This window comes from Cajanus cajan, chromosome 10, assembly GCF_000230855.2.
Source record: "Cajanus cajan strain Asha chromosome 10, NIPB_CcT2T_4, whole genome shotgun sequence".
Lineage (NCBI taxonomy): Eukaryota > Viridiplantae > Streptophyta > Magnoliopsida > Fabales > Fabaceae > Cajanus > Cajanus cajan.
The window spans coordinates 3,312,785-3,384,873 of record NC_138526.1 but is presented as its reverse complement, the minus strand read 5'-3'; the positions used below and the strand labels follow the sequence as shown (position 1 = coordinate 3,384,873).

Genomic DNA, 72,089 nt, shown 5'->3' with positions numbered 1-72,089 from the left:
TGGCATCATACATTTATAAATAAAAACACATATATATGTATAAGTTCGTTCGATTTTAATTGGATTGATTTTTAAAATCAAACTCAAAATCCAATTCAATCTTTTTTCTTTTCTTTTCTTTTTTTTTTTTTGAATTTTTTGGATCACTTTTTAAAATTTAAAATCATGCTGAAAAAGAACGAGAGACTCATAAGCCTTCAAAAGAAAAATACGTTCAAAAAGTCTGTCCAGGAGGATAATAATGAGATCATTTGGCCTAGACATATGTAGGGTGAGTCTCTAAAACTAAGAAAAAGGCGGTAAAACAAAAAAAGAAAATAAAGAAAACTTTGATGGCCACTTGGAAAGATTTGGATAGTAGTAATAGTAGTTCAAATGATGAGAAAGTCAATATCTACTTGATGATAGATACAAACAAAACCAATCGTTAGGTAAACATTTTACTTAAAACCTTAAGTGATTTGTCTTATTATTTACTCTATAGTAATGACAAGAAAAAAAGTGTCTTATGAAACTCTTTTGAAAAATTATTATATGAATACTCTTGAGTACAAGTAGTTAAAAGAAAAATATAAAAACCTTGTTTTAGAAAATGAAAAACACAAGTAGGATTAGAATCTACAAAAGAGAATCAAGTGTTCAAAAGTAGAACCAATGATACAAAATAGCTTGAAGTTGCAACATTATGATAACTTTCCAAGAAAGTCTCATTATACATTTTATGATTTTTGAAACAGAATATTACCAACTGAAAAACATGGTCTTGGTTTTGAAGTTACACCTTTTTTCTTTATGATGTTCAAATCACACAAATCTTTTGTAGGGCCACAGTTAATATGCACACCATCTTGCTTTTATAACTTATTAGTGAACTTCAAAATTTCATTTCTAATAAAATTAAAAGTACCATGCTTTTTTACAACGATGAGACAAAGTTTATTATAGTTGGCAGCTAACACCCCAAAACGAGCCATAATTGTCGTGTCCTTATCCACGTTCTCTGACTAATAGCATGAAATAAATGTGCTTTTAGCATCCTTCAACTAGTGCTTGCAAATCAAACTTATAAGAAATGAACCCACATGCTTATGTCTCATGTCACGCATGATATGATAACATGGAATTCCACTAGATTTATATTTCATGCAATCACAATCAAATTTAGATTCATGTTTATCATAAACAACTTCATGTTTCCTGCGACGCTGACAAAATTTATCCACCTTCAATACCACTTTGTATAAAATTTCAAATCTTTCAGTCACATTCATTGCTCAAATAATTACAATTTCTTATCTCACCACATTAAAAATGTCCTTGATAAAAATCTCTAAGGTATGTCGCTCAATTTTCAAAAGAGATGTAGTTAACTTAGGTTTTGCATAAAAAAGACTTAAAATCTAAAATAAATTCCTTGTGCTTGTCATCTCTTAAGAAGTGCTCAAAATTATACAACAACTTAATAATTGTATTTTTCCTTTTAATATATAACTTTATAACATAATCGACACTTTCACACAAAGAAGCAACAAAGAATTTATCATGAAGATAAGTCGTGCACCACATAAACCTTTTATCATGGATTTGGAACACCCAATTGTTTCCTTCAAGTTGGTGTTTAACAACCATATCTTTCCTAAAAAGTTTAAAAGTTTAGTGTAAAATTACCACACATTACACTTTTAAAATTCACTAAAAATTCTAAAACCTTCATATTATCACATGCATTCTTCTACAAGTGCCACACACAAAGTATGTGGGATGTATTTGGAAAAACTTGCTTGATTGCCTCCCTTAATGCACCATCACCATTTGTCACCACCGCAGTTGGATGCTTATTGCACATTGCATCCAAAAAAGCTTTTAATACCTACTTAATTATATGTATCGATGCATTCATTTGAAACAAATGCACAACCAAATATTATAATATATGAATGATGATTTTTTACTTGAAAATATTACTAGCGGCTCGTTGTATTTGTTTTTCTTATATGTGCTATCAAAGGCAATCACATCTCGAAAACATTGGAAATTATACATACTTGTACCATTAGCTTACTTAATTTACCATCATTTGTAACCATGTATCTTTTAAAAAAAACATAAGAACTTTTTTTGCCTTTCATTGAAGATAATTTAATGTAGATAATACATCCTCATCTTTGATTTGAGAATGCTTAAGCCGCTCAATATAATTAAATAGATATTTCTTGTTGAAGTCAATACTCACCTGTCCACCTTCTTGATCCATCAAGTAACCTATTATCGAACAAGTTCTCATACCTTGTGCATGAAAACAACCTTCATGAGCCTTGTTTGCATCTGTTAAGCCACAAAATGTACGAATTAAGGATACACGATTAGAGAGACACAATTCATAGTTATGAGTCTCATAAAACGACATAACTTTTCACTTGGATGTCATATGATCCAGTCATACATGAAATTTTGTTTTGCAATAAGTATGAGTCAAAGGTCTATGATCATTTTTCATGTCATCTTGCATGTAGTGTTTTTGTCCCTTAATCATGTTTTATTGCACAAATATTAATGCACTATAATATTATGGCTTTGATCATGACGTGCCTCATCTTTTCTAATCCCAGAACTGATGACATTTTGTATATGCAATAAAAAATTTATAAGCATCTTGTTCACTTCAAAACTCCATGTGTTGTATCTCTTCAATTGTCAAATCCATTAAACTTTTATACTGATCACTTATTAAATTTATAACTTTTTTAGCATCAACATCTACATTCTTTCACTTTCACTTCTATCATAAATGCCTATGTCACTAAAACTTAGATCATTGTCCTCGTATAATATAACAACTAAATCATCATCAAACTTATTCATTTGAATTTCAGAAAAATAAACATAAATACATTCCATTTATAAAATTGAAATACACACTACAAAAGATTAGGTAACTATTAACATTTTCTAGCAGTCTCAATAAACATAAAAAAAATGATGTAATATTAGGGGTTATTTTAATCATCATAAATAATTAACTTTTTTGTGGTTTAAAACCACCACAATGTTTAAGTACCAAGTTGTGCTTTTCTTTATTAACATGATCAATTTTTCATATCATGTGGCTAACTTAATTAAAACATTTTCTTTATTTTTATTAAAAGAATAAAAAAAATAGTAGAAAACTTTAATTCAAAATAATCAAAACCTAAGGCAGGCTCAAACTTCTTTGAATGCTCTTTCGTGATGACAAAATTCTTCATTGTTACCATATGTGTGCATGAGCGTCCAATTTATAGTTAGTGATTTCATAATAGTTTCTTTAAGCTTATATTCTCTGCGCTTTTTTTCAATCAATTTGCAACCATTTAGGGTCACAAAATCGACACCCAAGAACCTATTTGAGCATGGCTTCAACTCATTGTGTTCTTAATATTCACTCAACATTCATTCATAAATCCATTCAAGATAAGTTTTCAATCATTTAATCGCATTAAGTTTGTTCTATTTTCATTGATTTCATACTAATGATAAGTCATTCTCTTATTAAAATCAAAACCTAGGTCATAAGATCATTAACTTTGATAATTGGCTAAAAGTTCCAAAACCATATAAGGATGATTGCTTTAACACTTTAAAGTTACACGCATAAGCCAAATTTTGTTGTCGTGTTCTCTTTAATTATGATATACTAGCATTTTTTTGTTTAAAAAATCTATATTATTTTCAGACTTCAGAATTAATTGCTAAGTGTTGTTCACTTACCATGGCAAGAAATCATAGGAATGGAAAGATGAATATATGAAACCGTGTTTATGATCCTTCATTGTCAAGAGAACAATTGATTACTAAAGTCTATGATAGTAATCAAAAAGATTAATGGTCATCATTTGTTGACTATCATTTAAGGCCAAATTGTTAGGTAGTTTTATAACAAATATTTGCGACTATTAACTATTTTATAAGCATGATATTTTAATAAACAAATGTTAACTCCAAATTTTATCTTCTTGTATAAATCAAAATCATATGATAATGTCCAGTTCATACATATTACAAAAGATAATACATATTAAACAAAAAAAAAAGTAAGAAAAAACACGTTGATCAAATCTTCTTTGGCCTACCTTAGATTCCAACGATTGCTCCCTCAACTGCTCTGCAGAACCTTGCCCTGCAACCATGCCCTATTGGAGTCACCAAACCTTTCACTTAACCAGATCCACAAGTCATATCCCTGAATTTAAGGATTTTGACAGATAAATATATTAGATTAATCAAATGCAAAGAATCATACGTCTATAAATAACACAACACAAAAGGAAGAGGCACTACAAGAAAAATGTAAATTTCCGACGGAAAATTTCTGACGGATATGGATCCGTCAGAAATTTTCGACGGATTTATATATCCGTCAGAAATTTCCGACAGAATTTTCTGGCAAAAATTTTCCGTCAGAAATTTCTGACAGAAATATAAATCCGTCGGAAATTTCTGACAGAAACTTTCCAACAGAAAATTCCATCGGAAATTTCTGACGGAAAAATAAATCGGTCGGAAAATTTCTGCCAGAAAATTTCTGACGGAATATTTCGTCAGAAATTTCTGACGGAATTATTCCGTCAGAAGTTTCCGACAGAATTTTCCATCGGAAATCTTATTTTTAATTTATATTTTTAATTTCTTTTTTTAATTTCTTATTTTTAATTTCTTATTTTTAATTTCTTATTTTTAATTTCTTATTTTTAATTTCTTATATATATTTGTAGTATTAAAAATTTTATATATCTTTTAAAGGTATAAATATATATTATAATTATTTATTACAAGTTTTTTATATCTACGATTAGTATTAAAGATGAAAATAAATTAGGTTATACTATATTTTATTATAATTTACTTGGTTTGAACCTAACTTTCTTTAAAAATATATATTTTAAGTGTGACTTATTTATCTATCATAGATAATTTTTAAATATTTGGGTAGAACTACAATCATATAGACTTATTTTATAATAATTTAACACTATTAAAAATATAAAAATCTATATGTTCAATTTATAAAAATAAAGTTTAATTTATTTATGATATAAATATGTTTTTAATATCTAATATATATTTTTAGATGATAATTTATTTTAAAATATATCTTATAATAACAATTCTAAATGGAATATAAATCTTATGATTTTTCTTATTTTGATTTTTTTAATCAATGTATACAATTTTACTATTTTGATTTTTTCAATCAACGTATACAATAAATAAAAAACACAAAAGAAAAACATACATGCTACAAATTTTATTTTATCAAAAAATTATTTGTTTTAATATATTACATTATATATGTGAATATTAAGACATATATATATATATATATATATATATTATAATTAAACTTTTTTTAAAAATTAATTCATTATTAAGAAATTTTTTTTATCACATGAGAATTAATTTTCTTCAAAAATTTGACAGATATCAAATAAATAAACATTTTTTCTGAATCTATATATTTATTTTATTAGAATATAATTTTTATTTTTTAAAATATATTATTTTTTTAGATAAAAAATTATGTATATGTCAAATAGTAGTGAGGGCAAGTGCCTCACTATTCCAAACGTGCAGCTGTCGCTGTATATATATGTATGTGTGTGTGTATATATATATATATATATATATATATATATATATATATATAATATAAGGGGTTATAATTATACCGGTGTAACTTTTACTAAGTATTATGCCGCTCTATAACTTTATATTAAATGTGAATTTTGTAAATCCAACCGTTAAATTGAAAGTTCATATCACTTTATACGTGTATATCAAATTTTGTTAAAATTGAACAACAACTGGAAGATAATCCAAGTGTTCATATTTTAGTGTATTTTGAAATGAATATATTACATCAATTTTGTTTTATAAAAATGAAGTATCAAATCATCTTGGATTAATATAAAGTTTTGTATATATAATCTATAAGAGATATGAACTTTCAATCTAACAGTTGGATTTACCAAATTCACATTTAATATAAAGTTATTGAGCGGTGTAATACATTGTAAAAGTCGCATTTAATATATATATATATATATATATGAGGGGGGTTATAATTACAATGGTATAAATTTTACTAAGTGTTACACCACTCAATAACTTTATATTAAATGTGAATTTTGTAAATTTAACCTTTAAATTGAAATTTTTTTACTCTTAAATCATATATATATATATATATATATATATATATATATATATATATAGACACACACACACACACACATATATATATATATATACATGAGGGGAGCTATAATTACAATGGTATAAATTGAAAATCTTTTACTCTTAAATCATATATACAAAATGTTATATTAATCGAAGATGATTTTTTATAAAACAAAATTAAATCTGTCGAAAAATTTATATTTTTGATGAGAAAATTTTTGTAAGAAAAGTTATATTATTGATAGAATATTTCAGACAAATTTATATTTGTCGAAAATGTAAGAACTGGTTTTAAATTTGATATGAAAATATTATGATATAATTAGATAAGATTTTAAGTTAGTATTTTATTAATGGTTGATAATTAAAAAATAAAACATGGATAAATACATTATTTGAATTTTATATGTTTGATTTAAGATAACTTACAAAATAACTCTTGGTAAAGTTATTCCGCTCAATAACTCATGGTGTGTTGAATTTCATCGATCCAATTAATTGTTAAATTAAAAGTTATTAAATTTTACTAATAATTAATATAAAAAATTAATTAGTTTTGGAATAAATTATTTGCTAATTAACAATATAATTGAAATATTAATTATTTTAAATTATTTAACTAAAATCTTATTGACAATTTACTATATGATCTTAATATTTTTGTATAACTAATATCTGGTTTTAAATTTGATATGAAAATATTATATATAATTAGATAAGATTTTAAGTTAGTATTTTATTAATAGTTGATAATTAGAAAAAAAAATAAGGATAAATACATTTTTTAAATTTTATATGTTTGATTTAAGGTAAATAAATATATTAAATTAATTAATAATTTATTTAAAATATTAAAATTTAATTTATAAGTATGTAATAAATAAATATTTATAATTTTATAAATTATATTATCATTATAAATTATAAAATTAAATAATTTAAATTATAATTTTAAATAAAAATAAGTAGATGTTAATTATAAAAGTAAGTACATATAAATAAAGAATAATTAAATATATTATTATTATTATTATTATTATTATTATTATTATTATTATTATTCGTAATATAAAATTATTATATATTATTATTATAGTACAAATATGAGATTGTATATTTGAGGATGACTTAAATGAATTAATTTGTACAAGTTATACTGACAACATACATAGACATTTCGGTAGCTTACTCATCAGAACTTCACAGTTAAACGTGCTTGACCTGGAGTAGTACTGGGATGGGTGACCTTCTAGGAAGTCTCCTAGAAATTGCACAAGTAAGAATAAAACACGCTAAACAGTGAAATATTGTGAAATAGAACTCTTGAGAGGCCAAATATGAGAGTTGTTACATTAATAAATTTATTAAAATTAAAAAAATATTATAATTTTTGACAGATTTTTCCGTCAGAAAATTTGACAGCAATTTCCGACGGATTTTTCTGTCGGAAATTTTGACAGCAATTTTCGACGGATTTTTCTGTCAGAAATTTCTGACGAAATTTTCCGACAGAATTTTCTGTCGAAAAATTTCGTCAGAAAAATTATTTCTGACGGATTTTTTTTTCTGACGCCACTTTTTCCGACGGATTGAAATCCGTCGAAAATCTGTCGAAAAAAGCAAAATCCGTCGGAAATTTACCTATTTCCGTCAGAAATTTCCGTCAAAAATCAGCATTTTTCTTGTAGTGAGGGGGCTAGAAATTTTTTTCCGTAAAGAGAAATAGAAAATCACAAAGAGAGTCATAGTGAATATGAGTGTTCAACATTGAAGAAATGCAAAGAGCATCCAAGTAGTGACAAAAGTACCAAAATGTGCCAACTAGGTATAATTTCTTACCCTACCTCATTTGAATGATAATTTTCTCTTATATTCATGAATAAATGCATGAGAGAACAACCATAAAAATGTGAATCATTAAAAATGTAAGAAGATCTAGAATAATGAAGAAAAAACGTACTTGCAGCCTTGGTATATCCATAGTTATTTTTCATTTTTTCTCTGAAACTACTAATGAACTACCTAGAAATTTAAAAATAAAACATGAGAAGAAAAGCTGGATAAACGTAGAACCAAAATAAACGTATATCACCACGAGTGTCGCTATACACCGTTGTCGGAAACGATTTCCAATGGTGTTGATGCCTCGCTTCTCTCATTCTACCTTGATCAATCAATTATCATTACAAATGTCTTTGTATCCTACTAGCAGAGACGATTTTCATTTCTCTTCTTCTCCTTGAACCCATAAAATTGAATCCCACCATACCTCGTCGGCCCTAAGATAATGAATCCTTTTTTCTTGCCTTTACCTTTTATGCTTCCTATTGTAATTTCATTTTTTTCCTTTATTTTTGAATAACCACGTAATCCTCGAGTAGTGATTTTATAATTTTAAATCAATAATTAAGTGAAACTTGTCACATAAAAATATTAATTAATTAAATTCAAAAATAACTTTTAATTATTTAAGAAATAATCATGGAGACAGATAATAATGCCATTCCTTTTAATATTATGCATTCATAATAAGGATAATAACTTTTAATTAATTATTTAGAACTTAATTAATATTAATAGAATATAAAATATTTTAAAATAAGGATTATTTGAATGTGACATGTTCCTTTAATCCTAGGATTTTAAGATGCAAGTTGCGACAATTTGTCATCTTAAAATTCTTCTTTAAATTCCAAATATAATTAAATATCAAACTTATTATCATAATTTTATAACAAAAATATTTGAAGTCATTATTTAAAGATTTTATTGGAGAAATGGTTAATGAGATGTGACATCTTTTTAATCTATGAGATTAAGATATAAGTTGAGACAATTTGATATCTTTAAACTTTACCCCAATAGCAAATCAAATCTTTTTAAAATATATACTATAATAATAATAATAATAATAATAATAATAATAATAATAATAATAATAATAATAATAATAATAAGAATAAGAACAACAACAACAACAACAACAACAACAAGATTATGAGGCATTTCCTTAAACTTAGATGATAACATTTATTTATTGTTTTAACAAAATTAGTTTAATAATTGATTTATTTGATTAAGTTGTTTCTTAATACAAATGTGTTAGACATTTATGTAATTTTAATTCATTTAGACAACAATAACGATAATAATTATTGTGATATTCTCCTATCAATATTGACATTAATAATATCTACCATTTAAAAAGGATTATTAGAATGTGACATTCTCTTAATTCTAGAGCTTAAAGGTGCAAGTTGTGACAATTTGTTATCTTAAAGTTCTTCTTATTTAAATTCAAAATATAATTAAATATCAAAATATTATCATAATTTTTAATATAAATATTTGAAGTCATTATATCAAAGATTTTATTTTTAAAATAGTTGATTAGGTGTGATATCTTTTTAACCTTTAAATTTAAGATACAAGTTGTGACAACTTGATATCTTTAATTTTTTTCTCTAAAATAAAAAATATCTAACTAAAAATATGTATCACAATAATAATATTATTGATAACAATAATGATATTTTAAAAATAATTAAATGGCTTTGGTGTACACCTTTGTCATATATGAGCTGTGACAGTTCAAAAATCTTAACTTTTTAGAAGAAAAACAATAAACAAATTAATAAAAATTTTCCAACACACAAATATTTTCTACCAAAGAACTACGTGACTCTCATTCTTCATTACACATGGAGATATGTAGGAGCAGGAAATCACTCCTGTCGAGCCAAAAAATAAAAATAACAATATTATCTCATTTTTTACATAATAATAAATAATTTTAGTATTCATTAAATTAAAGTAAATACATTTATTAAACAATATATTTGATTATTATTAATTTGTATTAATGTGGGGTGAGATAAATATTTTAAAAGTTATAATAAATTTTGTTTAATTAATTAAAGGTAATCATCTTAGGACGAACATTGTAAGTTGTTAATACCTTCCTTACACGTAATCGACTTCTGAACTCAAAAATCAGATTTTCGTAGACCATTTTCTATTTCATGGTTTTTTTCAATGTTTTTTTTTCTCGTAAAAATAAACATTGGTGGCGGCTCCCTATTTTTCAATCTATTTTTGTCATCTCGTGGTAACATAGGTTGCTACAATAAATATTTTATTTCTTAGGAATTATGCTAAAAAAATATTAAACTCAGAAAGAAATAAACGATTCCACATATTGGTGATGTAAAATTGTTATCTACGAAACATGAGATGGTAAATATTTTTTTTCTATTGTTAAGCCTTAATAAAAAAATTATTTATATTGTTCCTTTGGACTTCATGTGCCATTTTTATTAGGAAGTAGAGCTTGGCCGTGTTGTGCGTCGAGGTGAACTATATAATGCAACTCACAAGAAAAAATATGGATCTTATAAAGAGGCAATGTCTATCAGAGTAAGTTATAAGTAAAGTTGAATTGAACATATTATTGTAGGTATAGAAATATTAATGAATTAATTGATTAAGCTCATAAAACCAATATTCTCGCTACCTTACTTGTGCTACATTTTGTCTTTGGTAATTTTCTGAGAGCCTCTTGATGAGAGAAAGTAGATGCTACATTTCTTGATAATTAAAACTAAATGGACTAATACCTTGTGTGACTTTGTTCATTTTTAGTCCACAGTAAAAGGTTTGACATTGAAGTTTCGACATTAAAAAGTTGCCTTTAGTTTAGATGTTACTGCTTTCTTGATAGACTATGGCCAAGGCCAAGGAATCCAAGAGGTGATACATTGAAGGAACCAAGAGGAATGGGATGATGGACCATGGGCCAAGGGCCCAATCTCTAGAGCTATGGCCACCTTGAAGACCAGTGGACACCTTGAAGACCAGTGGGCTTTCCAAGCCCATGGTACTCTTCAATTTGGACCACTCTATCATGAAGAGAAGGCATAGTTCTAGTTGTAAATATCTTGTACATAGTTCTCTTGTATAGGCTTATTTTTGCCTTTGTATTTGTGAGGCACTTTAGTTTCTTCTATTAGTCATTGTATATTGATTCTAGGGTGGGTTACTTAGAGAGTTTGACTCCATTTAACCTCCTTTGTTGATACACTTATTTTCTATTTTTTCAGTAGGAAAAAAGGGGTGGCATTTAGCAATGCTTGAGGGTGTGACTAGTAATTGGGCCAAAATTGGGCCTAGGAAAATTTTTTACATATTAGACTCATTTTGCTCCTAATTTTTCATAGATTTGATTTAGCTAGGTCTCATCATCATTGGATGAACCTAACTAAATCAAATCAAACGTTTTTTTAAATTAATTCAAGGAGCCAAAAGAGACCAAATCCGCCCACCTAGCCTAGTCTCCTTTCTTTGACCGAATTGCTTCTCTAACCTTCAAGGAGATGAAAAGCTTATGCTACAAGCTTCTCCTTAGCTTGCTTCCCAACCAAGCTAAGTTAGAAGCTTGCTCCATAAGTTTCTAAACTCACCTAGAAGGTCAACTAACCTTACCATGGTTCCTAGTGAACCATGGTTAAGGTTAGCTTGCTCCTTAAGCTACCTACCTCTATATATTTGTAATTTCTACTCTTGTAATCACTTTTGACATTTATGAGACTTAAAATTCAGAAATTATCTCTCATTTCAAGAGTCCAATTTCGTGGAGAATCTCTTTCTCCCAGAAGCTTCACAAAGGAACTTTTCCTTTGTACTTGGTTCCTCAAGTTTCTCTCCTTCTAAAGAAATTGAACCACCATTGTTGCTTCTTCAAGCTTTATGAAGCTTGAAACCCTTCATTCTTACCTTGCCATGAAAAACCTCAAGAGAAGAAGGGATTTATTTGGTTCAACTTGAAGAAACATCAACCATCTCTAAGTAGTTCCATCATTTCTGGTTGTTGTGTCTTCAACTTCAGGTTTGTATTGGTCAAAAATGTATTGAAAATCTTCTTTGTGGAAATTGTAAAAGTTATGAAGGCTATGATTGTTTGATGGCTTTTTTGCCATTATAAATTTTAAAAAAATTAAAATTACTAAAATAAATTAATAAAAAAACAATTTACCAAAATAAATACTTTTGGCCACGTCAGATAGGAGAGAGAAACACACTCATGCAAGAGACAAACGTGGGAACACAAAACGTCATCTTTAGTGAAGTTTTCTGCAAATGGAGGAATCAATGGAAAACATCACTAACATTTTATGAAGAAACATAATGAATGGAAAACGTCAAGGGCATTGATGTTTTGTGGAGAAGCCATATTGAATGGAAAACGTCAAGGGCATTGACATTTTGTGTAGCTAACATTTTGTGAACCTGACCTTGTTTCCCTACCTGACGTTTTGTTATGTGTCCCATCCAAACCTCAATGCCCAGTGTAGTAAAAAACAACATGTCCCTGAATGTGATGTCCCGTCCGCGTGAATGTAATGTCTCATTATTTCTCTAGTTACACGTGAAGGTAAAGTAATTATGCTTGACTATCTGTGAACCTTCTCAGTAGAAGTTTTAATATATATAGATGAAAGAGTTGTTCTCTTTATTCTATATTCCTCAAGTCTTCGTCTGATATTTTCATTCAGCAACTCTTCTATGCGTTCTCATATCTCTATCTCTTGATTCTACATATTTCTACTTTCATTTACAAAATGTCTTTCATTTGCTTACTATATTATAATGGTAGTAGAATTAACAATGATCAGGTTGCATTTTATAGGTGACACGAAAACAATTCGTGTAAATCGTGGATTGGATTTTGAATCTTTAAAGAAAAAAATTCATGCCAAATTGAAATTGCATCGTAACCAAATTGTTTCTAGCATCACTTGTAGATATTTACAATCTTTGAATCCCATTTTTTATCTAACTGGAGAAATTGCAGACGATGAAGATGTTGCGTGCATGCTTGATGGTTTTGAACGACAAAGTTATATGGCTATGGTAGAATTATATATTGATGTTGATATTGTTGGCACATCTTCTTTTTCTTTACAAGATTTAACTACAATAGAAGAAGCACATCAACCTCCAGTGTTAACATATTCAAATGTAATGAGTAGTGACCATCAATTTGAGCAAAGAATTTCGCCACCAATAAATCATCTAGATTCAAACGTAAAATTTGCAACAAACTAAAGTGACGATGATGATATCAATGTTGAACAAGATGATGAAATTGCAAATGATAGCTCATCAGACGAAGGTAACATTGATAGTAATGATAATCGTATGATAAACGTGCAATCGCCATTTAAAGTTAAGCCTCCAAGAATGAGCGAATTAGGTAATTACAAATTTTTTTGTAGTGTCATTTTAATTTTGTCATATTTATTATTGATATTGTGGTTGTTGTCACCATATAGGTCCACCACAACCTCCATTTTGGAGCAATACTCCATATTATAGTTATATTGATTGGTCTCATCCGGATCAAGAGATGTGATATGGTGAGTTAGACGTTCCCAATTCTTGGTGTGTTGGGGATGAGTTATATGTTGGACTATGTTTTCATATGAAAGATGATGTCCAAATGGCTGTTAGACACTACTCTATGAATGTTCACCAGACATTTGTAGTTATTGAGTCTGGATTGAAGGTTTTGTCTGTCCGATGCCCTAATACTAATGAAGGTTGCCCTTGGAAACTAAGGGCTATTATGTCGACTAAGTACAATAACAAGTTGGTGATAAAGAAATGGGGTGGACGACTCACATGCATTAATGCAATGTTATCTCAAGATCACAACAAATTGGATTCTGAATTCATTTGCTCTTGCATATTATGTAACTTTATCTATACATACTCTTTAAATATTTAAAAATAAAGGTTATTTTTGTAATAACTATTAGTAGTATGCTTAACATTTCATTTCAAGAATTGTCAAGGAAGATGCTTCCGTATCAATTTCATTAATTCAAGAAATAATAAGTGGACAATTTAATTATAAGGTTTCGTACAAATAGGCCTAGCAAGCAAAACAAAAAGCCATTTCAAGAGATTTTGGTGATTGGGAAGATTCATACGACCTTTTACCAGGGTGGTTGGATAGGATGTTAAAATGTTGTCATGGGTCTGCTTATAGACTTGAGACAACAGATTATGTGTCCAATAATGTCGTTGACGCACATTTTCGCATGTTTCGTCGTGTGTTTTGGACATTCAGACCTGCTTGCGATGTATTCAACTACACAAAATCCATCATACAAATTGATGGAACATTTTTATATGGGAAATATCGCGGTACTCTACTAATCGCTATAACACAAGATGGCAACGCTCGTGTTTTACCAATTGTTTTTGCTATAGTTGAAGGTGAAACATTAAGTGATTGGTCATGGTTCTTGTCAAACATTCGTCGATATGTAACTACAAAGCAAGACATTTGTTTAATATCAGATCGACACCAAAGCATCAAATCAACTGTGACAAATCAAAATAACGATTGGCAACCACCTTATGACTATTATGTGTATTGTATTCGTCACATTGCAAGCAATTTCAACCACTAGTTTAAAAATGTAAAACTCAAAGAAGAGTTGATTCACATGGGTCTAATATTATTTCCTTCTTATATTACATGTATTTCATAGTGCATAATATGTTATACTATTACGTAATGTTGATATTTGTGGTAAAATTTGTCGATGGATTGATGGTATTTTGTTACAAAAATGGAGCCTCGCCCATGATGAGGAAGGTCGCAGATACGGTCACATGACTAAAAACTTGTCTAAGGCTATGAACAAGATCTTAAAGGGTGCCTGTAACCTACCAATAACGACTCTTGTAAAGTGTACATATGTTAGGTTAGTTGAGTATTTTGTGCAAAGGTTAGGTCAAGCAAATACAGAGCTTGCGGTTGGTCAACGATATTGTTCAAAGTTAATGGATGCTATGCAGAACAACCAAGAGGATGCAACATCTCATTTCGTTCAAAGATATGACTATGAGGCCACCAGATTTGAAGTTGAAGAAGCTTTCAATCCAGTTACACAAAGAGGTGGTCATACTTGGATAGTAGTTCTTAATGAACGAAAATGTGAGTGTGGTGCTTTCCAAGCTTATAGATATCCACGTTCACATGCCAATGCCGCATGTGCTTATGTTCGCATAGACCCAATGACCTATGTTGATGCTTCCTATTCAAATGCATATATCAAACAGACATATTCTGGCCAATGGTACCCACTTGGTAATGATGATAACATCATCCTACCAACGGACCTCGCATTGTCCCTGACCAAAGTATGTTGCGTGCTAAAGGCCGTCCGAAATCAACCCGTATAAGAAATGAAATGGATTGGACAGAGTCACAACAAAGACAACGTTGTGGACATTGTAGGGTTGAAGGTCATAATAGAACAAACTATTCGCAACTAGTTGTAAATATCGTTGATGACCTAAATCATTAATGTTTATATGGAGTTTAGATCATGTAATATTCAGTCATGTGTGTAATTCTTATATATTTTACTAATAAATTTCATTACTAATTTTATATATAGTCACATTTATCCTTCACAAATTCCAATGACTATTAAAGATAATATGACAAAAAGTTCAAGAATTCCAACGACAATAATGAATAACATGGATTAAAAATCATAAATCATTAGATAATAATATGTGCTAAAAAAACCAAAAATAAAGTTGATACAAATGAATCCTCTCCTAGGCCTCCATCGTGGATCTGTCGATCATGAGGTGATAAAATACATTGACGACCACGATGTCTAGCACCTCGATCTGGGTTCCTTCTTACAAGGTCCTCCTCATCTACTTCTTCTATAGTGTGCGTGGATTGCTCACCTGCAATGGCTTGGTTTAGGCTAAACCCTAAACCATATTGTCCAAAAGTAGGCTCTCCGAAAGCAGGCTGTCCAAAAGAATGTCCTCCAAAAGAAGTATAGCCTAAAGAAGTACCCTGCATATCATCTCCACCATATCTAAATGGATAATAAGGTGTTGATGGAGTCATCATGTTGCTCATATAAGCATCTGGAGTGTATGCTGGTGGAGAAGAAACATATGTACCAGATGAAGGTGGTAAATATGTATCACATGGAGATGAAACATAAGTAGTAGAAGTAGGACTTTCTCTACTAGTATCACCTAAACTATATACATATTGACTATAACCCCTGGATGGTGTCACCGGATAAGCGTAATAACTATCTGCAGGGGGGTCATGTGATGGTAGAAATATATCTACAGGCTGGTGATCCACACGCTTGCGTCAATGTCCAAGGCCACGACCCTCTCGTCAGCCCGCACCAATATCTTCCACAACAACTAGTTTGAGCTCATCTTGTGATGGTGGTGGAGCACCCACTAGGGGAAGAAAAAGCTTTTAAAATCGATTATTTTCAACTTTTAAAATCGGTTCCCTAATCAATTTTAAAAGAGTCAATTTTAAAAGTTAGATTTTTAAAATCGGTTAAATAACCGATTTTAAAAGTTAACTTTTAAGATCGGTTATTTTATAACCGATCGTAAAAGTCTTGGTTTTGTAAAAATTAAACTGGAACGGGCCGTTCCAAAACTGGAACAGGCCGTTCCAGGTTGTTAAAAAGGCCTAAAAATGTAGTTTGGAACGGACCGTTCCAGCATAGTTTGTCATGAGTTAAAATCAATCCAGAACGGGCTGTTTTGATTGGAGCACGGGCCATTCTAATTGGAGCACGGGCTGTTCTAATTACAGAACGGGCCATTCTCATTGTAGAACGAGCCGTTCTCATTGTAGAACGGGCCATTCTCATTGTAGAACGGGCCGTTCCAGATTCAAAATTTACCCAGAATAAACCAACAATGAAACTAGAGACACGAGAAGAGCATGAGAATGTTACCTTGATATAGTAGTCTTGCAAAGAAAATGAGAAGCTGGAGACTTTAGATGAGAGTGTGAGAGAGTAAAAAAATGAATGGAGGGAAAGATCAAAGAGAATGAGAATGGAGGGAAAGATATAAGGTTTCTGACGATACTTTTAAAATTGGTTATTTTATGACCGATCTTAAACGTTATGTCTGATACAACTTTTAAGATCGGTTCTTTTGTAACCAATCTTAAAAGTTGTGTCAAACATAACGTTTAAGATCGGTCATAAAATAACCGATCTTTAAAGTACTTTTAATATCAGTTAAAATTTAACTGATCTTAAAAGTGTTCACATTATTTACAAAATTGCCACCACGTCACTTTTAAGATCGGTCACCTTTTAACCGATCTTAAAATCCCGATTTTAAAACTAATTTTTGCACTAGTGACCTATAGAGGGATATTGAAGTCGGTGAAATTCACCGTATACCTCTAAGCAGTTAGCAGGATTATTACTCAATTCTTCCATTGAAAAATTGCTTCTAGGTTCTATTTTGGCCTTATGATACATTTCCTCAATAGTGTCCTGTAAAAAAAATATAGTTAATTTTATATGTTCAACTTAATATAAAACACAAATATAAACAACTTAAATAATTAATTATAAAACATTTATTGTTATATATGACTTACCACATAACCTTGTTTTGCAGTAATGCTCCCAATCCAATGTTTGTTGTGTCTTTTATACCACATCATATACTCTGATTTACTACTTAAAATTGTGGTAGTACACGCTTCTTAGGTCCAAACACGATCTAACCTTGTTTGCCAGTCATGTACAAAGATAACGTGCTGAACTCGCCAATCAATATCATCTTTGCCACGTAGAGTTAGATCATGCAAATTATCTAGTTGACGTGGAGGAAGAGGAATGTGTTGTAACATACCAAACTGGCGCATCACACGGTCAGCATGGTGATTGTAACACCCTCACTAAATGTAACACCCTCTACCCCAACATGAATATATAATAATTAAAAGAAATATCTTATTAGTTTAAAAAAATCTAAAATTAAAACAACAATTCCAATAACATGAGAGTAGAGAATTCACATTCATCAACTTAAAACATGATCAAATGCGGAAAAAATGAAACATGAGTTCTTCCAAAACAAAATACAATAATGAAGTCCTAATTACGCCTAACTATGCCCTGATGTCACATATCCTATTAGAGCATGCTCAACTGAAGCCTAAGCCTCATCACCAACATCCTCATGCTGATGATTACCTGTAACATAATTTTAAACACATACAAAGGACAACAAGGGAGTGAGAAATATCTCACTCGGTTCTAAGTGTAGAAATAACAGTTAGGCAACACACACTCAAATCATACAAGCATAGTCATAGCTACACATTATTTAGGTACAAATTCAAATTATACATACAATAGTAACACATGCATAGTCATTCATCATGCAATGATCTCATGGACTCGACTCATAAATGCATGTGGCACCAGTCACGTGTCTCATAATCACATTTCTCATCATTTCATCACTAGTGACCCAAGGTACACCTTGTTAGCTTGTTACATCACTTGGTGACACAACGTACACCTGATTAGCTTGTTACATCACTTGGTGACCAAAAGGTACACTTGATTAGTTGGTTACATCACTTGGTGACCAAAAGGTACACCTGATTAGTTGGTTACATTACTTGGTAACCAAAAGGTACACCTGATTAGCTGGTTACATCACTTGGTGACCAAAGGTACACCTGATTATCTTATTACATCACGTGATGGCCCAAGGTAAACCTAGTTAGCTCATAAATGCAAATGATACATGTCACACATTCACGATTTCATTGACTCAACATTTCACATTTCACATTTCACATTTCACATCACATCATATCTCATGTCATATTATTTCACAATGTCATATCACAGATCATATGTTCACCTTTCACATTCTCACATCATATTCACATAGTCTTATACAAGAAAATTCTCGTAATCATATACATCAAAATAGTACATAAATCATACCAAGAACTTATCCAAAACATGAAGCCATCATCAACTTTACATATAATGTCTCAAATCATCCATAGATCATATTCCCAATTTTACTTCATAGGTTTTCCCAAAAGAACCCACAGAGCACTCTAATTTATATAAAAAAACTTATCTGTTTTCATACATCTCATTCAAAAAAGAGTACAATAGAGCAATCAGAAAGCAAAACAGAAAACATTCATATTTTGCCTGTTTCTCATAGGGTTCTCTCAAGAACCCATAGAGCACTATAATTCATATCAAAATATATTTATTCTCAAAATTAATCACATATCTACACATCACATCCAACAAGAAACCCAACAGAACAATCAGATGGCAAAATAAAAAACATTCATATTTTGCTTGTTCCTAGAAGCATGCATCAGGTAAGGGATTGGGGGCCAATCCAGCTACCCAACAATTATTCTCACACCCCGAGCGAGGTTTCTCACTCTCTCCTTACCTGGATAAGTAGAAGATGAAGCTAGAGCAGAATCTGGCTGATCTCCTTCTCTTGGTTCTCCTTGGTCTCTAGAGAGTGTGTCTAGAAATAGTGCTAGAGTGCTCTATTTATAGATTTTAGGGGTGGCCAGAACGACCCGTTTCGAATCCAGAACGACCCGTTTTGGATCTTTGCAACATGTGTAAACTTGGCATCTGGAACAACCCGTTCTAAAACTAGAACGGCCCGTTCTGAGTTTACATTTTAACACACAACGACCATATTTGGAACGGCCCATTCCCAACTAGGGTTATAGGCCATTTTCGTAGTTTGGAACGACCCGTTCTGGACTACTAAATATCAAACCTTTTAATAGCTTGGAATGGCCCGTTCCAATTTGGAAACGACCCGTTCTAGACTACTAAAATACCCTAAATAGATTTTATGAAAATTACTAAATTACCCTCAATAAAAAGGATGAAAACTGGGGTGTTACAGTGATACTCAATTATATGAAAATCAATTAATGGCACTACCGCCCTCCAAATATTTGTGTTCTTTAGACAATATGGTGGTAGAGAATGAAAATATTGAAGGTATGATTGCCAAACAAATTGCACAAAAAAAATACAATAAGTAAAAAATTATTACTAATTTCAAGATATTTACTTTAAAATTGTAAACCCCAGTAACTATCAACTTACATCTTTATTTTTCATCTTATCAAACGCATCGTGAATCTGAACAAGAGTTCTTTACGTCACCTACAAGGTACTATTCCACCTGAAAATATTAAAATTTAACAAATTAATTAAAAATACTTATCTATTGTTAAATCTAATATTAAATAAGGAAATTTAATTTAAAATATTACCTTGCACCTAAAGGAACGCCAGAAATATTAGTGGTGCAGTTATTGGTGCAAAATACGGCATCCGATACCATGCCCACAACTCCAGTAAAACACATGCCCCACTAATTTCTTTATTGTCATAGTTAGATGCAACGGATAGCTCTCTATATAAATGAGCTAGCAATGCTGATCCCCAACTAAGTTGGCCACATTACTCTAAATTTGTTAACATGACCAAGTATCGCATAGGTACTAGAGTTGAAGACTTGTCAGAGAAAAGCATACCCCCAAGCAATCGCAAAATATAAGCTCGGGCATATCGTTCCATTTGTTGCACGCTATGCGCATGCATGGACACATCAAAAAAATGTTGATCAACCCAACTCATCTTTATCCTTCCACCTTTAATTGCAGTTGGTGGTGGTGTAATTCCAAACAAGTCTTCAACTAGTGAAACCCATCTATATGTAGAACAACCTGTAATTGGCTCACCATGTACCTTAAGACCAAGTAAAATTGAAACATCTTCCAATGTAATTGTACACTCTCCAAATGTCATGTGGAAAGTGTGTGTTTCAGGTCTCCATCGCTCAACTAATCCTGAAATTAACTGGTGGTCAATAGGAAAGTATGACATTTCTACCACTCCTAGCATCCTTGCTCATGCAAGATAAGGTCTAACATCGTCAGGAATTGGCCCATCTCGATGACCGCTCTTGGTAGCTCTTCTAATACGACGAACTCTGTCAGGCTCACCATTCCATATGTGCTCAAAGACATGAATTGATTGCATAGTTAGCAAAGATTCATCAATGGGTCCCGGATTAACTCTTTGATGAGGCATTCTAAAATTTTATAAAATCAAGAAACGCGTGCATAATTTTGAAATAACAAATTTTTAAGTCCATAAATAAGGCATAATCAATTAAACCGTAAACAAAATGTTCTTATACCCTAAACAAAATAATCTCACACTACTACATCAAAATTAATATTATTAATAAACATTACATTTTAAACATATCAATTTAAATTTTATTACTTCAACCTAACCCCTAAAATAACAATTAGTTCGGGCTCAACAAAATTTCTTTATTTAGTGTAGCATTTATTTATTACATTCCTAATTGTGTAACATAGGTGAGTCCATTTTAATTTCACGCGCTTATAGGTCCAACGCAGAAACTACTAATAGTTACCATATTCAAATAAATTATAATTAAACATATAAATTTACACCCTAAACAAGGCAGAAACTACTAATAGTTCACATCTACTAAATTTTAATCATCTTTATTTTTTTCACATATAAATATTTTTTAACTTAAAAATTACTAAATATACATATTGATAACAAAATATAATTCTTTTCAAATTTATTTCAATTAACACAAAATTTAATGTCATATAACAAAAAAATATAAATGCAAACAACAAAATATTATTATTATTAATATTAAAAAAATTACATTTAAACATAAACAAATTGAACCCTAATCAAATAAATCTTGTACTACTACATCACAATTATATATTTAAAAATCATATAAATTTATATTCTATTGATTGACCTTAAACCCTAAAAATCAAAATTATTTTGACATATATTAAATTTTAATCATAAAAAATTTCTCACTAATATTTTTTTAAAAACTTAAAATAAACATAAATACAAACATACTATATTTATTTTAAAACATTAAATAATTTTAAGTTTTAAACTTACCTCTTATTTTCTTTTCTCCTTCTTTCTTCTTTCTCTTCTTTCCCTTCACACCTTCTCTTCTCCGTTCCTTTTTTCTTTCTCTTGTCTTTCTTCCCTTACTTTTTTTTTCTTCTTTCAAAAGACTACTTCCACATCCTTTGTCACCCTCTCCCTCGGCCTCACCATCTTATTTAAAGGGAAGAAGTGAGAATCTTCCCCTTCCCGGTGGCTTAGAGTTACAATGTCATGCATAGCTACCAAGAAGAGACTTATGCATGCATAGCTGCCAAGAAGAGACTTGTGCATGGGGTGGGCAGGCTTTATACAGAAAACGTCACCTTCAGTGATGTTTTCTATATACCCATGTGCCTCTAACGCGCGTTGCAGGGAGCTAGCTAGTGAGGGAATGATAGGAACGCAACTCGTCTCCACAAATGATGAGTTGTACAACGTGGCACGGAACTTGTCACCTTATGTGACGCCTACCTTTCATCCAAAAATGTCTTGAGCATTGACGTCTTCTACACAACGGGGTACGTGGCACGAGCATGTGTCTTCATCAAGGCACGTAAAGGCACGTAAGACACATGTAAGGCATCCAACAAGGCACGTAAGACACATGTGAAGCCATCCATCAAGGCACGCAAGACACATGCATGTAAGACACCTGGCATGCTGAAGACACATGGCACGAAACTCGTCACACAAGGTGACGCCTTCAACTTTCATCCAGAAATGTCCCAACCATTGACGTCTTCTACAACACCATGAAATGTGTCTCAGGTATCGACGTTTTCGTTGCTTTTCCTTGTTTCTCCTACATGATTCTTCTGCGTTCCCCTACATGATTCTTCTGCGTCTCTGCATGATTCTTCTATGTTAATTGGTCAAAAACTTTATGAATGTAAGGAAAATGTTATCCTGGTTGACATTTTCTGGAATTCGTCTACGTTTTCTTCTCTCCCTCTCTTTCCTATGTGGCAAAAAATATTTAGTTCGGTAAATAGATTTTTCTTTAATTTATTTTAGTAATTTTAATTTTTTATTTATAATGGCCAAAAAGCCTTGTTTGATTGCAAACTAAGAAGTCCTTTCAAGAACCATGATGTTGGTGTTTATACTCGATTAATTAAAAAAATTGAAACTACATTGATAATAACTATAGTATTTATTTTTCAATATGTATTTTTATTTTATTCTATAGTAGCTAGATCAATACTAACCAATAGAAGTCATGGATGTGTAAATTAGCATCCATTAATAAGTTTTTTGTTACGTACCTTTAAAATTTTAGTTCACACAATTTTATTTTATTTAAATGTAGCTTGTTTGTTTTATGTAAGTATACCTAAAACATGTTTATTAAAAAAATTACAAGAAATATAAACAAAATTGAATCAAAGTGACAACTCTATAGAAATTTCAACTAATGACAATCTTGGTAAAGTGTCGGGAATGATCATTTTGGACGTCTATGTTGCTTAGGATTAGGAGGTCTACATAGTTCTGTATTTCAATCATCTACAAGATTTAGTGGTGTAGGGTGTAGTTCTTCAAATTTTGATTCCACTCAAAGTTCTCAACGAATAAGGAAGTAATTAGTTTGAAGGGACAATTGACAATTTCTCAAGAAAATGTTAGGACACTTAATTAAAAAATATTATGCTTGCTTACATACAAATGAAGGAAGGATATATTCCTACCAAGTTAGAGACTATGTTTGGTGGTAGTAGTAGTAATGTAGTTGTAAGTGTTTCATATATTCTGTTATTAAACTAAATTATTTTAATATTTAAATGAAGTTTATATTTTATTAATAAGGCTAATATTAAACAATTTGTATTTTACCGGATGAAAGGAGTAAACATGATATGCCAACACCACAAGGAGAATTTTCATTAGATATATAGTAATCTTCATGGAATTTGAAATTATATTTTTTGTTAGACATAATGAGCTCATGAGTTTAACCATATGTTTTTACATTTGAGGCAAGATTTTAGGATAATTTACATATTTTTCTTTTGAACATCGATCATGTATTTGGGTTTTTGAGTAACTTAATATAGGTTGGATATGTTATAGAGTTTATGGATGTTAATGTCTTGATGATGAGAAATGTGTGTCATGCTAGGCTTATGACTAGATGAATTGTCTTGATTTTTTTATAATGTAGAAAGTTGTGAATTCAATGTGTGTTTATGTAATTATACTTGAACATGAAGCTTAGAAAACACATAAATATGAAAAAAAATTGTAGGTAGAAATTACTAAAAATAAGTGATCTTTGAAATTAGATAAGTAAAATTGTTAATTACTTAAGAGTTACTTGAATTATTGACAATATAATATAGTCATTATTAATTTCAAATAATTAATATGATTAGTGATAATTTTAAATAATAATTTGATAAAATATCTAAAGTATATAGACTTTAATATGGTCAATTTATAATAAGAACACATTTTTAAAAATAGATACAAGTATATTTTAAAATAATAAGAATATATTTTCTAAATTATCAAATGAAGTGCATTTTTTGATAGTTTAAAACTGCCATAAAAAGTTAAAGAAGAACTAAACAAAAATGCATTTTTGGAGGTTTAAAAGCACAAGAAAATACTAAAGAAAATTAAACAAAAATGCATCTTTTGGTGATTCTAAATCGCCAAAAATATTAAATTCAAGAAAAAATAAAATGCATTTTTTGGTGACTTTAGACTGCCAAAAAATGATTTGTATTTTCTAGCAGCAAAACCAGTAGTCAAATAATCTCTATAAGAAACCGTTTTTGACATGTATAAATTTGGTGGTTATTTATAATGCTAGAAATGCAATTTGTGATCACAAATTTAACCACCACAAATCATAGCTTTGTTTTTTGTAGTGACACCTGGAAAGAATGAAGAGTGAAAATATGGACCACACCAAACCAATATGAAAATGTAATTGGTGAAAAACATGAGACGAGATCTAGGTATGTATATCTTTGTAAGCATGAAAAAATCATCACTAACAAAATTCATTTGGAAATTTTAGCACTAGGCAAGTTATCTAAAGATCAATTATCATCCTTTCTGGCAATACTATGTATGTGAGAGTGTCCTTCATTAAAAAAAGATATCAAAGTCAGAATGGAAGATATTGGTCTAATTATGCTCATATTCTTACTATTCAAATAAATGGAAAAGTGATCACATTAGAATGTGATGTTGCATGAAAAAGAATCATCCAAAGATAAATAAATAAAGGCTTAAGAGATTTACAAAGCACTACTAAAATGCTTGATTGTAAGTGAGTATTAGATAATTAGGTAAAAAAACACACGAGGTGTCTTTTTATAGTAGTCTCTTTCTAAATTGATCTATTAATAATCTTGAACCTTAAAAAATGGTTATAAATGACAACATAATTTTGTTTTCAAATAGTAATAGTTACCGAGATAAAAAGCCATGACTTGACACATATTTCTTCATATTTGCTTACTGAGATGGTGTCATTTTCTATGTAAGTCATTTCTTTTTGCCTATTTCAATCATGTTTTTCAACTTTGCTAAATATACCACAAATTAACAAATATGAAAGGCTTATGTTAGATTCTAGCTATATCATATCAATGATGTTAGATTCTAGTAGATCCTTTCAAATATTTTCTAAAGCTTATTTACTAATAATCCAAATCACTATTCTCACAGATATCTCCCTCTATTTTATTTTCATACTCCCCAAAATATATATAAAAAAAATTGGCCTTTAGTGAAACCTTGTCAATTGATAGAACTTGTACTTTTTTCCCTTTGTATTCAAAAGGGTAAGCTATAAACACTAGTTAACTTTCACCTTCTTTTTCTTTATATTAGGAAATTTTTCTTCTAAACTTGAAATTCCATAATTAATTTATAGGGGTGTGTCATTGTGGATTAAATCAAATTAGTAGATTGATTTTTGTCTACTATGACTGTCGTCAATTTAGCATACATGATACTGAATAAGTAAGGAAACGACAAATGTATTGGTCAACACATTGAAATGAGAAAGCATTCAATTCAACTTTTCCATGTATTGATTACTATTAAAAAACCAAAAAAAAAACCGAGTGAAATTGAAATGCATTCAATGGAAATCAAATTAAAGTAACAACAAATGATACAAAAACATGGTTTAGAATCCTCTTTAATTAGTCCCATTTGTAATGGTAATAGAAACAAAAGAACCCTAAAGTCACATATTTCCTCGATTCAAACGTAACAAACATGAAAATAAAGAATTTAATATGAAAATAAGAAGGAGAAATAACTTAGACGAATCATGATGAGGTTCAAAATGGGGCAGAGAGCAAAAAGAATGAACTCATCTATTTTTAGGATTTTTGCAATTAGTGAAGACATGAGTGAACACATGTGTCATAATAAATCTTTGTCCTTTTCAAATTAGTGAAGATAGTAAAGGAGTTCCAACACAAGCACACCACTACTAAGGGTTGTTGGGTCATGTTTAGATTTCTTCAAGAAAGGTTTTTCTGTTGGAGGAGAAGGGTTGAAAGTTACTTGTGAAATAAAAATGATCTAATAACCTATGAAAAAAATCATGATGCAACTTGTAAGTAAATAACTCATGGTAAAAAAAATTATCCTTACGTAATAATAATATAAATTATATATATGTATATATATATATATATATATATATATATATATTAAAATTTTCGCATAATCCCGTAGAATTTAAGAGTAATGTCTAAAAACTTATCATTTATAACTGATGTGACAAAGGTGGGCAGGTGGCAACATCTCATTGGTCTAGCTCACAAGGGGTACCAAACGATGTTAATCAAAATGTTCATGCAAGTTGTAGCCATTTAGAAAGAGTCCCTTTAGCTTCTCTCCAACAATATTATAAGTCGTTGGATAAATATGAATGATTGAGATTAGACATGACAATCTAACCCGCCCTCGTGGGTACCCGTCCCGATTTGGACGGGGAAACCCGCGTTTATCGGGTTCAAGTTTTTCCCGATTGATAAAATCGGGGGCAGGGGCGGGGACAAAGATGTTAATACTCACCCCACCCCTGCCCCATACTCGACCCCATCCCCGCCCCGTTAATAATATAATTAAATTTTATATATATATATATATATAAACCAAAATTAGAAATATTTATATGTAAAAATTTATATTGTTTTACTTTTCTTTTATTTTTTTTAAAATTTGTTCATATTTATTTAAAAGAAGAAGAAAAAAATAGGAGCGGGGGCGGGGGCGAGGGCAGGGCGGGGAAACCCGAACCTTGTCAGTGACGGAGATAGGTACCCAGATTTTAACCCTAGCGAGTATCGGGGACGGGGGTAGAGGCGATTTAAATTTGCAGGGGAGGGGAACGTAAAACCCGCCCCCGCCCCTCCCCGTTGCCATGCCTAACTAAGATTAAATCTTATAAGAAATATATATACAATTAATAAAAGAGATATTCCATTTTGGTGTACAAAAATTTTATACTAATTTATGTCGGAGATAAATTTGTTAAGGCAAACAAAAATTTTCCATTAATTAATATTAAGAACCATTATGTCAGATTACAGAGTTAAGGTTAATAACACGTACATGTATCCATTGAGGTTGACTGGAGGTTGCAGCGGAATAACCTTTTGGTGTAATGATCTTTCTCAGCCAAATCATTGGATTCCTCAACGGGGCTTGGTGTTCCTCTTGTGATAGGGAGACAGAGCGATGTGTGTTTCTAATTTGGCATATTGAGGACCATGACCATATTTTAGGATTTTAAGCCTAATAGGATTCCCATTAACCCCTAATGGGCCAAATCTAGTTTCTATTTCTTTGGGTCCATATTAATTTTACTATTGGCAATCTAAAGGCTCACTAAAATTAGATCACTTTTATTGAGTCCAACTAAATGTAAATAGCTAATATAAATACTACAAATAATATATGTAGCCCACATTAATTATTAGAAATAAAATTTCTAACAATCTCCCACTTAGGCTTCATATTTATTTAAGCATTTATATAACAAAATTCTTTAGGCACGTAACCATATGTTGTTTATTTTTAGACTCCCCTTAAACAATCTGGTCCATCTCATACAACAACTGTGAATCACTGTAGCTTTCATCATTACCTAATGTGACAAAATCACAATGATCACTACAATTGTATGTATTTAATGACATAGATCAAATATGGATAAATGGCATGAAAATTACATGCAATGTGATCTCAGTCATGTTTATTTCCAAGTGGTCCAAACTTTATTCCTTATAGAAATCAATTCAAAATGCAATATAATTATTGCACAAGAAAATAGAGTAGAATGACAAACATTAACTTATTCTTTAGAAATTAAGAAAAAATAATTAGAACTTATAGTATAATTGAGACTCCCACTTAAATGAAGGTACTATCAAGAATTACCCCCATGTGAGCAGTGTGCTCATGAAATACTCTAGGCACTAAACCCCTAATGAGTGGATTAGCTAGCATAAAGTTAGTCCCTGTATGTTTTATGGAAATTTGCTTATTCTACACTCTTTCCTTAACAACCATAAACTTGATATCAATGAATTTTGACTTGGTTGTACTCCTATTGTTATTGGAATAAAGAACTATTGAGTTATTGTCACAATAGATTTTCAATGGCCTTTTAATACCATCGACCACACGTAAATTAGTGACCAAATTTCATAGCCATATCCCATGGTTGGATGCCTCAAAACAAGCAATGAACTCTACAACCATAGTTGAAGAAGCTATAATAGTTTTTTTTAACAAACTTCCAAGAGATAACTCATCCAACCAACATAAAGATACATCCAGATATGGAGCGTTTGCTGTCTTGACATCTAACAAAATTAGAGTCTGAGTACCTAATGATCTCTAAACTATCAGACTTCTGATAAGTGAGCATATACTCTTCTATTCTCTTCAAATAACACATTACATGCTTTATTGCCTTCCAGTGCTGCATTCCAGGATTACTTAAGTATCTACCCAAAACTTTCACTACAAATGCAATATCGGGACAAGTATAAACTTAAGCATACATTATACTTCCCACAGCTGAAGCATAGGAAATCTTTTGCATCTCATTTCTTTCAAGGTCATTATTAGGGCACTGTTTGAGGTTAAATTTGTCTCCCTTAGCTATAGGGGTATCTCCTGATTTACTATCTTTCATGTTGAATCTATCTAAAAATCTATTAATATAACTCTCTTGTGATAACCTTATGATACAAAAGACGTTTCACCAAGATCTTTCATTTCAAAATTCTTTGTCAGAAAACTCTTGGTTTCGTGCAATAAGCCTATATCGCTACTAGCAAGCAATATATTATCGACATATAAAACCTAGAAGAAAAAAAAGAAAAAAAAAACATATATATATATATATATATATATATATATATATATATATACTCCCACTAAACTTATGATAAACACAATCATAAACTATATTTGCCTCAAAATCATATGAGGTAATAACTTGATGGAACTTGTGATACTATTGATGGAAAGCTTGTTTGAGACCATAGATGGATTTCTTTAGTTTGCATACCATAGACTTTGAGTCATTAGACACAAAAATTTCTAGTTACATCGTATAAATATTTTCTTCAATGTCACCATTTAGAAACACATTTTTAACATTCATCTAATATAGCTCTAAACCATAATGAGCTATATAGGCTATTATTATCTAAAAGAATCCTTTGAAGAAATCGGAGAAAAGGTTTCTTTAAAATCAATGTCTTCCTTTTGAGTGAAGCCTTTAGAAACTAAATGAGCCTTATATCTCTCGATATTACCTTTTGAATCCCTCTTGGTTTTAAATATTCATTTACAATCAATAGGTTTCACACCTTTAGGTAATTCAACGAGGACCCAAACATCATTGTCTTACATAGGTTTCATCTCATCCTTTATGGCATCAATCCACTTTTGAGAGTTAGAGTTGCACATAGCTTGACAGAAGTTGATTGGATCATCCTCTATTAAACCAATGCCATCTTCATGTTCTTGGAGAAACACAATTTAATCATTTGGAATTACACTTCTCCTTTCTCTAGTGGATTTCCTTAATGGAGCTTCTTGAGGTTGTTGAGCTTACTCTATGGGTATTTGAGGGAGAACCTCAATGACAGGTCCCATTCCTTATATTCTTTTCCTTCTGAAACTCAACAACCTCAAGGAATCTCGCATTCCCTGTCTCAAAGAAGGATCTAGTAGTGGAATTGTAAAATTTATAGGCCCGACAACGTTCACGATAACCAACAAAATAATAGCTAATAGTCTTTAATTCCAACTTGCTTTCATGCAGCCTATAAGGATGCGCTTTAGTTGGACAACCCCAAATGTGTAAATACTTTAGGCTTGGCCTTTTACCAATCTATAGCTAATAAGGAGTTTTATTAACTGTTTTACTTGGTACCCTATTTAGGATGTAAAATGCAGTCTTGAGCACTTCTCCCAATAATGACTCTAGAAAAAAAGAATGATTAATCATATTTCTCACCATATCCTTAAGAGTTCTATTTTTACGTTCTACAATACCGTTCATGCTTGGTTTTCCAGGCATAGTACATTGATGAACGATGCCACATTCCCATAGGAAGAACACGAAAGGCCTTGGATGTTGTTCTCCTGATCCGTCGTATCTATCGTAATATTCATGGTCGGATTTGTCAACCTTAATTTTCTTTCCAAGTTGAAGCTCAACTTCAGCTTTGAAAGATTTGAACACGTTTAAGGATTGAGAGTTCTCATGAATTAAATATAGATAGTCGTACCTTGAATAATCACCTATGAATGTAATGAAATATTGTTAGCCATTCCAAGATATCATAGGGAATGGTCCACTTTCATGATCATTAAACAGATCGTTTCATGATCATTAAACACATTCGATTTGAGCGTTTTCACTTTTCAACCTTATCCACATTCGAGTTTTTCAGAGTTGGAGTGGGTTTCTCAGCCTGAAGTATAAGATCAAGATCAATATTTTCAAGAATTATCTCAATTGCTTCCTTCCAGACCTTAAAGTTTGTCCCATTGAGCATAGGGATACAATTAATTTGAGCAGACAAGTTAACAATACTAGCAACAACAACTATAATAGAACATAAATACAAATTTTTAATTACATGCTCACAAAGTAAAATAATAAAAAAAAATATGCATATTATTTACATAATAGACCCATTACAAGATATCGAGCACAACATTAATTCTTTGTCTTTGGACACACAAATTAATTTGTAAGTAGTACTCCAATGCAACAATCAAATATTGATAATTAATTATGTCAAATAATAGTCTTTCTTTGGACCAATTATTATTCACATGATTGTAACTTTATAATTGTCTCATATTTATCATCACATACATGTTATTATTTGGCCAAATTATGTCTTCCTTTGGGATGAACACAAATTGCATAAATAATCTCATACTAACATCTAAAGTTGTCAAAACGGGCCAACCCGGCCCATGTGTGCCGGCCCACCTTGACCCACTTTAAAAATGAGCCAACCCAACCCGGCCCACTTTTAATTTTTTAAAAAAAAATTGGCCCGGCCCGGCCCACCACGGGTTGGTGGGTTATACGGGCCAGCCCACCAGCCCACCAAAAATTAAAAAAAAATTATCAACAAAATTTAAAATTTAAAATTAATTATAAATTAACATAATAGTCATAAAATAAGCATCATTAATAGTCATAAGTCATAATTCATTATACAAAATTAAATACAAATCATGATAAAAGTCTAAAATAAAAAATTTTCAATATCCCATCATACAAAATTAACTACAAATCATGCTTAAATTTTTGTTGCAAAAAAAAAATGGTGGATTGGTGGGCTACCCGGCCCACCACGGGTTTAGCCCAGGTGGGCCGGGTCAAAGTGGGCTGGGTTGAGATATACCCACCTACTATAAAACTTCAATTTTTTTTGGCCCGGCCCGGCCCGTTTTCAAGGTGGGCCAGGTTAGCCCACGGGTCTCGACCCACTTTGACGGCTCTACTAACATCTATTATAATTTTAATCAAATTAATTTCTATAATAAAGATTACTTTGGCAATATATTACATCAATTAATTTAATTAAAAATTATCAAACAAGTTAATTAATAAAAAAGGTCTATAATCTGCCAAAATTTGCACTCAAATTTGATATGAAAAATTAGAATTGAGTTTTATTTTTTTAGTTTGAACATAAATACACTAACATACAGCATCTACAAAATTCAAAAAAATATCAATATTAATCAAGATTTACGATTAATCAATAATATATCAAAATAAAAAACCAACTAAATGGTGCCTAAGGATTAATTATACGATTATAATAATAATTTCCAATAAAAAAATAACAGATTTATAGAAATCAGAAAACATATTTATATAGGAATCATTATTAAAGAGCAATTAATAATTCAAATATTTTGTACATTCTAAAACATAGTAATATGTAACAAAAAAAAATGTATATATATATATATATAATAGGAATTAAAAAAATTGATTTTATTAGTTTTGAATGACCAAGAAATATAAGAATCAGAATCAAATCGTAATAAATAAATTAATCCCTTTAGTCGATCCCAATAATACATATAACCAGTTAAACTAAATTGAAAAGATATATGAATCAAATCATGTAACCAAAGCATAAATTAAAGATTGATGCATTCAATTTTTATCACACAAAAAATGTAATAATACGCTTTAAAACGCCGTAATCTAATGACAATGGTGACTCTAATATCACTTGTTGGAGATAAATTTCTTAAGTCAGATAAATTTTTTTCATTAATTTATATTAAGAAGTGTTGTGTCAAATTACAGAGTTAAGGTTAGTAACACATATCATTATTCATTGATGTTGACTAGAAGTTACAGCAAAATAGTCTTTTATGATTTTAAACCTATTAGAGTTCTCATTAACCTCTATTGAACCAAATCCGATTTTCACTTATTTGAGTTTATATTAGTTTTACTATTAACAATCTTGTTGCAGGTTACATCAATTGTCCCGTGACGGAGGCTAGGTGGGCCAAGTCACTGTCGAATCATGGCGCTTGGGCTGCTACACTCTTAAGTAGAAAGAGTTGCGCCCTAACTATCAGCTATAGCTTTTGGCCTAGTGGTAAGCGCTCGATCCAACAATTGGTATCAGAGCCAAGGTCATGAGTTTGATACCCAGCGAGGCAATTGCTGAGGGGGAGATTGTTGCGGGTTGCATCAATTGTCCCGTGGCGGAGGCTAGGTGGGCCAAGTCACTATCGAATCATGGCGCTTGGGCTGCTACGCTCTTAAGTAGAAAGAGTTGCGCCCTGACTATCTTAGCTATAACTTTTGTCCCGTGGCGGAGGCTAGGTGGGCCAAGTCACTATCGAATCATAGCGCTTGAGTTGCTACGCTCTTAAGTAGAAAGAGTTGCGCCCTGACTATCTCAGCTATAACTTTTGTCCCGTGGCGGAGGCTAGGTGGGCCAAGTCACTATCGAATCATGGCGCTTGAGTTGCTACGCTCTTAAGTAGAAAGAGTTGCGCCCTGACTATCAGCTATAGCTTTTGACATAGTGGTAAGCGCTCGATCCAACAAATTTAAATGCTCACTAGAATCAAATTACTTTTATCGAGCCTAACTAAATATAAATATTATAAATAATATATATCCCAATTTAATTATTAAAAATAAAATTTCTAACAGTTTACCCATATAATAACTACCTCTAAATCACTTTCAGATTCTTTATTTCATTGTCTTTTATTTATTATTATAAGAATTGTAAAGAGATAAAGGGGATGCCATCACAAATCATAAAAAGTGAGAATGTGGAGGGGAAGACATTAACTCTACCAGGATGGTTCAGGAAAAGAAGTTCATGGGCAAGAACAACTGTTTCTAATTTAATTAACCTTCATTTTTAAATATTTTTATAATATTTAATCTCAACCGTTTAGATGCATTGAATGGCCTATAATATTCTATTGATGACACTCTTGAAGGAAAGGATCCAAATCCTAAATTTATAGTCTGAGTACTAAAATATGTATTTCTTAAAAGAATAATGTTATATACATTTCGTTTTGATAGATATATCTCCCTTCTCTATTTTTTTTTTATAAATTTTCTTAAATATCTTTTTTAAATTAAATTTTATTTTTTAATACTATTTTATTCATTCACTATCTTTTTCTCCATTCCTTTTCTTTAGCTACTCTAGCTACTTTATCCCTCTCTATCCACTACTCTTTGATTCTTCTTTATTATATTATTTTTTTAAATTTTTTTCTCTAAAAATCAAGACACTCATCGATTCATCTTTATTATTTTTCTAAAACTCTTAATTTCAATAACTTTTAAGTCCTAAATTTTAAACTCATCTTCAATATTGTCTATATTAAATACAAATTTTTGAATTTTTTGAAAGTGTCATATTCAAAGAATGACCCATTAATTTTACAAGAAATTATTGATTGAAAACAATTTTTTGAAAAAAAGTAAATTTATTTCTTTTTTGGAAGTATATTTTTATACTTTTTGAAAGTACGTTTTTTCTCTTTAAAGCACATTTTGAAAATATATTTTTATTCTACGAGTTTAAAATAAGTTAAAAACATACTTCCAAAATAAAAAGTAAAAATAAACTGTATTATAAATGAATGGAGTTGTATTAAGCAAAATCCTTCCTAAAAAATTATATGAAGAACTAATTTTCTCACTTATTCAACTGTGAGCATATCTTAAGGGCCCAAATATTTTCCTTTTGCAAGCAATTGATACATTAGTTTTCTAAAAAGTTTGAGTTGGGTTATGGGCATCACTAAGGTAAGGATGAGCCTCAACCTCAAGATTAAATAACCATTTATCAAGTTAATCATATATTATTCACTAACAAAGTTCTTACATCACAAGTTTAATTATTACTAATTGGACAATCTTTATAGGCAATAGTTACTACTCCTTACTCCTTAGAGATTATCCCCAACTCCTGAAAATTTTCCAAAGATTGATTGGGTGAAAACAATAGGTTTCTACTAAAAAAATCTGTTATCTCCTCCCTCTTAACTAAATAGTTACTATCTTCTATCTCCTCCCTCTTAACTAAATATAATTTCTAATCCCTTTCTTCTCTTTCATTAAAATCTCTTTTTTTTTTTTATCTCATTTGAACCAAACAAATCAAAGAGAAAACTATATATTCATTGATAATATTTGAATAGAGCTTTGCTCTATAAATATTAAATAAAAAGGTTTCCAAGAGGGGTGACCCTAAAACACAGTGGTCATAAACAAATAGGGCTAGTTCTGTAGAATTGGGCCTATAAAATTATCCAAAATCCTTAGGTTCATGATATATACACCTCATTTTTTTTACAAGTACACCTCCTTTTTTAAAAAAAAATTAATTTTAAATATTCTTAATTTTTTAATTTTTAATTTTTAATTTTTTAATTTTACATCCACAATATTTAATTTAGTATTTTTTTTTCACACATCTTCCCTCTTTTTTTTCAATTTTTACATGCACCCCCTTATCTTTCCTTCACCCTACCTATTTTGGTAGCATGTGAAAACTAAAAGAGAAAAAAAAAAGTGTGTGAAAAAGAAGAAGAAAGTAGTAAATTGAAAATTAAAGCTGTAAAAATAGAAGATTTAAAAAAAAACTACAATATTTTATAATTTTTAAAAAATATATATAAAGGAGGTGTACTTAAAAAAAAAAAAAAGAGGTGTATATATCACGAGCCAAATCCTTAAGCCACGTGGACCTCTTTGAAATCCTTTTGGGCCTGTCTTCCTCGGACTCATTCGTTGGGTCCATTAACGTATCAGAAAATGAAAATGAATGGAACTCGAAAGGTTTCTCTAAAAATTTAAAAATATGCTTGGAAGTAATTGATACAGCAATGGGTATATCCACACACCTATAATGGATATAATTATATAATTATCTATGCATATTTTATAATTAAAATTTGAAGGTATTTAAATATTTTTAGTTAAGTTAGACTTACAATTTTAACTATTTTTGTTCGATTATTTTCACAAGTAGTTTTAATATTAAAAAAATATTTAACTGAAGGATAAGTAATGAATATAAATAACTACTATTCAAATGACTTTTTTAAGGTGCAGGTATAAATATTAGTTTTAAAAATTTGGCCACACAATTCATTTCATCTGGTTTGTTAAATTTTTTTTTTTACAAACTTATCGTATTAATTTGAAATGTTTTATTCTAAATATAAATTTATTGTTGGTAATAAACATTTTTATATTATTAAAATTAAAATTAAAATCAAAATATTATGATATATTTAATTTAGACTTTTACAAGTAATTTTTAAAGGTTAATTAATATGTTGGTCCCAATAATTTTTTCAAATTTTTAATTAGTCTCTAGTTTAAAACACTCTAAAAATATTTTGTTAAATTCTTCACTCACGTTGTTAAAATTCCATTGGTTTATTAAGTGGGTATTACGCATCACGATTACCTTTTAATATGATAATTAATAATTTTTTCATTTGTTTTAGATGTTTCTAATTAAATTCCCAATTTCAATACGTTAATTATACCAAAACATAGGATTATTTTAATGTATATATTTAAATTATATTTCAATTTTTAAACTCCAGTATTTTTTCAATTTATAATTATTCATAAAACTAAGAAAAAAATGAAAAGCATAAATTTTTATCATCATAATTTAACATTTTAATTTAATATTTTAGATTTCACAATATATAAAATGAATGTTTATTTTACACCATTAAAATTTTAATAAAGAAATATTGTAAAAAAAAATTAAGTATACGTAAATAGCTATTTATAAATAACCTTGTTTAAAATAACTATTCTAATTTTTATGTAAATGGGATATAATATTAAAAATGAACTAATATTTGACATATGTAATCTATAAAATAAATATTTATTTTATATAACTATGATTTATAATAAATAAACATTTTTAAATATTAAAATTATAATTATAATTAAAATTCATAATAAATAAATATTTTTAGATGTAAACATTATATTTTAGATTCGCAATAAATAATTGTTATTCTAATATACTATTATTTTTAATTATTAATAATTATTGTAGTTACAAATATTTAAAATATTTATTTATTATGAATCATTTGATATAATTTTTAAAATATTATTTATTACAAATTCTTAGGTTTTACGAATAAATCTAAATTGAAAAATATCAAAGGACATAAAAATTAAATATAATTTAAATATAAATGTGAAAGAAATGTTAAGTTTCGGTATAATTAGCATATTAAAATTAAATATTTAATTAAAAACTTTTAAAATAAATAAAATAATAATTATTTATTATATTAAATTGAATTGTTATGTTACAATTTTTTTTTATTAATAAGGGATTTAAAAGTCGAGCTATAAACTAGAATCCATGAGGATAAAAAATAGTAGACCTATCAGCTAGTAATAAAAAGTTTGTCCAACTTGACGGAGAGTTAAAATAATGCACTCCCTTAAGGAGAGTTAATCCTGACATAGCAAAACTATCAGCTACTTGATTTGTTTTTCAGAGGACATGAATACAATCTAATTCAAAAAAATCTCCTGACATCTTGAAAATCTAGTTGATAAGAGAGTAACAGAGATATATTCGGGGACACCCATCATTCAAGAATTAAACAATAATAGAGGAGTCAGATTCTATTATAGTGTGAGAATGTAAGAATCTATCCTTGATAATTTGTAGTCCATGAACAATAGCCCAAAGTTTGACGTGTACAATAGAGCAACTCCTTATCATTCCAGAAAAAGCTAGTATGAAGGTTTCATTACTGTCTCTCAATACACCTCCACAACAAGCCAAAGAGTTATTAGAACTTGATCCATCACAGTTAGGTTTCAGTATACCGGGAGGAGATGGGACCTATCTAATTACTGACTTGTGTGAATTGTTTTAAGATGAAACATTAGGCTGCCCGTACAATGTTTTTGTTAAAACTTGCATGCGACCTTTGACCTCGCAAGCTACTTGACTAGGACTAACATCTGTCTGACAAAATATTAAATTATTACGGGCCTTCCAAATGGAGTCCATGATGATAACAAACAATTGGGATCATTCAGGATTAGAAGCATTTAGATTGGATAATAACCTATCATTTAAAGGAGAGAGAAAAATACAATCTCTTAGTGCATGTAAACATGTTTCACAACCTACACGGTAGTAGTGACAGATCCAGAAATTTTAGATAGTGGGGACAATACTTATTCATATATTTGTAGTATTAAAAATTTTACATATAACTTTTAAAAGCATAAGTATGTATCATAATTATGTTTTACAATATTTTATATCTACTATTATAATTAAAGATGAAAATAAATTAGGTCAGATTAGAATTCATTATAATATAGTAGGTTTAAACCTAACTTTTTTTAAAATTATATCTTAAGTATGACTTATTTATCTATCATAGATATTTTTTAAGTATTTGGTTAGAACTACAATCTTAAAGACCTATTTTATATTAACTTAACACTATTAAAAATATAAAAATAAACATGTTAAATCTTATAAAAATCAAGTTTAATTTATTTACGATATAAACATGTTTTTAATATCTAATATATATTTTTAGATGATAATTTATTTTAAAATATATTTTATAATAACAATTCTAAATGGAACATAAATATTCTGATCTTTCTTATTTTATTTTTTTAATCAATGTTTACAATTTTACTATTTTGATTTTTTTAATCAACATATACAATAAATAGAAAACACAAAAGGTAAACATACATATTATAAATTTTATTTTATCAAAAATTGCTTTTTTTAATATATTATATTATATATGTGAGTATTAAGATATATATATATATAATAATTAAACTTTTTAAAAAAAAATTGATTCATTATTAAGGAGTATTTTTTTAGCACATAAGAGAATTAATCTCCTTCAAAAGTTTGACAAACATCAAACAAATAAATATCTTCTCCGAATCTATATTTTATATATATATGATGAATTAAACATATATATTTATTTGATTATAATATAATTTTTATTTTTAAAATATATTACTTTTTGAATAAAAAATATGTATGTGTCAAATAGTAGTGGGGGCAAGTGCCCCACTTTTGACAATGTGGATCCGTCCCTACATGGCAGCATGTGTAAGTTGTATTTGTAGTTATAAAACTAGAATTTCTCCAATCATTTGTGCAAAGACTATTGTGTGCAATTCTCCACAAAAAACATCTAATTCTTTTCTGGGTTGGGCCATTTCCAAATTAAATTAAAAAGACATCGTAACTCTGTAGAAGGCAAAGCTCTTAAAGATTCATATGCAACTTTAATAAAAAAAAATTTCAATCCTAGAACCACCCCAAAACATACAGTCTTCATCATTTTCAGGAGAAAAGGGGTGTCAAACCTTGTATCTCTGACCAGTGTTGACTAGGAATGTATGAGCACGCCTCATCAAGCTTCCAGTTCCCATTCGCATCAACAAAATCAATAACTTTTCTACTCTGTATCTCCATTAGTACCATTTGAATAGCCACCTCATTAAGAACCACGTTGGATGGAAGCCAGTGGTCAGACCAGAATTTAGTAGATTTACCATTTCCTATGTTCCATGCTATATTATGCACAACCTTGTCCCACACTTCACAGATTCCTCTCCAAAGGTTAGAAGTTGTTGGTTTCTTATGGATTATTGGAATAAAATCTTCTCCACACACATACTTAGACCGCACCACCTGAACCCAAAGCATATTGGGTTGGGAACATAAAGCCCAACAGTTCTTCATCATAAATGATAGATTAACCTTATGTGTCTCCCTTAAACCTAAACCTCCAACATCTTTAGGTTTACAAAGAGTTTCCCATGCAAGAACATGGATACGTCGATTGTGGCCATCCTCCCCCCAAATGAAAGATCTACTAGACTTATCAATATCATCACACAACTATTTAGGAAAGAAAAGTATCTACATTGTATACGGAGGTAAAACAACAAGGACCGATTTAGATAATGTAAGACAACCTGTGAATGAAAGAGACTTAGTAATTACAATATTTTAACATCGTTAGTAGATGAAGGATATGATTACAATATTTTTGAATTATATGAATATTATTAGTGTTTTAAAATGTAAACACCTAATTTAAAATGTGACAAAAATATAAAAATCAATAGACTAATTTAACTTATTTTAAATGTTAAAAACTTATAAACTAATAATTTTAATTTTATTTTTAGTGATGTAGAATTATGATATTAAATTTATTTCATATTAATATCAATTCAACTATGATGCAACTACAGTAACTATTAAACCTTAAACCAATATTTTCACCAGTCCAACAACTAATCCCATTTAAAGGAATTAATAATCTTGAAGTGTATCAAATAATATTGTATAATTATTGTACTTGAACTATGAATATGTAACTCTTATACAAATTGATACAGATAACTGAGTATGATATGTTGAGCATGTATTTATGTTAATGTGAAACATAATTAATGTAAAGTTTGTGAATTAGTTTTAGTGTTGGCAAAACATAAATAATGCAAATAGAATGTGATTGACAAATTATTGTGAATGGCAAATTATTGAGTATACACATTGCACTGAATATAACATCTTTTACCCCACATATACATATAAATAATAATCTAAAATAAAGAATATAAAAATATCAAATCCTTACATAAATAATAAAAATATAGTCTTCAACATAAAGTAAAAAAAAATCTCACATCATAACAATATATATATATATATATATATATATATATATATATATATATATATACTCAATTATCCAACTCATACTTTATACATTGTCATCCACCGAAACCTTAATGATATAAGAATGACTTATTAACAGTATACTGTTACCTTGAACTCCTCTGAAACATTGATATTAATCATTTTGGAGTGGCTTGCATACTGGGAATGAAAACAGAGATCTTGTAAATTTCATTTCTTTATTCGTTCTTTCCAATGTACACCTTAATCATTAAATGGTTTTCTTTGCATACTAAAGCTAAAAGCGTCTCATTTTATTAAGATTTGTTTATATGCTTTTAATTATTCGGTCGCACTAATCTTTTGGAAGTGCCCATTTCACTGACAAAAATCAAATATCTTTAATATATATATATATATATCAAAGAGAATTAACCTATTTTACGTCCATATTATTTTTTTTACCCTTGTAATTTTTCTAATAGACTAATTATAACACCAATTAGATCAATATACTTTTATTATATAATTTTATTTTTATTTTATATTTAATAGAAGTATAAAATGTCTCGACTCCACTAATTAATAATAAAGAGAATAAACCCATTTTACGCCCATATTATTTTAGATAATTTCACCCCTGGTAACTTACCTTAACTACTTTTTTCCCACTTTTATTTTTCTACTTTTCAAAATCACTAAAAAATTACTCATACAATAACAACTACTTAAAAATTATTTCTATTGTTAATAATTTATTTATTATTTTTTAGATAATTAATTACTCATTTTTGTTTTATATTTTAAAAATACATGAAGCACGAAATGCTTTTTGATACTAATAAAAACCAGAGTTTAAACAATACAAGTGAAGTGCAATCTTTCATTTTTCTCTTTCCTTAACTAATGACAGGATAACAGAACTGATGAGATCTATATGGCTCTGACTCATTTTCTTGAAGAATCCATCTTGTAAAGCAGTACCTAATGGAATATGATCCACTTGATCATTTGACATTCCAGGGAGAATCCACTTTCGGCTTTATTCTTATACCCCCAATTTAGCCAGAGCTTTCTCTCGAGGCTGACCCAAACTCAAAACATACGGTTACGACACTAAACTAAAATTATATAGGTGAAGTGCAATCACTCCTTCTAGCAACAATGGATTGATTTAGGGTTTTTACTAAAGATAATAATGCTCTACTAAGCAGTCTGATCTATTTTCTCTATGAATCGAAATTGCTATGACTCATGCGTGGATGGAATATGATCCATTTTATCATTGACATTCCAGGGAGAACCCTCTCTTTTTGGCTTTATTCTTGATACCACCATTTAAGCAGGGCTTTCTCTCAAGGCTGACCTACACTGAATTTTTTGCCCATCTCCATATTCGTGGCTTTTAATGCCATACACATGCCTCTTTTTCTTTTTCTCATCCTTTTATTTTCTCTTTCCATGTTCCCTTTCTCAAAATTTCAACCATTTTATAAGCAGATACCTAAAACCATTGAAGGGGCAACAAAAATTAGATAAGAACGACAGCCATGCACCACAGGATCACGATCTGATGGTACCAATTGCATTGCTTTAGTAAAGGAGATTTAGACAAATTTCTGTAAAGAAGCATAAATGAAACTTTGTTTCAAAAGCATATAAGCGTGTAAAAGATATAAAAGAAATGTAATGCACAAGAAAGAATACCACCATCTGCATGACTTTAAGATCTATACCTCTCAATCTCATAGACCCTTTCATGACCTCAACAAGTAAAAGCCTAAAATAAGGTAATGAAAAGTTTCAAGGCTATATAGAAGTGCCCAAACATGTAAGCAACTCGGTAACAAATCGGCATTTCAGTTATAATCCGTAATTAAATAGTTTCATATTTGTGCTATTGTGGATTCTAATCTATCCTCATCGTTGCTTCGTTTGCAATGGCCTATACGGCCCATAAGTACAAAGGTGAAAACGAGAAAAACATGAAACCTATTATGAATAAAAAAATTATTCAATGGGCCCATGCAAAAAGATATGGTGAATATAAATTTATCTAGTGGGTTCATACGTACCAATTTGAACCAACATGGTGCAGTTAGACATGAAAATCATCAGTAGCACATAATCATAGTCCCCTCATTATCATATCCCACTTGCCACTCATCATGAGTGACTGATGAGTTACAATAATACATAAGAACATTCTCCGACCTCTGAAGGCACAAATTACAAGAACAAATATAAGGGGAAAAGATAAAGTGTGATTTGTCGTGAAAGAACCAAAAGCAGCTTCAACTCAACGAGATCCACTCCATACCATTTCCTAACAAACCCCGAGTATTTCATGCGCGCCGCCGTGTGATTCATTGCTGCTAGACTAGAGCATTATCTCTTTAAGACCTTTACTAAAGATAGCTGGCGCGTGTGCATTGTTCAATTATGGGCATCAGATGCACCCTAAAGATCAAGATGCTCGTAAAAAATGATTGAATTTTGACGAATATACCTAAAGTTTAATGCAACCCTGAACAATTAAATGAACCCTCAATGTTTTGAATTTTTATCAGCAATGGTCGTCCCTGGGAGTAAATTTTCTATACTCCAATAATTCTAGTTAATTTGTCGTTTTTCTCTAAGAGCATGATATTTTTTAGTAAGTGTTTATTGGAGTTGAGAAAATTTATTGGCTCTAGCTGTCAATATTTATTTTTCCTTTTCATTTACTAAATTGAGACCTTATTTAAGAGAATATTTGTAGCTGTACATTTTTTCAATAACTTTGAATAAACCATCAATTTAGAGCCTTAAAGTATTTAATATCTATCAATTTTATCACCAAATTGATATATTTACTAATACTTAAGGAATAATTTGAAGGAACATCCAATAAAAATAACAGTAAATTCTAGTTTGGACGTGGATTATGGATGTGCATACAAACATGTCCTTAAAATCATGCTAAATACATACAATAAGTATAAACCAATGCAACAAAAGGATAAAAATAAAGTGGTGATTATTGTATACCAAAATAAATGAAACACCTAAAATTGACACCTTTAATTTCTTTGTTTTTTTACCCATTTATATACATCATGAATCTTATCCATCACTTATTTATATCACTTTCTATCCCTCTAGATGTAGAGACCTCACACCTCTAGAGTGTCCAAATATCTTTTTTGTTAAAAAAATATTCATGGACAGCCATGAGGGACACATCAAGAGAGATAAGAAGAGAGAAAAGACAAGTGATTAATATGATACAAAATAACGAAAAATAAAAGATGTGATTTGTGTGTTTATAACTTATAGATCCAAATATCATCCCTCAAAAAACAACAATCGAAAGTTGTATTGTTTTGGTCCATAACAATTGAAAGGTTGAAGCTGAAACTTTGGCAATTAGCAAAAGCTTTCGATTTTATGTGATTTTGGTTTTTGAGCCCACAAAAGGAACTAAAACCCTTCATGCGATTCCAGGGTAGAAAACAGGGAGGGAGCTGTGGTGAACAAAAATCTGCATTTTGTGAGATTCTGTAGGCATGGCAATGCATGTATAGCGGCGAGGCTATGGGCATAAACCCCTAACAACTCAATTATCACATTCACACATCTTCTTCAAACGAACAAAGCAAAAAGCAGAAAAGCAAAGTGGTCGGCTTCATCACCATCTTTACCTTTTACTTTTGGCTACTCTACCATATGCCCAATGACTCTTTAACCAAAACCCTACCCTTTATCAGAACCATGTTCCTGCTTTTACGCACCGTATAAGAACCCCAAACCCAAACCATTCAATTCCATTTCCATTTTTCATTTTCCACTTCCACCAATTCTCAATCAAGCAAAACACAAAAACACACAAAAATGGAAATATTATCACAAATGTGGTCTCTGTTAGGGTTACTCACCGTGCTGCAAAACGTTCTCCCGTCGCAGCTCCTCGCATTGCTCCACTCCTTATACGAATCTCTCCAAGACCTTCTCTCTCCGTACTCCTACTTCGAGATTCCCGAGTTCAACGGCTACTGCGGCGTCGACCTCAACGACCTCTACCGCCACGCGCACCTCTACCTCAACGCCGCCAACCACGCCCCCGCCGCCGCCTGCCGCCGCCTCACGCTCTCCCGCTCGCCCTCCTCCAACCGCATCTCCTTCGCCGTTGCGCCCAACCACACCGTCCACGACGCCTTCCGCGGCCACCGCGTCACGTGGACGCACCACGTCGACACCGCGCAGGACTCGCTCGAGGAGAAGCGCAGCTTCTCCCTCCGCCTCCCCAAGCGCCACCGCCACGCGCTCCTCTCCCCCTACCTCGCGCACGTCACCGCACGCGCCGAGGAGTTCGAGCGCGTCTCGCGCGAGCGACGACTCTTCACCAACAACACCACCGGGTCCGGGTCCTTCGAATCGGGTTGGGTCTCCGTCCCCTTCCGTCACCCTTCAACGTTCGAAACCCTCGCCCTCGAGCCCGAACTCAAAAAAACCATCAAAAACGACTTAACGGCGTTTGCCCAGGGTAAAGACTTTTATAACCGAGTGGGCCGGGCCTGGAAGCGTGGGTATTTACTCCACGGCCCACCGGGCTCGGGTAAGTCCAGCTTAATAGCCGCTATGGCTAACTTCCTCTGCTACGACGTTTACGATTTGGAACTAACCAAAGTCTCTGATAACTCCGAGTTACGGTCGTTACTTATCCAAACGACAAACCGTTCTATTATTGTCATCGAAGACATTGACTGCTCCGTTGACTTAACGGCAGACAGGACGGCGAAGAAAACGCAAGCGTCTAAACTGTCGTTAAAAAGTAAAAAGCCTCAAACGGCGTCGTTTTCGCGGTGCGAGGAGAGTGGGCGAGTGACGCTTTCGGGGCTTCTGAATTTCACGGACGGGTTGTGGTCATGCTGTGGCGAAGAGAGGATTGTGGTTTTCACTACGAACCATAGGGACAGTGTGGACCCGGCGCTGGTGCGGTGCGGGCGCATGGACGTGCACGTGAGCCTGGGCACGTGCGGGGTGCACGCGTTCCGCGAGCTGGCCAGGAACTACCTCGGCGTGGAGTCGCACGTGCTGTTCGAGGCCGTGGAGGGGTGCATTCGTTCGGGTGGGTCCCTCACGCCCGCGCACGTGGGGGAGATCTTGCTGCGGAATAGAGGGGACGCTGACGTCGCAATGCGGGAGGTGCTGGCGGCCATGCAGGCCCGGATGCTGGCGGCTGCGGCCGCGGCGGAGCAGACCGAGAGCGAGGAGGCCGCGGGGGTGAGGTCGCCGGAGAGCGTGCTGCTGATGGGGTCGCCGGAGAATTGGGACGCGTTGAGTGGCAAGAAGCGGAAGGAGCAGCATGGCGGTGGGAATAATTGGGACAAGAAAGTCAAGTTTTTCGTCAGGTTGAGGTCGTTGACCAGATCTGACCCTGGTAGATGATCATCATCATCAGTTTTTCTTTTTCTTTTTTTTTTGGATGAATTATGTAGCTTTGTTATGTGTTTTGTGATTAGTGTTTTTTTTTTTTTTGTAAAGCAGATTATGTGTTCTTTATTTTTTTTGGCTTTGTGTTGTTTAGCAACCTTGATCAAGGATGAAAATTAAAAACCATTTTCGTAAAAACCTTAATTAAATGTGACAAGAAAATTTATTTTTCTATTGATTCAGGAAACCAAAGTCAATGCCAGCAAAAAAATAAAATAAAAACCCAAAGTCAGAATTCAACTACAATAAAATAACATGATAATATTGGTTATGGAATTTTATTTTATAATTTAAAATTTAAATTAAATTGTTGCTTCATTCAGATTTATTTGATTTGACTAAGTTTATTTATTCAGTTTTCAACATGTCAGTATTGCTAACTCTCAGCGACTCTTGCAGCTAGTCCCAATTTATTATTGTTTTGGAACGTTTATTTGTTGTGGCTGCATGTTTCTAGTTTAGGATATTGTCTCCGGTTCAATCTTTTAACTTTTCGGAAGTGAGCACAACAATCTTCATCTTTTAACTTTTGTTGGAAAAGAAAATATTTGTGATGGTTTTTTTTAAAATTCAGTCTCATTTTTTCATTTACAAATATTTTAGTATTTTTTATTATTTGTTTCAAATGTTAAATATTTTGATATTTGATATGATAGATTTAGACATATTAATTTCAAATCTATTAGAAGAATAATGATTCTTTATCTTGTTATTAAATCTTTGAGTGAACTTAAAAAAAAAGTTTGTGTTCAAGCTAAACAACTTAAAAAAATTTTTCAAAATTATGTTCAAAAAAAAACTTGTCTACTTGAGTTTATTCATCATGATATATGTGATAATAATTGTGTGTTAACTCGTGAAAAAAAGACATTTCATTACTTTCTTTAATGACTTCTCAAAATATTGTCATGTTTGTTGGAATTTTCATTTATGAATTCTTTTCGTTTGAAACAACGAGATTTTCAATTTAGGTGTGTGTTTGTGTGTTCTTAGCATGCAACAAGTTTTCTAGGAATGAATCTCATACACAAGATATAAGTAATTTAATTGAAATAAACAAGTCAAATTAGTCGAGATTCAATTTTATGTGATTTAGTATGCAAAGATTTTCAAATGTTTTTTGATGACTACCACAAAACAAGCTTCATGCATATAGACACTTAAATAAATTGAATGAACAACGGGTACTTTAAGTAAAATAATCATATCATTTCCTTCAAAAGAGTTTGTGAATTACAAGACAAAGGATTATGTAAATAAACAGAGATATTAAACTAGTCTAGACTAAGTTATTCTAAAACTAAGCTAAGAAAGAAAACAAGATGGTCAAGAAATCATACTCGATAACCTTGTGCACGGGAACCATGAACGTAGGCAATGGATGTATGTGAGTGTGCCAATATTGAATTTCCGACCCTTACAAATGAGTATGACTCGTTTATTTATAGAAAATAGGGAAGAACAATTATTTTGCATTAGTTTGTCATGGGATATATAACCACTTCGCACTATGCAACGTGTATAACCACTCTCAACTACTATTAACCTCTCAAATTGCCTTCTCGATTTCTCGATGCATTATTGAAAGATTTCCTCGAGGTCTTTAGTTATTATCGAACCTTCCTCTGTTTTGAACGTTACTTTTTTTCTGAACCCTTCTCCATTTCCTCGCTCTTCTTATATTTGATAAAAATTTGAGTACCTTAGAATTTTACCCCAAACATATGCCCCCTAAAAAATATTTGTCTCGAAGTGCATGAGAGCAAATGTTTTTTACACGTATCAATGTACTTTGCCTGTTTCAATGAAACCCTAGATGTGTCACTATCTGTATTTATTAAATGCTCTAATACAAATCAAATCAAATTTTTGATTCCATTATCCTTTTAGTAATTTGGCGGCGTTGATTATGCTTTTTTAGGATAGGCAATCATACTTTCTTATTGATACGTTTGAATTAAAATTAAAATTTTAAATTTTTGGATTTCAAATGTGGGCCCTATCTTAATTGAGGCCCATTTACGTCCTTATTTAGGCATTTTACTATTTTGAAACTTCACCTTTTATTGCCTCAGTAAAATTTTTCTCTTCTTTATCTTCAACCTCTGTGCTTTTTTCTTTTGCATCCATGGCTACCTCAGCAGCTTCTATTTCAACCATTGTCCTTGGATTGTTTCCAGCCCCTATTTCTACTTCTTCTGCACCAAGTCTTCCACTTTTGTTGGAGAATGTTCGTATCTCAACTCTAGAGGGAGAAAGTGATCCTTTCATTCCTATCCTTGGCATGGAGGAAGCCAGTCTTAAGATTTATCATTCTCAGGTGCTCATTCCCTTCTCTACCCAAGATGGTTCTTCTCATGCTTTCTCGGGTCCTTTCTCAGGCTAGAATAAAAAGAAATATGCCAATGATTTGCTTTTTGAGGATGATTCTACCCTGCCTTTCATGTATTCTTCTAAGATAGATTTATCTCTTTTTTCTAATACCACAGAAATCTTTAGAGCATTTCCCCCATTAAGGATAGACATATTTTTTGGCTTGAGTGTGTTGAGAGTTCTATGAAGTCCATATGACATGACGCTGGTATTTTTGACTTTGCCCAACTGGCCAAGTATGATTTGCATATTTTTGATCCTCAGATGTTATTATCAGCTATTTTCTCTGGAACAGGGAAACTCGAGCTTTCAAATTTCCCTGTGGGTTTGTATGCCCGACTCTAGTGAATATTGCTGCTATTATAGGTTTGAAGCCAATAGGGGATATGTATCATCCTGAGGCATTTAAGGAGGAAATCTTACTTAAGGATACTTTGATCATATGGGATAAAAAGACATATTTGGCTTCTATCATTGCTTATCATGGCAAGGAGGATGACCCTGTTACCGAGTCTGAACATATAGCCTTTCTTTTATATTGATTGTCTATTTGTTTTTTTTGCACTCCTTCTCTTCTAGTATCGAAGTATTACTATGTTTTGGCTTGGTTCTTGCATCTTCGGAAGAAGGTTTGTTTGAGTAAGTTGTTGTTGGCTTCCCTGTGCACCTGCCTTGACGAAGCTTCAGAGAATTTATTTTGAGAGAATGGCCCTTAGAATCTTTTTGGACCCCTTTGGTTGCTGTAATTATGGCTTAATGCTATTTTCGAGAGGATTTTTATACTGGTTAGCTCAGACTGAGCTATGTCCAATCTTCTTCAAATGAAGGGTTTCACTAGATATTCAATGAAGTACAAGTATTATTTATTCAGCCTCTTCAGGCTCCTAGTGAGTATTATAGACCACCTAGGTCACGACCACTCCTGGTCGGCCAACTTCACTCATTGGCTCTAGTATTCTTTAATCAGCCTCTTCAGGCTAGCAGTGAGTATTATAGACCACCTAGGTCACGATCACTCCTAGTCGGCCAACTTCACTCATTGGCTTTAGTATTCTTTAATCTACCTCTTCAGGCTAGTAGTGAGTATTATAGACCACCTAGGTCACGACCACTCCTGGTCGGCCAACTTCACTCATTGACTCTAGTATTCTTTAATCAGTCTCTTCAGGCTAGTAGTGAGTATGATGGAAGGGTCCATGCTCTTCCATCAGAGTATTGTCGACCAACTCCTAACCCGCTAAATTCACCATTAGCACTAGTATTCTTTATTCAGCCACTTCTGGCTCTCAGTGAGTATTCTTTGACAAGCCTCTCCAGGCTTTTACAAGTATTCTTTCCCTAGCCTCTTCAGGCTTTACAAGTGAAGAATATATGATTCGGTTTGAGAGTTTGGGTTACTCTCACAGAGAGGATACAAAGATTTGTACACTTACTAAGGTTCATGTTCCTAAGTTACACTTGGAACTCCTTAATCTACAGAGATAAATACACTATGATACAGTTGACTCTACATGCTATATCTCTAGTTTCGTTGCTTCATGGGCTTGATATCACTCTTTGCTTATCTTCGCCAAAGACAACCTTTTAAGGTTTGATGTAGTGACATATATATAGTCTCGTAAAATTTTGCCCATTGCAAGTGTCCGTTGAAGCAGATGTAGTCGTTCATGACTAGTTTGATTTTATTATTTAATACTTTAGATCTTGCATTAAATGTTGTTTCCTGTTTGTAGACATTACGTGAAGTCTTCTTCGTTTGTTAGCAGCAGTGTCTGAGTTTAGTAGGGACCTAGGGACCTATTTGTCCTTTTATGGTCATCGTAGCTGTCGAGCTTTGTCCTTACTTGAAAAAGTAATGTACTTTTTCTGACACATGCATGCTTTTGCTTTTGTGTGCTTTTCTTTTTCTTCTTCTTCTCTTCTTTTAGTCACGCGATCATGTTGAGAGCTTTTATATGATCGTAGACGATGCCTGATTTGTCCTTTGAGACTTGATTCTTTAGATGCTTGCGTGGTAATTTTCGTCTAAGTCTCTTAGTCTTTTTGCGTCTCAAGATCTGATCTTCGTCTGAGCATTTGTCCTTGATGCTTTGACTTTCCAAGGTCTGGTCAGCATTGTAGATGGACAGACTTTATTTTCGTCTGGAATATCTTTCAGTCTGTGCTGTCCTTCGTTTGATGCGTAGTTGACTTTCTTCTAATCTTTGGCCCGCATTCATCTAAGTTCTTATATAGTGCTCTAGATTGTGCTTGACACACCTTTGTCTGATCTTCGTCAGAGTTGACCATTAGGCTTTATTTGATGTTTAACCCATTTTTGTCTTGTTCTTGATTTAGCCTTGTTTTGGCCTTTCATCTTTTGTCTGATACTTCAAGGTCTCAACTTGTAGTAGGCCTCGTCTAGTATTCGTTGAATGTTCATCTGGCTTTTGATCAGACCTTAGTCTTGTTGCTTGACTAACCATCATCTAATGTTTTTGTTTAGTTCATTCAGACTTTGTGTATCTTGCATTTAATGCATTTTATCTTGTATTAAATGTTTGTTTGCCGAATCTACGTTACGTGAAGTCTTTTGTACCATTTATTTACTTTTATATCTGACTTCAATCACAACCTAGGTATATTTGTACTTTTCCTGGCATTGTAGCTGCAAAGACATTGTCTTTTAATGAGAGGTAGGTGTACTTGCTCTGACACACGCAGCTTTTGACTTGTGGATTCGCGCTCTTTTATTTTTCTTCTTTTATATCACATTCTTGATGACTTCGTGTACTTTTCTTGTGTATGTGGACGATATGTGATATTCCTCGTTGTGACTCAGTGGTCTTCAGACGTTTTTCAATATTTTTTGTCTGCGTTTGGAATTTAAGTCTCCGCCTGAGAGGTAGACTTTAACTTTTCTTTTCGTCTTGTGTATATCCATCATCTGTGATCTTATATCATGTGAGGCTTCATTATTTTCCTTCTTGTGTTGGGCTTGGCTTCGTTTGATCTCTTCATCTGATGCCTTGTAGCTTTTACCTTTTATCTTGGTTCTAGTGTAGGAAGTGGCACACGTACATACACTCTTCTTCAACTTGCTTGTACTTATATTTTTCTAAAATACTAACACACTTGTTAGAGATAATAACAAATTATATTTGTCTTATTCAAAACCTTGTTGGAGATTGTTTCGTCTAACTTAACATATGAATCATTTAATGTGTCGTCACGCATTCATCTAGGAAATATCCCTAACAATAAAGCAATATAAGTGATATCTCATCCTACCGAAACTACTATAACCGTTTTATAAGACTTTTCTAGGACAATTTTACACTAAATTTGCATATAAATTAATTATTTTATATTTTATGTGTGTGTGAGTTTTTAGCTTAAAAGTCACCCAATCAAAATAAAAGAAATCAAATGCAGTTCTATTTGAACGACTGTGACATTTAAACCAAATTAATCTTTTATCGTTTAGTTTGGTTTAGTATTTGCAGTTTTAAGAATTCGTTATTAAAAAATATGTAGCTTTTTTAGTACCCTAAAAAAAATGAATATAATGTTTTGCCATATTTTAGTAAAAACATTTATTAAAATTAGACGTGAGACTTTTTTATATATATTTAGCTATTTTAATGAAAACATTCATTTAATATAATTTTAGTTATTATATTAAATATTTTTTTCTAATATCTATAATTTATCACTTAAAATAAAAGTATTTTTGAACATTGTAAATGTTTCATAATTTTTCATTATAAAATACAATTTAATAGCTTACAGTTTTTTTAATTTTTTCAAAACATATATACTATAAAATACATTTTGAAAAAAAAAAAGAGCACATTATAGTAGCTTATGATTCAGTAACTTACAACTTTATTAAACACCTTCTTCTATTTTATGTGTGAATATTATATACTTACACTATGTATTTAGAAAACAAAACACATTTACATAAAAGTAGTTCAGATCGAGTTCACATTCTGAGACTATAAATCGATTTGAATTGTGCAATTTAGAAAAATAAAAAATCAAACAAAACAAAACCTTATGTTTATAATTTTTCAATTTTATAGACAATTTTTTAATTTTCTATTTGAATTAATGCGATTTTGAATAGTCAAATGTGTGAATATAAAGCGAGTAAAGTATTTTAATACTCGTACCTACATTTTCTCTCATCATACTTTGTTAAGTAAAATACGTGGATTCAAACTTATATCCGATAAGCGAGTATTTACCTACATATTGCGGATATTTTTTTTACAAGTATGCGTATTAGACATTTCTTTAAAATTTTTTTTTACAAAATCTTACGTTTTTCGTCTTAACAAAATTGATTATGATAACAATTACACTATACTTTAAATAAAATATTTCCAAAACTTTGATACTTATTATTATTTATTGTAAATCTCACTTTAGACATGTTGATCTCTATATATATATAAGTGATCTTTATTTTCGTGTACATACTTTTTTTTATTATTTTATTCATAAATTTTTTTATCTATATCTATACACTTAAACAAATATTTGATTAGACATTTCTTTAAAAAAGTTACAAAATCCTACGGTTATCGTCCTAAAAAGATTGATTATGATAACTATTATACTATGCTTAAATGAAATATTTTCAAAACTTTAATTACTACAATTATTTACTGTAAGTCTCACTTCAGACATGTTTATCTATACTTATATGTAAAAGTGACTTCTATTTTCGTGTACGTAAATTTTAGATTATTTTACTTCTAAATTTTTTTATCTATGCTTATATATATATAACTGATTTTCTATTTTCGTGCATACAATTTTTAGACTATTTTATTCTTAAATTTTTAAATAATTAAAAATAATAATTAACTATTCTTACAAATTTAAGATTTCAATTTAAGATTTTGAAATTTAAAAATTAGACACAATATTAGTTGATTTAATGAGTAATTTTTAAATATTTTTAAATAAATATAGAAACAATTCCACTATTCTTAATTATGTCCATATGTTTATCTTAATAATTTATTATTAAAAATATTTGAAAAAAGAATATAATGTTTAAAATTAACAAAAATAAATTAAAATTACTCTATATAAAACTTTATAAAAATATTATATTAAATTATTAAATAACGTAATTACACTTTATTAGACACGTTTAAAAAATTTAAAGAATTAAATATAAGTAATTAATATGTTGAGTCTAAAATCGAATCAAATAATACTCAAGTTTGATTTTTAACAAAAAAAAAATATTTGATCATATTTTATTTAGATTTCGGTCCAACCAAATTAATGTAAGGGTAAAACTTTAGAGCAGTGATGCAAAACCTAAAAAAAAGGACACGTCTAGAAAGCTTTTTATAAATTGATTTAGACTCCTCGAGGATCACCTGCTTTTGTTCCGTTAGAATTGTTTGTTTCTTGTACAATAATTTGATTTTAAATAGTAACAATTTTTTTTTTATATATAAATTCACAGATATATACGAAAGTCACGAAATTAGATAGTGAGAGAAAAGCATTGAGAGTTTCCCCATTAGTCCAATCTAGAAATGATTGGTGCGAAGTTGTGGTGAGAGTGGTTACAATGGAGTGGTGGGATGAAAGATGCAACTTAATGGGTACAGTACTGACGAGTGGAGTGGTTGGATTGGTTTTGTTTCTTCTGGGATTAGGAGTGGTTGGCTTGATTGCATGTCTTTTTGTTGGATCTTGATATATCATCTTTGATTAATTAAGGCATCAAATGATTAAAAAATCATGATGGTAATTCTCATTCTTTTAATAAAATATATTATGATCACAGAAAATAATTATTTAATTATTTAATTTCTAATCGATGTGAGATTTAAGTTTTTTTCTAATACGTCTCTTTATGTCCAAAATTATTGAATCATGTTTATGGTACATTTATTAATAATAGATGATGGATCTAGATAGATCAGGTACTTTCTCGTGAATTTGAACATAACTCAACCCTAAAAAATTGATTTATAAGGTGATGATTAATTTTTACTTATAAATTATTTAATTATTTAATTTTTAGTTGATGTAAGACTTGAATTTTTTTCAATAATCATAAAATAGATACTGATACTTAAATTTAAAGATTTTTAATGTGTTATTAATTTTTTATTTGATAATTATAAAACAATATTTTTGTTCCGGCCAAGGGGATGTCTAGGGTTCTTTTCCTAGGTCAAAACCTTCAAAGCTAGAGCATTCAAGAGTGTAATCTGTCCCCTTAGCTTTAGGTTTTAGGGTTTATACTTTCTTGTTCATGGGCCTCATGGGCCCGTGGACGCGGAGATTTTCATGACCGTTTTTATTTAAAAAATATTTGGTAATTAAAGGTGGGATTTTGTTCTTGATATCGGATCAGGGTCTATGCGGGAAGGTTGGATCGAATTCTGACCGAGATAACGCACCTGCGCAAAAGGTCAAATCAGATTTTGACCAAGTTCGCCCATGTAGAGGGATCAGATCGGATTCTGACCGAGTGGACCCATGTAGAGAGGTCAGATCGGATTCTGACTGAGTGGACCCATATAAAGGGATCAGATCGGATCCTAACCGGGATGGTACCCTTGCCTTCCAACCCTGAGCTTGTAAGGCAAGAGGTCTTAGTTGGCCATACATCGGATCAATACCTATGTAAAGGGATCAAATCAGATTCTAACCGGGACGGTACACTTGCCTTCCAACCTTGAGCCTGTAAGGCGAGAGGGCTTAGTTGGCCATACATCGGATCAATACCTATGTAAAGGGATTAGATCAAATTCTAACCGGGATGGTACACTTGTCTTCCATCCCTGAGCCTGTAAGGCGAGAAGGCTTACTTGGCCATACATCGGATCAATTCCGATGTAGGGGGTCTATGCTATTCTCTTACGGACCTAGCTCGGGATATGTCCGAGATAAGACGTGGGCTTACGTAACCGGAAATAGCCACGAGTACGACTTGACATCTCCCCTAATCAGCTATATGATACATCGCCTCATGGTCCTTCGAGTTGCGTCCTTACGTATGGTAATACGGGGAACATGCATTTATTTCACAACCATTTTTTACAGAGAATTGAATGATTTCCCTGCCACGTGGCAGAAACGTTTGGCTCGAATAAATGTGTGGGGCCCTTGTGGTCAGAAGTTGTATCGTTCCATGCGCGAAGGAACGCTTCGATGTGACCCTTCACGCGCGGCCTTATACCTCTATAAATATACACCTTGCAAGAGCATTTTGTGCTTACTTTTCTCCCTTCTCCTTCACGCACTCTCTTATGTGTGGACTGAACTTGTGAAACACCGGTGGTTCACGGCGTTCTACGGTGGTGCTATTGCGTTTATTCGAGTGAGAGGAAGTTGGTGTGAGTTCTTAGGTACGCGTCTATCTAACCATTTAGCCCTCTTTTGTTTACACAAAGAACCCCTGAGTTGCTATTTAAGTTAGGTTTATTTGCGTAATGGCGTTCGTAAACTATGGAGAATTGTATAAATGGGTAAAAGATGATGTTTTGCATTGCGAATCTTCAATAAACTCTTGGGTTGCCATGGATAGTTTTTGTAGGGAGCACATAGTTTGTGGTGAGGGTGATAATGTGATTATTTGCGAGCCATGTGTAGATAAAGAGCCTGTATGTATTGGGGAGGGTTCTACTAAGCGGTTTACATTTTTGTTATTCAACTTTAATTTCCAAAGTAAAAGTAAGATGGCCTCTCACTGACTGTGAGAAGGGCATACTTCAAGCGTTGAACGTGGCTCCTACCCAATTCCACCCGAACAGTTGGGCTTTTGTTCGTGTTTTTGAGATTCTATGTCTAGGCTTAGGCATAATCCCGATCGTAGAATTTTTTTTTATGTCCGTTAATGGGTTTTCTGGTGAAGGAATTCTAACATTATTCCAATCGTCCTATAATGACTTCAAAAAGGCATATTTCCGAATTCTTTGCACTCCGGGTAACAAACACATACTTGATGGATACCCTTTGCACTGGAACCAAAAGACGATATCCTTTGGTGGATTAGCTGCTGAAAAGCTCTCGGAGACAGATCAGGAAGATGTTAGGAAACTTGAGGACCTCAAAACGATTTTCAACACCGCCAAACTCCTAGACTTAGAAAATAGGCCCAACGAATTGAAAACTTATATAGGTATTCGGTTTTTTACCGATGACCCTTCGTGTTGCTTTCGTTATAACATGTTTTGTATTTTGACTGAAGAGTAATACGTTTAATGGTTTTTGCAGATAAAATGGCAAGCATGAGCAATCGCGAGTTGATAAAACTGTATAAGCAGCAGGAGGCTTCTAAAGCGGTCGTCGCCGAACTAGTTGGGGAAAAAGTTAAGGTTGGGGGTGCCTTGCACCAAAAGGGTTTGATCGGCGAAAGCTCCCACAAGCGTCGTCGTGAAGCCGATACGCCCATAACCCTTGTGAACCTAGAAACCGAGATCGGGGTTAGAGAGATCGAAAAGGATGTGGAAGTCCAATCTGCTGAAAGGACTCTGAGCATATGCATCGGCGAGAATTGGGATCCTGTAGATCATGGGACCGAGTGAGGTAAAGCGATTTCCTTCTAGGACGAGAAATTCAATCACTCGGCCCATATCCGTCAAACTGACCTGCTTGATGGTGACAAGGACGATCTAGAGAAGATGAGTGCTTTCACCATCGCCAAAGGGGTTGAGTCGTTGACCAATCGCCTATCCGCTCTCTCGCTCGCCAATGAGGACAAGATTCGTGGGATGGTAAGGGAGATTAAGGTTCAAGGGAAGAGAATCAATACTCTTGAGGAAGGTTTGAACAAAAGTAAGGCTGACTTGAAGTGGGTTACTGTTGAACGGGACAAGCTACTTGAAGGTCGCCATGCCTTTGAGGAAGAAAAGAGAGTTTGGGCCACCGAAAATTCGGCGATGGAAAAAGAGCTTGAAGAGACTCGCCTAGCTCGAGACAAGAATGCCGATGCCACCCATATTTTTGAGAGTGACTTGTCTTCAATGAAGGCTGAAATCGAGAAATTGCAAGTTGACCTTCAGGCTACCAAAATAGAAGCCATGAAGAAATTTGTAGAAGGATTTGATGCTGCCACAACTCAAGTAAAATTTCTTCATGCTGATCTCGACCTTGGAGCCCTCGACTATTTCAAAGAAATTGTGGATGGTGAACTCGTGGATCCCCCAGAAGACGATTAGAATCGCTTGTTATTCATCGTAGGCTCTTTATTTTTGTACGAACTATGCACTACTTTTAGCTTTTAGATGAATGTTACTTGTTGTCTTGAATGATTTGATTATTTAAATTATAATGTTTTGAACAAATGTGTATCTCGTCCAAATTCCGACGTCATGGAAAATAAGGAAAAATGACTTAAGTTAAAACTTCATTTTTGAACAGAAACACATCGTCCAAATTCCGATCTCATGGAAAATGAGGAAAAATAATCTAAGTTAAAACTTTATTTTTGAACGAAAACACATCGTTCAAATTCCAATCTCATGGAAAATGAGGAAAAATAATCTAAGTTAAAAAACTTATTTTTTGAACAGAGACACATCGTTCAAATTCTGATCTCATGAAAAATGAGGAAAAAATAATTGAAGTAAAAAAAACTCAATTTTTGAACGGAGACACCTCATCCAAATTCCAATCTCATTGATCATGAGGAAAAATGATTTAAGTTAAAACCATTTTTGAACGGAAACACATTGTCCAAATTCCGATCTCATTGAAAATGAGGAAAAATGATCTAAGTTAAAACTTTATTTTTTAACGGAAACACATCGTTCAAATTCTAATCTCATGGAAAATGAGGAAAAATAATCTAAGTAAAAACTATTTTTGAACGAAAAAACATCGTTCAAATTTTGACCTCATGGAAAATGAGGAAAAAAATAATCTAGTTAAAAAACTTAATTTTTGAACGAAAACACATCGTCCGAATTTCGATCTCATGGAAAATGAGGAAAAATAATCTAAGTTAAAACTTTATTTTTGAACAGAAACACATCGCTCAAATTTCGATCTCATGGAAAATGAGGAAAAAATGATCTAAGTTATTGAGTTTGGTCTTCGAGTTATTTATACTCGCCCAGTCAAAATTTTTCTGATCAATCACGAGTTTGGTCTTCAAGTTATTTATACTCGTCCAGTCAGAATTTAACCGATTAATCACAAGTTTGTCTTCGAATTATTTATACTCGACCAGTCGGAATTTTTCTGATCAATCACGAGTTTGGTCTTCGAGTTATTTATACTCGCCCAGTCAGATTTTAACCAATCAATCACGAGTTTGTGTTCGAATTATTTATACTTGCCCAGTCAGATTTTTTCTAATCAATCACGAGTTTGGTTTTCGAGTTATTTATACTCGCCCAGTCGGAATTTTTCCAATCAATCAAGAGTTCGGTCTTCGAGTTATTTATACTCGCCCAGTCAGATTTTAACTGATCAATCACGAGTTTGTCTCCGAATTATTTATACTTGTCCAGTCGGAATTTTTTCGATCAATCACGAGTTTGGTCTTCAAGTTATTTATACTCGCTCAGTTGGATTTTAACCGATCAATCACGAGTTTGTCTTCGAATTATTTATATTCGCCCAGTCGGATTTTTTCTGATTAATCACGAGTTTGGTCTTCGAGTTATTTATACTCGCCCAGTCAGAATTTTTCCAATCAATCACGAGTTTTTCTGAACTTTGGACTATATATGTCAAATTGAAGAACTGGTATTTATTGCTTACTTGTGCCTCATTAAAAACCTTCTCAGCAAAAAACCCTTTCACATTTTTATAGGGATAAAAATACTGAGCTAGGAAAAGAGTGCACCTAATACAAAACAATCAATCAACTATAGTAAAAAGTAAATTTGTTGCATTCCACGTCCTTGGTATCTTTCCACCATCGAGTGTTTTCAATCGGTAAGCTCCTTTGCCAATTACCTCGTCAATTCTATAGGGACCGATCCATTTGGGTGATAACTTGTTCTTCATCTGAGTTAGTTGAGCATGCTTCAAAACGAGATCCCTTTCTACGAAGTCCCGTGGAACCTCCTTTGAGTTATACTTAAAGGCCGCCCTTCGTTGAGCGGCTACCTGGTTTATCCGAGCTCTGTCTCTTATTTCAGAAATCAAGTCCAAATCCACTCGTCTTCCTTGTTCAGATTCTTCCTCGGAAAAGCATGTCGCCCGCACGGAGGGTTCGCTGATCTCGAGTTGAAGAATGAACAGTTGTGTGGTATGACCATAGTACTTTAGGAAGCTCCTCTACCCAAGATGCGCCAGTATCTTGAACACGCTTCTTCAATCTTGATAGAATGACCTTGTTAGCTAATTCGGCCTGACCATTAGATTGAGGATGCTCAACAGAGGTGAACATCATTCGGATACCGATCTCACAATAGAAATCACAGACCCTCCCACTTGCGAATTGGGTCTCGTTGTCCGATACTAGCACTTGAGGGACACCATATCGACATATCACATTCTTCCATAGAAATATCCTCACTTTCTTTGCCAAAATGATTGCTACCGGTTCTGCCTCGATCCATTTGCTGAAGTAGTCCACAACTACTATTAGGAACTTTAACTGTCTTACTACGATTGGAAATGGGCCGAGAATGTTAATCCCCCACTTGTTGAACTGCCAAGGAGATAAGATTGAATAAAGTCGTTCAGCCGGAGAATGGTGCAAGGTTGCGTGTCTTTGGCATGCATCACACTTTCGAACCCAATTGATGCAGTCGTTTCTCAAGGTTGGCCAAAAGTACCCAGCTCGAGTAACTTTGTATACAAAAGCTCATCCCCCGATATGACTCCCACACATACCACCATGAACTTCTTCCATCACCCTCCGAGCTTGTGACATTGTCAAATATCTTAGCAAAGGGGTGCTGAAACCCCTACGGTACAGTCTGTCTGAGATAACCACGAACTTGGCTGCCTCTCTCTCTATCAGCGATGCTTCCCTTTTGTCATTTGGTAGTTGTCCCTACGTCAAATATGCATTATATGGTCCCATCCATGAGTTGAGTTCCTCTTGGATAAAAAGAACGTCCCCCTGTGGTTCGTTGATGCTGGGTTGAGCCAAGGTTTCTTGAATAACCGACCGAGTAGCTCCTGGTTTCTTGGTGTTTGCTAATTTGGAGAGTAAATCAGCTCGTGAATTTTGTTCCCGTGGCACATGACTAAGGGAAAATTCAAGGAAATTTTCTGATAATGGCTTAACCTTTTCCAGGTATTTGGCGAGCTGCGGGTCTTTTGCTTGGAACGTTTCGGCCACTTGTCCCATGATCAACTGTGAATCACTCTGAGCTGCTAAGCTTCTTGCCCCCATCTCTCTTGCTAAGGACATACCTGCCAACAATGCTTCATATTCTGCCTGATTGTTGCTAGCTCTAAAGTTGAAACGCAAAGATTGTTCCAAGAGTATACCCCCCGAGCCCTCCAGTACGATGCTCGCTCCACTTCCTCCAAGATTTGAGGCACCATCGATTGACAAAATCCATTGGTTCTCCCCCGCACTACACTCCTCAACAGGTGAAGTCAATTTCATCACAAAGTCGGCCAGGGATTGAGCCTTGATCGCCCCTCTCAGCTCATATTTGATCGAAAATTCTGATAGCTCGACCGACCACTTCATCATCCTTCCTGCTAGATCTGGCTTTTGTAAAACTTGTCGGATCGGATTATCAGTTCGGACTATTACCTCGTAACTCTGAAAATAATGTCTCAACTTCCGCGTAGTGACTAGTATCGCAAGAGCCAGCTTCTCGATCTTTTGATATCTAGTCTCTGCTCCCTACAACACCCTACTTTCGAAGTAAATAGGAACTTGGGAACTCTCTTGTTCTTGTACCAGAACCACGCTAACGGCTCGTGTAACGACCCGCCATGGTCTCTACACTTAGTGGAATCGCACTACTGCTAGTGAAACTAAGAGAAATATTAAGCTGGATAACTCATACATACATGTACAAATAAAAATGAAATAATAGTTTCTGGTTATAAAATAGAACTCCATATATGTACAATCATCCCAAAAATAATATTCCCTAGTACCGGTCAAGCACAGACAAAAACGTTACCCAAAATGGTAACTCTAACACGAGGATCAGAACTCCCCGTCTCGCTGCAGATACCTCAACTCCAAGCTAGCCTTGACCTGCTTCCATACCAAGTATGATCATCGTAGTTCAACCACATGGAAACAGAAAGGTAAGATAGAGTTCAAAACCAATCATACAAGTACAGAATAAAATCTATACTACACATCATCCAACTATCGATCATATTCGTAGAGTCACACCATACACTCTATCCAATACTAGTCATGCATAAAATACAATCCACCAATCATGAAGTCAAACACCACACTTCATTATATTAATAATCATGCAACAAATGCATCTCATGACAGATATCAATGCATATCAATCATCTAATGCGTCGTCACGCATACACCTAGGAGATCTTCATAACAATAGAGCTGTATAAGTGACATTCCATCCTACCGAAACCACCCCAACCGTTTTCACGCCCAATGCGTTTGCTCGGTCACAGCTAAACAGGATATAATCCTCACTCGAGTTTACTCAGATGATGTCACTTACACAATTGGAAGTTCAGATCCACCGTCAGGTATAACACAGCTGGGTACGGGCTTACCACGACCTTGGCATGCATAACCAAGTCAATTATGGAGTTCGCCCACCGACTATCCGCAAGGATCCACGCAACCTTCCTGAGTACTTGGTTAAGGGAATAACCCTCGACCTCATACCCCGCTCCAACACTAGCTAAGGACTTAGGGGAGACTTACCCAACCCAGTGGCCTATCTGAGCACCACTCTCCCAAATCCAGTGGCCTCCCTGAGCACCACTCTCATATATCAGTGGCCTATCCAAGCACCACTCTCAAGAGACTCTATGTGAGCTCTTCCAATTAGAAAATATTTTTCCTCTCCTCAAGTCCTAGGCTAGACTCATGCCATAAGGCATCACATGCAATTATGCATCATACATCATACATGGTCTGCCTACTATCATGATCAACAATCATACATATGTCATAAGACATCACATGCAATAATGCATCATACATCATACATGGTCTACCCACCATTATGATCAACAATCATACACATGTCATATCATATTTAAACATTCATATATATCATCACTATGCATACATATGAATCACACCTCACCATATATCATATATCATACATACATGATCCAAAACTTCAACTTAACATGCATAAGCATCAATTTAAATCAATTATTTATAAACATATTCACGCGCAACGCAGTCAGCTCGCGCCTAGCCTAACACCAACCCAAGAGCTCTTAGCTCTTCCACGCCCGGCGCGCTCAACCTGCGCCCGGCCTAATCACAGTCAGAGAGTTTCAAAACTCTCATCCAACCAACAAATCCAGCCACATGCAAACAAAAAATACAATGCATAGGCTCCATACAACTCAAAATAAACTTAAATCTCACATGCATCCAACCTATGCATCAAAAATCATCAAAATTCTCCTATTTCTCAAAACCCCAAAAAAAGAGATTTTCTTCAATCCATCTATGGATTCTCAACATTCATGCTTTCTAAATTCACATGCAATCTAAACAACAAACATTATAGCTTCCCTCACCTGAAGATTGGCTCAAAATAGCCAATAACTGAGAAGAAGTAGAATTCCCTTCCAAAGCTCAACCTAGAACTTCAATCCTCCCAAAGTAAGCTTCCTAATCTGAATTTCAAGAAAAGACATAAGGCATTAGTGATCTAGAGGAGAAAAAGAATCATACAGAGAAATTCGAGAGAGAAAGGAGCTCACAAACCCAGAGTCCTTCTCTCTAAAACTTCTATCTAAAAACCTCATTTTCTCCTCAACCACAAACCCCTATTTATAGAAGTTTCGGAGTGGCCAGAACGGCCTGTTCCGAATCTGGAACGGCCCGTTCTGCACCCCCTCAACACGTACAAAAATCACATGCAGAACGACCCGTTCTGAAATTAGAATGGCCCGTTCTGTGACTCATCTAAAATGACCTGTTCTCCATCCAAAACGGCCCGTACTCCCTCCAGAACAGCCCGTTTTGGGGTTTGGAACAGCCCGTTCTCCCTCCAGAACGACCCGTTCTCAGCTACGTTTTATAGGTCAATTCAGTAGCTTGGAACGGCCCGTTCTGGGTTACTAAATCACCCATATTTTTTTTAAAAAAAACTTACTACGTTACAGCTCAGTCGGATGTCGATATGTATACCAATTCGGTCGCGATCTTGTCAGAATTGGCGACGACGCGAGTGACTTCTTGAGTTCTATGAAAGCCTCCTCACATTCAGTCGTCCAATTGAAACGATCATTCTTATTGAGACATTGAAAAAGCGGGAGCGCCTTATCAGTTGCCTTCGAAAGAAAATGCGACAAAGAAGCCATTCTTCCTGCAATTTGTTGAACCTCCTTTAATGTTGCTGGACTCCTCATATTGATGATCACTGAGCACTTTTCGGGATTTGCTTCGATGTCGCGATGAGTCAGTAAGAAACCGAGGAACTTTCCTGCTTCAACCCTGAAAGAGCATTTTTCGGGATTCAACTTTAGTTGATACTTGCCGATAGTGTCGAATAATTCTTGCAGATCGCCAAAGTGTAAATCTACGCTCATTGACTTCACCACCATGTCGTCCACGTAAGCTTCCACATTCCTACCTAGCTGATTCACTAGAACCTTGTCCATCAATCGTTGATAAGTCGCCCCCGCGCTCTTTAAACCGAAAGGCATGATCCTGTAGCAATAATTGGCCTGGTCTACTATGAAAGCGGTCTTGTCTTCATCTGCTAAGTGCATTCGGATCTGATTGTACCCCGAGTAAGCATCCATGAAACTCAACAATTCATACCCTGACGCTCCATCGACCAAGCAGTCTATGTTGGGCAACGGGTACGAGTCCTTTGGGCAGGCCTTATTCAAATCAGTGAAATCCGTACACATTCTCCATTTTCCATTACTCTTACGCACCATTACCACATTTGCCAGCTAGGTCGGGTATTGGATCTCACGGACATGACCTGCCGCCAATAGCTTTTTCGTTTCTTCCGCGATGGCTTTTCGCTTCTCCTCACCGAATTTTCTCCTCTTTTGGATCACCACCTTTGCATTTGGATCCACAACGAGTTTGTGGCACAAGAAATCAGGATTTATGCCTGGCATGTCTTTGGAATGCCATGCGAACGCCAACACGTTCTCTCTTAACACCTTGATCAATCTTTCGTCGTCTCTAGGGGCTAGAAAAGTGCCGATTTTCACGTTCTTTCCTTCCATCATAACTACCTCTTTAACATCTTCAGCGGGGGCGGGTCGGCGGTCGAAATGACTCATCCTAGAATCCAATTCGATGGAATGGACTTCTTGTTCCACTGACGTGGTATACAATGCCTCCGTGCCTTCAAACTATCCTCATAGCATTTTCGAGCGACCTCTTGATCCACTTTGAGGACTCCCACATCTCCACTCGGCAAAGGATACTTTACTTTTAAGTGTGATGTTGATACTACTGCCCCTAATTTATTTAGCGTAGGCCTTCCGACTAGGATGCTGTAAGACGACTGAGCATTCACTACCAAATACCGAATGACCACCGTTTTCATCTGGGAGCCCTGGCCAAAGGTTGTCTCCAAATCGGCATAACCCCTAGCAACAATTTGGTCTCCTGCAAAGCCTACCAGGGTTCCCACATAAGGTATAAGTCGGTCGTTAGGAATTTTCATTCCCACGAAGGCTTCCCAAAAGAGGATATCAGCCGAACTCCCCTAATCGACCAACACGCGCTTCACATTCTAACCCATTACAATCATCGATATGACGATGGGATCGTCCTCATGGGGAGATACCCCTTCATAGTTAGAATCTGAGAACTTAATTTTAGGTTGGGGAGGTCGGAAAATTTCCGATACGGACAACACAGAGCGAGTGTACCTCTTCCAGGCAGCTGAGGTGATGCCTCCTCCCGCGAATCCCCCTGCCACGGTATTGAAATCCCCATGAACAGCCTGTTGATGGACTTCCAAAGCCTTTGCTGGAAGGTCCCTGGGGGGGACCTTTCTTTGTATCTATCCCTCCTTGTACCATCTTCTGCATCCCTATGTCGCTTTTTCGATGAGCCTTCCTCATGTTTTTTCGCGATGAACTTTTTTAAATGTCCCTCCTTGATTAGACGCTCAATTTGTCTCCCTAAGACGAAATAGTTCTCAGTAGTATGCCCATGGGTTTTGTGAAATTCACACCAATCAGTTTTGAACGGACCCAATTGACGGTCTATCGCCGCCAGAAACTCAAATAATGATGGACTATTGACGTCATGGAGTATCTACCTTCTAGAAACATTGAGCGGAGTGGACTTTTCTTGCTCATTGCTTCGTGCCCACTCACCTCTTGTCCTACCATCGTAATCCGTCTGTCTATGGTTACCTTCCTTCACATTGTAACGATCCCTTCGCTTACTGATGGAATCACATTAAGGCCAAGATGACCAAGAGGTGATATTTTGAAAGAGGTAAGAGGAATAGGTTAGTTTTGAAAACCCTAAGAGGAGTGAGCCTACTTTTGGGCCTTAACTCCTACGTTTTTATTAGCATAGAATTTATTCTTATTTCCAATTTTACCCTTGTATTTTGGGTATCTTAGACAGGATTTATTTTACTTGTATTTCCCATTTTACCCTTATATTTTGGGGTATCTCAGTCATAGGATTTATTTTCTTTTGTATTTCCCATTTTACCCTTGTATTATGGGGTGCTTTAGATCATAGGTTTATTTAATTTTGGGATAAGGTATTTAATTAGGGAGACTATACGTATTTTTGGTGGTGTTTGGACCTATCTTTGGACTTAGAAAGGCTTAAGCCCAAGTGGAGGGCAAAGGTTGCATGGTCTTATCATGCACCTAGATGTAGCCTAACTAAACTCAAAGATTCCATCCTTGGCCACCAAGTTGCATCTAGGGTTAATTTGGGTTTCATTTGGTGTGCATTTGGCATTGTAAATTTCGGCCAATGCAACCCTAAATGCAACCCTAGATGCCTCTCACTCGTATAAATATCCTAGGCTATGCATCATGTAAATACTTTGAATATTGAATATAAAGAGAGCCTTTTGTACCTTTATATCTTTCTTTAGTCACCCTTGGCTAATTTGGCCACCTCCCTCCCATCTCCACCTTGAGAGAAACAACCTTAGAAGTGGCCTTCATCATCATGAAGTGAGCCAATCCTAGAGTACCATTCTCAAGCATTTCTTCAAACACCTTCTACCCAACTTCCATTTTCGTCCATTCCATCATCATCCACCCTAAAACCTTGTGCCACCTTTGAAGAACTTGATCCTTGGATAAGGCGTCCTATTCTTTATTGATCATCTCAATTTCATGCAAGTAAGGATGCCATCACTTACTCCAATCAGAATGTTCCCAGAGATGTTTGTTATCCTCCTTATTGCCAACCCCTACCTCTCGATTTTCTGCTGCCCTTTTATTTATTTGCCCTTCCTCCGTCTTTATATGACTCAAGGCGAAAGCTCTTACTTCTGACATCGTTTGGAAATTTGCTCTTTCCAGTGCGATGTCGAAATCACCAGACCTTAGTCCCTTTTGAAAGGTTATGACCGCCATCTTCTCGTCCAAGGATGTTATCCTCAAAACCACTTCATTAAACCTTTCCAAAAAGTCCTTCAACGGCTCCTGACGTTGCTGCTTAAGATCGAACAAATATGACGTGATTGGTGGTTTCCTCTTAGTTGCCGCAAATTGTGCCATGAAAAGCCGACTGAAAATATCAAAGTCGGTGATTGATCGGTCAGGAAGACTGCTAAACCAATCTAGAGCCGCCTTTTTGAGAGTTCCAATGAACAGTTTGTAGCGGATTTCCATACTCCCTCCGCAAATCAACATTTGAGCACGAAAATCAGTCAAGTGTTGACTAGGATCCTGGGTTCCATCAAAAGGTTCCACCTGGGGGACCCGGTGGTCCCTCGAGATGGTCTCGACCTCTATAGCCTTCGAGAAAGGTCGAAAGTCCCTTGGGACTTCCGTCATCACATCTTCCTCCGCCGTTCTGATATTAGTTGCCATCATGGCCTACATCTCATCGGCTCGTCATCTGATTTTCTCGTTCTCTCACTAAATGGCCTCCTCCCTTTCTCTAGATCGCGCATTTTCCTCTCTTAAGTCTTTGATCATTGCCATCATCTCCTCCATTGTAGGGTGTTGTGGGTCATGGTTTGGTGCGCCGCCTCTCGCCATTTTACGTAGCTTTTTGTTCTTCAAGTTCCTTGTATTTCTTGGGGTGTAGGAAAAGTTTCATCGTAGCCCCACGGTGGGCGCCAAAATGTTCCGGCCAAGGGGGCGTCTAGGGTTCTTTTCCTAGGTCAAAACCTCCAAAGCCAGAGCATTCAAGAGTGTAATCTGTCCCCTAAGTACTAGGGTTTTAGGTCTTATACTTTCTTGTTCATGGGCCTCATGGGTCCCGTGAACGCGGAGATTTTCATGACCATTTTTATTTGAAAGATATTTGGTAACTAAAGGTGGGATTTTGTCCTTGATATTGGATCAGGGTCTATGCGGGAAGGTTGGATCGGATTCTGACCAAGATAACGCACCTGTGCAAAAGGTCTGATCGAATTTTGACCGAGTTCACCCATGTAAAGGGGTCATATCAGATTCTGACCGAGTGGACCCATGTAGAGAGGTCAGATCGGATTTTGACAGAATGAACCCATGTAAAGAGGTCAGATCGGATTCTAACCAAGTGGACCCATATAGACGGATCAGATCGAATCCTAACCGGGACGGTACAATTTTCTATTTATATTTTTATCGATAAAGAAACAAATTTCATAGTTTAAAGAGAAACTTAAATTGAAATGAGAGAAGCTTTCTTAAAAGTTAAAACTTTTGGATGAAGATATCTATTTTTCTCTTGCATCCCAAAACCACAAGGAAACAACGTGTTTAGTCTTTTTGTTAAAATAAAACGCAGTATGTGGTGATTAAAGAAGCAATTAGTTAGTACTATTCATTTTGCGTATTTAAGAATTTTTACTAAGTGATTGAAACCTTTGATGTGTGACTAAAATCATTAATTTTAAAGAAAACGCAACTTGTCCTAAAGTGACTGTATTAATATTTTCTTACCGAAAGTATTAGGAACTGTATTATTTTAAAGTGGAAATTTAAATAAAATGACTCGGGATAGAGTCTCCATGCTTTCGGTCATTAGTTTAATTCATCAAATAAATTAATCAACACATTCTATCTGTTTACACCACAGCACTTGTGCAAGCCTCTAAAACAAAACATAATAATATATACACTGAGTTTATTTAATGAAATTACAAATCAATTTAGAAGAGAAGTACAAATTGATTAATTAAATGACCAGAAGCTGAATCTTTCCACCATGGGTCATTCTTTTCAAAATTAGTCATAAAAAAAAAAAAATCAAAACATCAACAACCCTTTGCAGCCATTATCTAACATTTTTTTTCCCTTCTAAAATGACATACCCAATATAAAAGCTTAATAAACATATATTATCACTTTACATTTTTTTTACAATATTAATTAATAAAAATATTATTTTAAATAACTTTTATGATCATTTCTATTCAAATAAGTTACGATTATATAAACTAATATTATTGAGACATTTTGTACCTTTATATATATTAAAAATGAACTTAATTTAATACACGTATTGAGTAATAATATAAAAAGAGTTGACTAGATTTAAATTATTGTATTTATACATTAAGGGTAATTTTATTTAAAGAAAAATTGTGTTAGAACGATAAACAAGGTATTAATAAATAAATAAGTAAAAGTTATAATTACGAAGGAATAAATATGTCCTTAAAAAGGTGAAAATAAAAAATAATATTTTTATTTTTATTTTTTTATATAGATTATTGATTAAAGATGAGTGAAAATAGATATTTGGTGTCTCACTATTTTTTTAAAAAAAATAAAAGTAAATAAAAATAAGTTAGTTGATTTCCAGTGAGAGAAGAAGTGTAATGTGAAGGATTAAAAATATTTTTTTTTTATAATAATTAGAGGGTATAATATTATAATAAAAAGTAAAGACAAAAAATATTATGAAGAGAAATATTTGTTTTATATATAGTAATTATTATTAAATTAAAAAATTTACGTCGTCGCCTGAGAGATTCGAACTCTCGCGGGGAAACCCCATGTACTTAGCAGGCACACGCCTTAACCACTCGGCCAAAGCGACGGTGGTATCACTCTTACACATTAGTGAAAATATAGAAAAATAAGAAAGAAAAAGACATTATAGTTAAAACGTTGCGTTGCAGAAGGTAGCAAATGATAGGAAACAAAAAAAGGAAAAAAAGCGATAGAGAAACGAACCATCGAGGTCGGTGCGGGCCCCACCTTCCTTCCCCTCTCTTAATCCCCATTTCACCCACCCAAACCCAACCCTCATTTCATTATTCATTTCTCTTCCGCCAGCAGCAGCAGCAGCAGCAGCAGCAGCGATGGCGGAAGCAAAAACGTACTGGTGCCACGAATGCGACATGAGCGTGTCCCTAACGCTCCCTCCGTCCCCTCTCCTCTGCCCCCACTGCCACACCCACTTCCTGGAACTCATGGACTCCCCCCTCTCCCTAAACGACGCGGAATCCCCCCTCTTCGACGTCGTTTTCCAGGACGCCCTCTTACTCCTCTCCCCCAAGCCCCTCCCGTCAAAGCCCCCTCCCATTCCCTCCATCTCCGTCACGGCCTCCCTCCTCTCGGAGCTGGACCCAAACGGCGTCGTCCTCTGCGCCGTTTGCAAGGAGCCAATGGGGCTCGAGGCGGAGGCGAAGCAGCTCCCCTGCAAGCACCTGTACCACGCCGACTGCATCACGCCCTGGCTCCGCCTCCACGCCTCCTGCCCCCTCTGCAGGTTCCGCCTCCACGAAGACCACCAACCGCTTCAGGATCACGATCACGATGAGGATAACGCCGTCGTCACGGAGATCCGGAGGGACCTCATTGCGCGCCTCACCGACCTCACGGAGGACGACTTCTTCGGCCTCAGGACCACTCTCAGCCACATTGCCTCGCGCCACGCGCTCATCCAAGGCGACGACCCTCGCGCCGCCCTATAAGGTGCTCTCTCCTTCTATTCTCTTTCCAATTCCTCAGAGGTTGGAGTTTTGGATGCAGGATGAGGTCAATTATGACCCTCGACTTTTCTTTTCGTTTCGTTTGCTTAATTTTCTGTCTGCAGTGTGATCTCTCCTAATTGATTTTCTGGCTTGGATCTTTGAATTTCAATGTTTAAATTCTGCATTTTGATCGAGGAAGGAGAACTTTAAGATAACTTTGGGGTTGTTGCATAATGAAACGACTTTGCTTGTACTTGAGCCTATTTGGATATTTGGATACAAGTTATAAACGCATTTGAGAGTTTCTTTGCTCAAAATGAAGAGTATTTTCTCCTAGAGAAGCTCTGATAACTCTTTATAAACACTTGTCCAAATAAGTTCTAATCTCCAACTTCGTCAAAAAAACTTGGCTGACTAAAAGTTTGGTTGGATATAAGCTTATAAATGTTTTCGAGAGCATCTTTACCGGAAAATATTCTTTATTTTCAGTAGACAAGTTCTTAAAAATGTCCATAACTTGTATACAAAGAGACTCCGAATGTAATAGGGTCTTTCCTTCCTACCACGATGTTTTCATCAACAAGATCGAAATTCGAGACCTTGTTTAAGGAGGTTGAATCTAGTTTCACCCGGACTTGTTGGTTTATAAGTTTGATGCTTATTATTAATATTCGCATTTGAGAGTTTCTTTGCTGAAAATAAAGAGTATTAAGCTCTGTAAAGTGTTTATAAACTTGAATCCAAAAATGCTTTAATCTCCAACTTCTTCGTCAAAAAAACTTGGCTAACTAAAAGTTCGGTTCGGATATAAGCTTATAAATGTTTTTGAGAGCATCTTTACCGGAAAATATTCTTTATTTTCAGAAGAGAAGTTCTTAAAAATGTCCATAACTTGTATTCAAACAGATTCTGAATGTAATAGGGTCTTTCCTTCCTACCACGATGTTTTCATCAACAAGATCGAAATTCAAGACCTTGTTTAAGGAGGTTGAATCTAGTTTCACCCGGACTTGTTGGTTTATAAGTTTGATGCTTATTATTAATATTCAAGCTGTTTTTCTGTCTTTCTTTATTGTTTTTTCCTATTGGGTTGGGGGGTTTGAGTTAGGAGGCCATAACCGATTGTATGAGATGTGTTGTTTATGCACTAGGGTGTGTTTGGAACTTTGGGTGAGTAGTTTAATTAAGAGCTTAATGAATGAGTGTTT

General features: G+C 33.3%; 2 protein-coding genes and 1 non-coding gene across 3 annotated transcripts in view; 2 read left to right on the top strand and 1 right to left on the bottom strand.

Annotated features, from left to right (window-relative positions):
• Positions 1-43,945: 43,945 nt before the first annotated feature.
• LOC109806128 (AAA-ATPase At4g30250) lies at positions 43,946-46,411 on the top strand. The gene has a single exon (XM_020368501.3). It carries the CDS (start codon positions 44,741-44,743, stop codon positions 46,295-46,297), a length of 1,557 nt encoding a protein of 518 aa, XP_020224090.1. The 5' UTR covers positions 43,946-44,740; the 3' UTR covers positions 46,298-46,411.
• A 23,508-nt stretch (positions 46,412-69,919) lies between these two features.
• On the bottom strand, positions 69,920-70,001 carry TRNAS-GCU (transfer RNA serine (anticodon GCU)). The gene has a single exon. It is a non-coding gene; the product is annotated as a tRNA-Ser (tRNA).
• Positions 70,002-70,155: 154 nt separating this feature from the next.
• Positions 70,156-72,089, top strand: part of LOC109805869 (uncharacterized) — a 3,044-nt gene continuing 1,110 nt past the window's right edge. The window contains exon 1 of the mRNA XM_020368129.3: positions 70,156-70,882. Within this exon, the coding sequence (XP_020223718.1) occupies positions 70,267-70,881 (615 nt within the window). The 5' untranslated portion in view covers positions 70,156-70,266 and the 3' untranslated portion in view covers position 70,882. The remainder of the gene's footprint in view (positions 70,883-72,089) is intronic.

Coding starts and splice junctions, on each gene's coding strand:
- LOC109806128 (XM_020368501.3), top strand. CDS start 44,741: ATGGAAATATTATCACAAATGTGGTCTCTGTTAGGGTTACTCACCGTG.